This window comes from Plecotus auritus, assembly GCF_963455305.1.
Source record: "Plecotus auritus genome assembly, chromosome: 1".
NCBI classification, from domain to species: Eukaryota; Metazoa; Chordata; class Mammalia; order Chiroptera; family Vespertilionidae; genus Plecotus; species Plecotus auritus.
In genome coordinates this window covers 190,580,617-190,652,705 of record NC_137770.1, presented here as the reverse complement: position 1 = coordinate 190,652,705, position 72,089 = coordinate 190,580,617, and the positions used below count along the sequence as shown (strand labels likewise).

Genomic DNA, 72,089 nt, shown 5'->3' with positions numbered 1-72,089 from the left:
CCCCTGGTGGTCAGTGCACATCATAGCAACCAGTCGTTCCACCATCTGGCCAATTTGCATATTACCCTTTTATTATATAGGATACGTAGCACATGTATTGTCTGTTTCCTTGGCTTACACCTTGGTTGGTCAATTTCATAAATTAGGAATTTAAAAAAATGTTCTTTAGGAACTATATCTAATTCTCATAATTTCCCTTTTATTCACCAGCTTCTTAATGATTTTATTTTTTTAGTTGTAGGTCCCTGGAATTTGCTAAGTGAATACTATTAATCAAGTCTCCAAGTTCTCTGAGAACTGGTGATTAATATGAAATACATCATTTTGCTTTCCAGCCTTTTTATAATAACATTCAGTGTAATGCTTAGTTCATTCCCTATATTGCTTTCCTCAAAATGCCTTTCTATTTTAATTAGTTTACTTGACAAAACACTTGTGTGAATTTTCATTATTATCCCATCTGTGATGGCCAATTAAAAAAGGTAAATTTGCATCTTAGCCCTTAAAACTAATGTTAACAAATCTGGGCACAATAACAGATAAGAAAAGGGACTTTGAATTTAGTTGAGTTGCGGTACTATTTATAGGGATGTTCAAGTTGAACCTAAACATCGGTATTAATAAGGCTCAGTCTCTTTAAAGCTGTTAGAATTTTTGTGTCTCTTTGTAATTTAAAAACACATTGAAGGACAGGAAATCCTTGTTAACATTGGTGCACTGTGCTGTTAGAAGTTTATGTATCTGGTGGAAAGAGCTTTTTAGTGAAAAGCTTGATATTTGTAAAAGATGGAGGTCATCATTCATACATTCAACAAACATTTTTTAAGAACTATTGTTACTGGAAGGGGGCCTAGTGCAGAATGAATATGCCTCTGGCCGGCTGATCGTATGTGGGTTCTTGACTTCGTGCCGGAAAGAGTTCACAGTGTGAGTCCAGCTGATTTCGAGAGTATGTTTATTAAAGCTGGGGACAGTGAAACAAAGGGCTTAGAATAGAAGAAGCAACAGGAGAACCTAGGTGAGACTGCTTTGGTTCCCTAGAAATGTTATAGGAAAGAAATGAGCATTGGCGGGGCTGCTGTCAGCTCACTGGAAATTCAGAGAAACGGGGGCCTTGGAGACCAGTTCAGGGGTAAGCCTGGGGTGAGCTGCCATTGACCATTTTCCCCTGGCGCAAGTCTCGTGGGGACCCTTAGAGTTCAGAAGAAAGAAAATTCACTTGAAAAGGAGATGCTGGTTTGTCTTGAGGGGTTTTATCTGCTTTCTAAACGTGGGGAGGTTTCAGGGGAGATCTCAATAAAATATTCATCAGCTTTTCCAGGTGTGTCCTTTCAGGGTCAAGGTCTCCACTGATTGGCTGGCACCAGGGCAGGGGGTCATTAGACATTGCAGCTGATCCTGGTATCATCCACCTGGTTTTGCTGCTTTTCTGGGTCTGGAGCTGAAATACGACTGAGGTCTAGATGTTACCTTTAGGGATGAAAGGTCAGGGGATGGTCCAAATCTCATGACCAGCAGTATGCCAGTGGAAGAAAGGCTACTTTAGGGGCGAGGTCCAATACCAGTTTTGCCCATTGCTAGGCACCCAGGACTTTCCACCCTGGTGACCTGTACCTGGCTGAAAATTGCTGGACCAGTTATTCAGCTAGCTCTCTTAGTTTCTCTGTTCCACTTGCCTAGATTCTTCCTGCCTCACTATGATATGCTAACTAGTGATCTAGTAACTGATAATACAAGAAAGACTCTTGGCTATTATGGAGCTAATAGGTGGAGACAACAAAAGGAATGTACAAATGTAAGGTCACTCTGGTAGAAAGAAGTCCTATAAAAACACCAGGGAATGGTACAGAGAGTGATTGATGGAGTGCCAGAGAAAGCTTCTTGAGAAAATGGCATTAGAGCTGAAATAAAAAAATAAAGGAAACAAGGGTGCAAAAATCCGAAAAAGTAGTGATATGGCTGGATTAAGGGAGTGCATGGTGCACAATCAGGTTGGAGGAGTAAGCAAGGGCCAGGTCATGGGTGCTCTTGGGGGCTATAGTAAGGACTGTTTCTTATTCTAATTGTAATTGAAAGCTCCTGGGGAGTTTTAAGCAGAGGAGAGAGAGAATCTGATGAATTCTAAGAGGATTCTTTGAACACTCATTTTTCTGCATCACCAGGGGAAAACAGACAGTAGCATGGGCAAGAATGAGGATCACCATACTTCTTCACATACTTGAAAATGTGGAAATGCTAATTCAGCTGGGAGTTGTTGCTACTTTGGACCATATTGGCCTTATGCTAAACATATACATATAAACCCACAGGCATTATATAAATACTAGAGGCCCAGTGCACGAAATTCATGCACTCAGGGGGTCTCTCAGCCTGGCCTGCACCCTCTTGCAGTCCGGGAGCCCTCAGGGATGTCCGACTGATGGCTGGAGGAATGGGCCTAAGCCAGCAGTCAGACATCCTAAACGCTGCTGTGGAGGCTGGAGAGGATCCTGCCACCACTGCTACTCTCACCAGCCATGAGCCTGGCTTCTGGCTGAGCGGCACTCCCCCTGTGGAAGCACACTGACCACCAGGGGGCAGCTCCTGCATTGAGCGTCTACCCCCTGGTGGTCAGTGCGTGTCATAGAGACCAGCTGTTCCACTGTTCAGTTGATTTGCATATTAGCCTTTTATTATATAGGATATTAAAAAAAATTTTTTTTGGTTAATCCTCAACCAAGGATATTTTTCCCATTGATTTTTAGAGAGAGTAGAAGGGAGGGAGGAAGGGGCAGTGAGAGAGAGAGAGAGGGACAGAAAGAGAGAAAGAGAGAAAAAAACATTGATGTGAGAGAGACACATTGATTGGTTGCCTCCTGAACATGCGCTGACCAGGGCTGGGGATCAAACTTTCAACTGAGGTATGTGCCCTTGACTGGGAATTGAACCTGAGACCCTTCAGTGCTGGGCCGATGCTCTAACCATTGAACAACTCTGGCCAGGGCCCACACACATTTGTATTTGATGAATGTCTGGAACTCTTATTACTGTGATTCTTTTTGATGCCTTCACTCATTTTTCTGATTTTTTTGTCTGCCAGGCCCTTTTGAGGGTTCTTATTTCCCTGTGTCTCACATACACCAGAAAACATTTCCCTCAGAAGGATTTCTCTTTCTTTAAACCTGTCAGAAGTCTGTTGTGCAGATTAAATTCTCTAAACGAGAACAGGAAAAGGTGGAAATGAGAAACTGTAATGTATCAAGTCAAATAATAGCAAACCATGTTAAAGAAACACTAGAGCTTCAGAGTAAAAACAGGTTTTATTAAATTGGCAAAACAGATTTATTCAGGCACTGTTGCAACAGGAAAAAGAGACATCAGTGTAACACTGAGCTCAATTCTGAGTACGACAAGGAAAAGTTGGGATTTAGAGGCAAGGAGCAGGGTGGAGGGTCGGTATGGAAAATTACTAAGAGGAAATATCAGGCATAGAGAAGGTTCTGGTAAAATGACTTGGCAGGATTCTTGCTGAAGGCAGGCCAAGGTCATCAGATATCACCTGCAGATGGTGAGAAACGAGGAATTTGATCACATATCGAAGTGATCAGATATGGAGGGTCGGGGAGTCTCCCTAAACTGACAGGATTCTTGCTGAACTGGGCGGTGCAGGCCCAACAAGGAACACTGAAGCCTACTTGAAAAGAGGGCTTAGAGGCACTGGACTGCAGTCTGTTCAAATAGAGTCTTTGCCAACCAGGAAGAAACAATCACACATGTATTGCTCCCTTTTTACTGCTAACACAAAGAGGAAGGATTAATCTTGTGCAGATTTCAGGGTCCAGGAAAAATCACACTATGATTTTTACTCAGAGGCTATAGCATTAAGTAGACATTAAGGGCAATCCTACGGGAAAAAGGAAATGTTATAGGAAAGCCACATGCATTTTCTGAAGGATGCATGAAAAGGAGAAGCAGTAAGCCAGTTAAATCTTCCATACCTCAAGGACCTGGGAAGGAGTAGGTAAGTATTATCAGAACCACTAAGGGCTTCACTTTACTCTAGGAAAATGAATTGTGGTGCCTGCTGCACCCACAACCCTTGCACAACTCTACCCATGACCCTCACCGCCATACAGCATATATGAAAAAATGAGCCTAAACAGCCATATTTTATATTATGACCCTGCCCCTGTTGCTACAGGTATTGGATTAGGAGTACTTGCTCTAATGGCAGCCAAAGCATAGGTCTGTCCATAACTTATGACATGAACAGTTGAAATGATGACATGGACCATCAATTTCCAACTTTTTTCATCACATGGCACACATAAACTAATTACTAAAATGTTGCAGCATACTAATAAGTATATTTTTTGCTGATCTGACAAAAATAGGTATAATTTTGATTCATTCACATTGGATGGTTATTGTTATGTTGGCTGTTGTCATTTTTTTAAATTTGACAATCTAAGAGAAAAGAGGTCAGTGACCCTGACTAAATAGTCAGGTACTACAGGTTTTAAAAAATCTTGTGGCACACCTATTGTAAATCGCTGATCTGGGCCAATCATACACTTCGTACAATTTACATGAATTGACAAAAGAGAAAATCAGGCATAATGGGTTTGAAGGTGACGATGCCTAGAGAGAAGCCCTTGCGGTAGATTTAGAGCCATGTATGAGGGATTAGATTTAGTTCTCGGAAAGGGCAGGACAATCTAAGTTATCAATAGAAGCTGTCAGTTGAAGAAAAGTTCTAGAATACAGAAAGAGAAAAACTAGGTTAGTTGGTATAGTGGATTAGATTAAAGATTGCTACAAATTCTTTGACATTTTGTCTTATCCAAAGGTGATGCCTATATCTCCTCCCTTTTTATTTGCTGGGCTGTTTTTTTTTTTTTTTTTTTTTTTTTTTTTTTTTTATTGCTTGACCAATAAACTACAGAGTGGAAGTGACTTATGCCATTTTGGAAGCTCAAGAAATTGTTAATATTCAGTTACCATCTGTTCAAATACTTGCTCTAGGAATAAGCAACATGTTATGCCACCAGGAGGGCTCAAGGAGAGACCCACATGGAGAGGTAAGGCCCCAGACAAGTAGCCCAGGAGGAGCTCCCAGGCAGCAGCAGCACCCATTGGCCAGCCGTGAGTAAGCCCCCCTGGAGGAGGATCCTCCGGGTGCAGCAGAGATGCCACAACGACCCTCATGGAACAGGAGAGAGCCCCCCTGCCCAGCCCTGCGCAGACTTTAGGTTCAAAGGCAAAATAAATGACTGTTGTCAGTATTTTCATTTTTTATTATTTTAATTATGGTAAAATACACATCACATAAAATTAAGTTAACCATGTTTAAGTGTACAGCTTTGTCATTAAATATATTTACATCACCATTCATCACCAGAACTCTTTTCATATTGCAAAACTAAAACTCTATACATGTTAAACAATGACTCCCCATTTCTCCCCCCACCCCTGCCTGACCTCCCCAGCCCTGGCAACTGCCATTCTATTTATTTATTTATTTATTTATTTATTTATTTACTCACTCAATCCCTCCACCCTCCACCCTTCCCCTCTGACAGCTGTCAGTCTGGTCCCTATATCTATGCGTCTGTCTCTATTTTGCTTCTTAGTTCATTTTGTTCATTAGATTCCACATATGAGTGAAATCATATGGTGCTTATCTTTCTCTGACTGCTTTATTTCATTTAGCATAATGATTTCCAGACCCACCCATGCTGTCCCAAAAGGTAAGATTTCTTTTTCTTTCTTTCTCTTTCCCTTCCTTCCTTCCTTCCTTCCTTCCTTCCTTCCTTCCTTCCTTCCTTCCTTCCTTCCTTCCTCCCTCCCTCCCTCCCTCCCTCCCTCCCTCCCTCCCTCCCTACCTTTTTCTTCCTTCCTCCCTCCCTCCCTCCCTCCCTTCCTCCCTCCCTACCTTTTCCTTCCTTCCTTCCTTCCTTCCTTCCTTCCTTCCTTCCTTCCTTCCTTCCTTCCTTCCTTCCTCCCTCCCTTCCCTCCCTCCCTCCCCTCCTCTCACCTCCCTCCCTCCTCTTTCTTTTTTTTTCTTTTTTTAATAAATCTTTATTGTTCAGATTATTACAGGTGTTCCTCTTTTTTCCCCCCATAGCTCCCCTCCACCTGATTCCCCACCCCACCCCATGCCCTTACCCCCCACCACAGTCTTCATCCATAGGTATAAGATTTTTGTCCAATCTCTTCCCACACCCCTCACACCCCCTTCCCCCTGAGAATTGTCAGTCCACTCCCTTTCTATGTCCCTGATTCTATTATATTCACCAGTCCATTCTGTTCTTCAGATTTTTTATTCACTTGATTTTTAGATTCACTTGTTGGTAGGTATGTATTTGATGTCATTTTGTTGTTCATAATTTTTATCTTTACCTTTTTCTTCTTCTTCCTCTTCTTAAAGAATACCCTTCAGCATTTCATATAATCCTGGTTTGGTGGTGATGAACTCCTTTAGCTTTTTCTTGTCTGTGAAGCTCTTTATCTGACCTTCAACTCTGAATGATAGCTTTGCTGGGTAGAGTAATCTTGGTTGTAGGTTCTTGTTGTTTATCACTTTGAATATTTCTTGCCACTCCCTTCTGGCCTGCATAGTTTCTGCCGAGAAATCAGCTGACAGTCGTATGGGTGTTCCCTTGTAGGTAACTAACCGTTTTTCTCTTGCTGCTTTCAAGATTCTCTCTTTGTCTTTTGCCCTTGGCATTTTAATTATGATGTGTCTTGGTGTGGTCCTCTTTGGATTCCTCTTGTTTGGGGTTCTCTGGGCTTCCTGGACTTGTAAGTCTATTTCTTTCACCAGGTAGGGAAAGTTTTCAGTCATTATTTCTTCTAATAGGTTTTCAATATTTTGCTCTCTCTCTTCTTCTGGCACCCCTATAATTCGGATGTTGGTATGCTTAAAGTTGTCCCAGAGGCTCCTTACACTATCTTCATATTTTTGGATTCTTTTTTTTTTGTTTTTCTGGTTGGGTGTTTTTTGTTTCCTCATGTTTCAAATCTTTGTTTGATTCTTGGGGTCCTTTGATCTACTGTTGAATTTTTGTATATTCTTTATTTCAGACAGTGTATGCTTAATTTCTGACTGGTCCTTTTCCATTTTTTTTTTTTTGCATTCTTCTTAAGATCTTTAAAGGTCTCACTAAGTTCCTCAGCAGTTCTTAGAAGATTCTTGAGTAACCTTATAAATGTGGTTCTGAACTCTATGTCGTCCAGTAGTTTGCTTTCCTCCATTTCTTTCATTCGTGACATGTTTCTTTGTCTTCGCATTTTGCTGCTTCCTTGTGTTGATGGAGTGGCTTTGTGTGGTAGGTGACCTATAGGGGCCAGTAGCTCAGCCTCCCCAATCACCTGAGATGGACGCCTTTGGTACACCCCTTTGTGGGCTAAGTGCAAAGTCTTGGTGTAGTTAAGCCTTGATTGCTGTCAGTACACTGGGAGGAATTGACCTCCAGGCCAATTGGCTGTGAGGACCCGCTGTGTCTATAATGGAAGAACTGCTGTGCTGGAGACACGCTTATGGTGCAGGACTTGTTTCAGTGGGGCTTTGGTGCTCACTGAGTCTGCCTCTTGAATGTGTCACTTATGGATGTGAGGAGTTGTAATCTGGTGTCTCACACTGACCACTAGGTACACTGGCTTCTGGATCTCCAATGGGGTGCAGGTCAGCTACTGTCTGAGGCCACCCAGCAGGCGCTACAGCGAGAACGAGAACTACAGTTTTCTCCTCTTTGCTTGGGGTTTGGAGGTTTTGGAGCTGTCTGACCCGGGCTGCAAGTTTGCTAGGTTAAGCTGCGATAGGGCAGGCCATTCATATGCTAAAGCCACTGCTTAGAGCTTGGGTGGGTTTGTAGGTTGTGTGGGGCGGGGTCTCAGGGCGTCACTAGGCTAGGGCATGGCAAACAGCGATGGCTGCCAGTAAGCCAGCTCTGCGTCTCCGACCGAGTCCCCGTGTCCGGCGCCCCAGCACAATAAACAATTGTTCCTGCGCGCAGCCCTGCAAGCAAGCCACCCTCACTTTCCGACCCCACGGCCCACAGTCCAGCTTCTCCCCATAGGAGTTTGGGTCCCCCGCGTCTCCCCAGAAACTGGAGTTCAGAGTAATCGGGGGCTTGTCTCCCTTCGGGTTGAAAAAAGCAGCGCTTTCAGTCGCCAGTTGCCAGCCCGATTCGCGCGCCTCCGTACCTCAGCTTTTCAGCACTTGTGCACCTCTCAATGCTGTTTGCTCTTTCCTTCTAGTTGTAGAACTTCCACTCAGCCAGCTTTCCCGTGGTTCTGGGTGATAGACGTTTTGTCTTTTAGTTGTAGTTTTGAAATTGTTGTGCGAGGCAGCAGTTTAGGTGTTTATCTACGCTGCCATCTTGGATTCTCTTTCTTTCTTTCTTTCTTTCTTTCTTTCTTTCTTTCTTTCTTTCTTTCTTTCTCTCTCTCTCTCTCTCTCTCTCTCTCTCTCTCTCTCTCTCTCTCTCTCTCTCTCTCTCTCTCTCTCCTTCCTTCCTTCCTTCCTTCCTTCCTTCCTTCCTTCCTTCCTTCCTTCCTTCCTTCCTTCCTTCCTTCCTTTCTTTCTTTCTTTCTTTCTTTCTTTCTTTCTTTCTTTCTTTCTTTCTTTCTTTCTTTCTTTCTTTTCAGCCAAGTAGCATTCCATTGTGTAAATGTGTCACAGCTTTTTTATCCACTCATCTACTGATGGGCACTTGGGCTGCTTCCAAATCTTGGCTACTGTAAATAACATTGCTATGAACTGAGGGGTACATATATTCTTTCCAATTAGTGTTTTGGGTTTCTTTGGATGAATTCCCAGAAGAGGAATCACTGGGTCATGAGGCAGTTCCATTGTTAATTTTTTGAGGTAACTCCATACTGCTTTTCACAGTGGCTGCACCAGTCTGCATTCCCACCAACTGTGCACAAGGGTTGCTTTTTCTCTACATCCTCGCCAGCACTTGTTTGATAATTTATTGATGCTAGCCACTCTGACAAGTGTGAGGTGATATCTCATTGTGGCTTTAATTTGCATTTCTCTGATGATTAGTGATGCTGAGCATCTTTCCATATATCTATTGGCTACTGTATGTCACACCATCCTACTTTATGTTTCTATGAATTTGACTACTCTAGGTACCTCATATTAATGGAATAATATAGTATTTGTCTTTTTGTGACTAGCTTATTTTACTTAGCATTATGTCCTCAAAGTATATCCATATTATAGCATGTATCAGAATTTCCTTCTTACTTTTATGGCTGAATAAGATTTCTTTGTATGTATATATCATATTTTGTTTATTCATTTAGTGGTTGATGGACCCTTGGGTTGCTTCCACCTTTTGGTTATTGTGAATAATGCTGCTATAAATATCAATGTATAAATATCTGTTTTCAATTATTTTGGTTACTCAGAGGTGGAATTGCTCACTTCCCTTTCTTTCTGAAAAGTGGAAGTCAAACTAAGGGATTGCTTGCTTTTCTACTTGTTATGAGTGTACCAAGCTATACCATACTCCCAAACTATACTATATTATGAAAAGCAGGCAATCCCTTTAGCATAGGACACATAGCATATAAATAACTAAACATACAAATATAAAATTTCTAAATGAAAAATTGAAAATTAAAACTTGACAAATAATGTTAGTGGATAGTGGATATTATAGTCACTTGTTCCATAAATTAAATTTAACGTTCTTAGGTAACATGTATGGTTAAAATGAGACAATGTTTTCAAAGTAATTGAAAATTTAGTGAATTCCTACAAGTGCAGGTGTTTCAGAGCTTTATATTATAAATGCATATTCACAAATTAGTTTATTTTTAGATCATTGACCACTTAAACACTTTATTTTGTCTCTGACTTCTATGAGTTTTTTGATTCTTTTGATTGTCTTAAGATTCACAGGTTAGGATATATATTGATTTTAATGATTAGCGTTAAGCTTCTATTCTATCTAATCTCTCATCACTAATAAGATCAGCTACCTTCTATTTGTCTATAGCCTGACCTTGATAGACTCTGGGAAAGGGGAAATGAGGGTCATCGCAATAAGTACGAAGTAGATCTCAAGTCATAAGAGAGAAAATTGTCATAGCTATTCTCAATACTGGAACTGGATATGAGAACGATTATGAAGAGTGTTAATATGTGAAAAGGTTTAATGAGTGTGTATGTTACATGTGTTTCTGTGCATTACTTAGACTGTGGGAGCCCACAGTAACAGTTCTTAACCTTAGCTGCATAACATTAGCAGTGCTTGGGGATCTTTTAAAATTACCCCTCAGGTCTTACCCCATTGCATCAAGTCAGGATGGGATTCCATCAAATATATTTTTTTTAAGTTTCCAGATGAGTCTAATGAGCACCCAGTGTAGACAACAATTGTACAGGGGAATAAAACCTATTTTTGTACATTTTGTACATTCTGCACAAGGCCAACTACCCTATGAGCACTCATTAAACATTATGGAGGCCTCTATTGAACCAGGTCTTTTAGTAACAGATGAGGCCTCAATTAGATAGCCAGCCACTCTATTCTATAGTGCTTTCAGGTTTCAAGTTCACACAGATAAGATGAACAGTATCCATGACAACAGATGTGATTTATCCATTCCCTTGGTTTCTATTTCCTTTGGGACATTCTGTTTCCTAGCATGACATTTGGGGCAGCTCAGATGCTCTGTCAGCCATGTGGCAGAGCTAGTGATTTGAGCACTTCTTCATCTATACCTTTTTAAATATTATAATCCTAAGGCTATTCTTAATGCATAATATCGGTCTATGTACACATTAAAAAAATAGTACAATATTTGCATCATTATGATAAAATAATGATTGATTAATTTATTCTCTAAGCACTTACTAAATATTTGTTGCATAGTCAATACTTAAAGGCTCATGCTTGCCTTCAAGGTTCTTGTATTCTAAGTGATAATAATACCTATTTTAGTGCTGGCTGGTGTGTCTCAATTGGTTGGGTGTCGTCCCATGCACCAAAAGGTTGCTGGTTCAATTCCTGGTCTGAGTACATGAGAGGGTTGTGGTCTCAATCCCCAGTGGGAGGTGTGCAAGAGGCAGCAGATCGATATTTCACCGATACAATGATGTTTCTCTTTCTCCATCTCCCCTCCTCTCTCTCTAATAATCAAAGAAAATATACATTAAAAAATAATACCTATTTTATGCCATCAAATCTATTTTATTATTAATATCCTCAAGCTTGTATATGGTACTATATTAGTCAAGGTTTTCTAGCAAGACAGAACCAATAGAATGTGTACATATAAAGAAAGACGTTTATTGTAAGGAATTGGCTTACATGATTATATGGAGGCTGGCAAGTCCAAATCTGCAGTGTGGGCCAGCAGGCAGAGACCCAGGAGAGCTGATGTCCTAGTTCTAGTTCAAAGGCCAGTAGGCTGGAGACTCAGGAGAGCTATAAGTGCAGATGAAGTCCAAAGGCAAAGTGCAGAGGAATTCCCTCTTATTTGGGGAGGCAGGTCTTTTTGTCCTATTTGGGCCTTTAACTGATTGGATTTAAGTGTTAATCTCATGCAAAAAGGCCCTTCAAGTTGACACATAAAATTAACCATCACAGGTGCCTAGAGATGATGATGGCAATGATGACAGGTACACTAAATTGAGTGCTCACGATGTGCCAGACATGGTGCTACTCAGTTTACACTCTTTAATCCTCACATTGACCCTATGAGGGAACTACTGCTACTGTCTTCATTGTGTAGAGGAGGAAAATGAGGCTTATAAAAGCTAATAAATTAGTTGTCCAAGTCACACAGTTAGTAATGGCTGGTCCTGCAAATTAAACCCAGATCCTCCTGGCTCATAGCCCTTCCCGTTAACCACCACAAAGATTCATAAAAATTTTTTTGGGGGGGCAGTTATCTTTCTGCTAGTCTCTGAGTTATACTATTAAGGGGGAATGATGTTTTGTTTGTGCCTTACAAAGGAAACTTCTTTTGTTTTAGCATTTGCAATGTTTTATTTAATACTAATTTGAAATACTGTGGGCAATTTCATTCTAATGTGTTAAAGTCAGAGCAAACACCTATCTTTTTCCATTGGAAAATTTTCATTAAAATGAAGTGTGCCTCTGCTTCTTCCTGTTTGAAGTGGGGAGAAGGTGCTTCTCACTGAAGGTTCACAAAGTGTGTTGAGATCCTTCATAACAAAGACTCCAAAGAGAGGTGTTGCTCTGCTCATTTAAATAATCAAGTCAGTCAGCTTTAATCTCTCTGATCAATATAAAATGTTAATCTAGCTTCTTGTAATATTGTCAGGAGAGCTGTGCTGAAAATCAATTAGAATGGGAATGCTGATCTTACCCGTTGTAAGAACTGAGAAAATGAGTTGAGTCACACAAATCATTCTGCAATAGAGAACCTTCTTATCTTTCACATCCCTGGTTTGCTTAGTATTTATTTTGACTAATTAGTTAGTTAACTAGCAATCATTAATTAAAAACAACTTTTATTGGGCACTTCTAATGTGACAGGTGGATAACTATTTGTTTAGAACTTTATAAAGCAACTTCACATACATCTCGTTTATCCCTTTTCCGAGATGGAGAATGTTAACTCTTTCCCCATATGTAATTATTATTTTTGTCCATGTTTCAGCTCCCTTTCAAAAGTTACTTTTAATATAATTGTACTGATGAAGCTGAAGATCCAGGCTCTCTTCAGAGACAAGTTAATAACTGTTGAATTCCAAAATTTTAACTGAAATCTTCCTGCTTGGTCTTCCCATTTTAGTCAATGAGATTAATTTTTACTATCTGTAATTCTTTTGTTGAACAAAACAAGATTACATTGGTTCTTGTTATTTCCTTCAGAAATATTAATGATCAGATCAGAGTATCAGATTTTGGGAACATTCTTTATGAGAAAGTGTTATGTGATAAGAAGAAAAGTTTATTAAGTTTTTGTAAAATATATTTTTTATTGGTGATAGTATTACAGATAAACTAAAGGACTTATATACTTATATGCATAGCCCATGGGCATGGGCAATAGGGTAGAAAAGTTTATTAAGCTTTATCTTGGTATTTAAACCTAATGTTATACATGTGATGATTATATTATAAAGGCACATAAGAGTATTTGTGAAAAGAATGTAAACCTGACCAGCCAATGCTTGCCTAGCCCTATATATTGAAAAATAATGGTAGCTGAAAATGTCTATGATGTGTATGAGAGCACTTTTTTGAATTGGCCCTTTCTCTTCTCTTTAAAGTGAAATATTGTATTCACCATTTCCCACTAACCATATTAATGCTTCGCTTTGGAAAAGGTTGTCAATTAACTGCTGAATCATTTCCAATATACTAATTTAAACAGATTTGATTCTGTTTTGGAAATATTGTTCTGCTGGACAAATTATCCTCGCAAGTATTTGCATTCCAATTATATGCTACTACAGGCCTGGTGCACGAAATTCGTGCACGGTGTGTGTGTGTGTCCTTCAGCCCAGCCTGCACCCTCTCCAATCTGGGACCCCTTGATGTATGTCCAACTGCCCCTTTAGGCCTGATCCCGGGATCCGGCCTAAACAGGCAGTTGGACATCCCTCTAACAATCCAGGACTGCTGGCTCCCAAATGCTCCCCTGCCTGCCTGCCTGATTGCCCCTAATGGCTTCTGCCTGCCAGCCTGATCACTCCCTAACCACTCCCCTGCCAGCCTGATCGATGCCTAAATGCTCCTCTACTGGCCTGATTGCCCCTAACTGCCCTCCCCTGCCAACCTGGTCACCTCTAACTGCCCTCCCCTGCAGGCTTGCTTGCCCCCAACTGCCCTCCTCTGCCGGCCCGGTCGCCCCTAACTGCCCTCCCCTGCCGGCCTGGTTGCCCCTAACTGTCCTCCCCTGCAGGCTTGCTTGCCCCCAACTGCCCTCCTCTGCCGGCCCGGTCGCCCCTAACTGCCCTCCCCTGCAGGCTTGATCGCCCCCAATTGCCCTCCTTTTCAGGCTTGATTCCTCCCAACTGCCCTCCCCTGCTTTCCTGATCACCCACAACTGCCCTCCCCTGCCGGACATCTTGTGGTGGACATCTTGTGTCCACATGGGGGAGGCCATCTTTGACCACATGGGGGCGGCCATCTTTGACCACATGGAGGCGGCCATCTTGTGTGTTGGAGTGATGGTCAATTTGCATATTACTCTTTTATTAGATAGGATTCATTAGGACTCTTTGTAAGTGTGGTAATCTTTGGGTGCTAAACTATTATTAAAAGTAATTAAAATTCTTATTTTCCCCACTAAGAAGAAATCTCTAATTTTTCTGCTTAAATGTCTATACAAAATCATCATTCTGTCATTTCTCTGTATCTCTTTCTAGAGCAGTGATTCTCAACCTTTCTAATGCCGTGACCCTTTAATACAGTTCCTCATGTTGTGGTGACCCCCAACCATAAAATTATTTTCGTTACTACTTCATAATTATAATTTTGCTACTGTTAATAAATCCTAATGTAAATATCTGTGTTTTCCGGTGGTCTTAGGTTCTACAGCAGCGGTTCTCAACCTGTGGGTCGTGACCCACAGGTTGAGAACTGCTAGCAGGGTCTCCTAGACCATCGGAAAACAGATATTTACATTACGATTCATTAACAATAGCAAATTTACAGTTATGAAGTAGCAACGAAAATAATTTTATGGTTGTGGGTCACCACAACATGAGGAACTGTATTAAAGGGTCGCGGCATTAGAAAGGTTGAGAACCAATGTTTTAGAGTATATAATAGTTCTTCAATGTTAACATTCTATTCATTTAAATCAGAAACAGAGATAAGATCTAAAGCTTAAAGTCTTTTATGAACACAATTTGGGTAATAATTCCATATGGCTGGAATAGACACCCCATGGGTATGTAGAGAAATAAAATGTGGCTGAAAAGATTAGAGCCAGTTTGTAATATGGCTCATGTGTAAGCTTTGTAGGAAAAGTGCTGCTTTCAGCTATTGAATATCCCACACTTTGAAATTAGTCTGCATTAGGCACAGTATCTAGCACACAGTGGGTGCTTATGAAACATTGAAGTGAAAACAACTGGCAAGACACCAAAGTTTTAATAGAACATTATTAAGAATCATATCAAAATTAATGTCTTAGTCTTATTTTTAGTAGCAAAACTAGTTTTGGGAAGAAAATTTAAAGAGATATTAAAGAATGATTAACTGGATATCAATATAAGGAAGAACAAGGTTTTTGAAATAACATTTAGTGTAGTGCCTAGTGAACAGGGGATGGTTCAAGAGATATTGGATAAATGAAAGTGTACATTGTGTGTGTGTGTGTGTGCGCGCGTGTGCATGTGCATTCAAACTTTCATCATGCGGATAAATAAGTAAAAAAGAAAGTTTAATGTATTCAAATATATTTACGTAAAACTCAAAATTTAATTTGGAAAAACCTAATGGGAAGCCAGATTTAACAAAGCTTATTCTTTATTTTTATCCCCTCTGTTAAGCATTCTGACAGCTTCCTTGAAATCTCAAGTTCCCCAATGCAATACTATAATTATTTATGGAAGAAAAATCCAAAAGATGGTGTTGAAAAATAATTAGCATTTAACTGAATGTGAATACAAGCATGAAACAATGTCCCAGGGGCAGTAGATATGAAAAAGACTTAATGAAGAAGATAAACGTAACAATGATCAGAACAACAAAAAGATAACACATTTTAGACTTCAGGGTCTAGTCTTTGAAATTCCATTGAAAGTTTCCATGACAGAGTGGCTTGTGGGGTACCTGAACACATCTGCTTTATTTGTTTGGTTTTGGAAAATTTAAAAGTAATCTTGGTGCTATGTAAAACAATAACTTTAAACCTTACTGCTTGTTTTTCTACTCTTTCCTCCTTGTTTATATGATCTCACGCTGTGTTAATTCCCTTCTCTGTGGGTGTCTCAAGCCAGCCAACCCTAGAGGCTGAGTCTAAAGTTAAACCTCACGTAGGTAGAATTTTGTGGAATCGTTTGGAGTATGCTAGAGTTTGCTTTTGTCATAAAAATCAAAGGAAAAGAAGACAACATTTAAATTTTGCTAAGCTATTAATTCACTTTTAAAATCATACCATGCTGTGGGACAAAAATACTCAAATGCTCATCTCCCGCTTAGATCTTTTGTGAATACTTCAGTGCCACATTTTTTGTGCATAGCTATAGGACTTTTCTGTTAGGTGTTCTGCTAAAACTTTGCCCTCTTCTACAAACCAAACTTTGTACTCTCCCAATCAACTTAACACCATGGTTACAAATTTTGGAATAGTTTTTCCTTCTTTTTCTTTCTCTGTTCACAATCTGTTACCTTGTATTATTACTTTTCCTTTGAAATACTTCCAATTTAAAATTAAATATTTAAATACTTCCACTCTTATTCTGTAGTCTGAAATGTCTTCAGTAATTAATTGTTCATTAAAAAGATTTTTCAGGAAAATGAAGGTCATAATAGGATTGTTGTAAGTTTTAAATGAAATATGTATGCAAGAATATGTAGTATATACAAGATGCTTAGTAAGTGATCTTTACTAATATATTTTTCTATTCAAAACTTTTCACTGTCTTGTTGCCTCCAGGATAAAGTCTGGAAATTCAGACTGATATTCAAGATCACAAGAGTTTGATTCTAGCTACCTATATTAAATTATTTTTCACTAATCTCTAATTATTATTTAATTACACACATCTCTTTATGCCACAAACCGTTCATATTCATTCCAACATCTCTGCCAACATTTCTGCTCTTTGTTCCTAGGAAATCCTACTTCCTCTAACTAATCATGTGTTCAAGTTTCAAGTCCAGTCTTGCCACCTCTATGGAACTTCCTTTAACTGTTTTAAGTGGAGGAGATAGGGCAATGAACAAGGTCTCTGCTCTCATTGTCTCTGTTATCTGGATGCTTACAATAGAGTGGGGGAACAGATAATAACCAGATCAACAAAGAAATGGAATGATATATACATGCAATGAAATATTATTCGGCCTTAACAAGGTACAAGCAACATCATGCTAATTGAAATAAGTCAATCAAAAAAAGAAATAGTGCATGATTTCTTATTTATAAAGTCCTAGAGTAGGCAAATTCACAGAAACAGAAAGTAGAATGGTGATTTCCAGGGACCGGGAAAAGGGGAAAAAGGAAGTTGGTGTTCAGTGAGTATAGAATTTCAGTTTTGCAAGATCAAAATGTTCTAGAAATCTGTTGCACAACAATGTGCATGTAGTTAACAAACTGTACTGTACATTTTAAATGATTAAGGTGACAAATTTTATGTTTTGTGTTTCTTGCCATAGTAAAAAAAAATAATTGAGATAATCTCAGCCAATTAAAAGTGTTGTTAAGAAGATAAAACAGGATAACAGGATACTTACTGAGAGGCAATGCTATTTTAGAAAGCCTGTGTGAAGACTTTTGAGCTGAGACCTAAGTGATGACATAGATCAGTCATGAGAGTCAAAAGGAGTAGTGAGTGCAAAGGTCATGAGGTTGAAACAAATTTGCTCTATTCAGGAAAGACGAGCAAGGTAACATTCAGAGGGCACCCAGTGAATTTGTTGAGGAAGGCAGACACCAGATTTTGTAGGGACTGGTGGGCGATCAAAAGAGACTGCATTTTATTTAAATGTGACAGATATTTATTAGAAAATTTTAAGCAGTGGATTATATGGTCTGATTTACAGTTTTAAAAAGTCAGCTAGCTAAAATGAGGAAACAGATTCATAAAGATAAATACAGAAGCACTAGTTAGAATGCAATTACACTGGAATATAGATGATGGTGACTTGGGACCAGAACTCAGGAGTGAGGTTGTCAGAATTGGGATATGTTTAGAGGTAACAACAACTGGATTTATAGATGGATTAGATGTGGGGGATGTATAAAGAAAAATTAAGGATGACTTTTATGCTATTGGCCTGGACAATGGGGGAAATTGTAAGAGAAAAAGATTTGGGTTTGAGGGAGTAAGACATTAGGGTTCAGTTTTAGCTCGTTAAGATTTTTAAAAAATATATCTGTATTAAGATATAATTCACATACCATAAAATTCATACAACATTTAGAGTGTACAATTCAAGGATTTTTTTAGCATATTCACAGAGCCATGCAACCAACACCATAATCTAAGTTTAGAGTGTTTTTATCACTTCAAACAGAAACCTATACCTGTTCTCCTGCCTCTGGGCAACCACTAACCTATTTTCTGTCTCCATTTGTTTCTCCAACCTTGGCATTAAATACTAAGGGATGCTATAAAGTGTGGCCTTTTCTGGCTGAATTCTTTCATTTAATGTAATGTTTTCAAGGTTCATTTGTGTTGTAGCAGGTATCAATCAGTACCTCAATCCTTTTTTATTGCTGAATAATATTTCAGCATATAGATATACCACATTTTGCTTATCCATTCATCAATTTATGGAAATTTGTGTTAGTTTTATTTTTAGCTATTATAAATAATGCTGCTATAAATGTTCTTGTACAAGTTTTTGCTTTGGACATATGTTTTTATTCCCCCCCCCCCCCAGTATATAGCCAAAAGTGGACTTGTGGGATTAAATAGTATCTCTATTTTTAACATTTTGAGAAATCACCAAACTAGCTTCCAAAGTGGCTGCACCACTTAATAGTCCCACCAGTAATGGTAAGGGTCCTAATTCCTTCACATTTTCTTGCCAACACCTATAACTATCTGTATTTTCATTGTAGCCATTCTAGAGGGTGTGAAAGCAGTACCTCATGGTTTTGATTGGCATTTCCCTAATGACTAATGATGTTGAGCATTTTCCATGTGTTTATTGGTCATTTGTATATCTTCTTTGGAGAAATGTCTATTCAAATCCTTTGCCCATTTAAAATCTTTTCTATTTTTTTGTATTGCTGAGTTGTATGGCTTCTTTTATATATTCTAGGTACAAGCTCCTTGCCAGATATATAATTTGCAAATAATTTCTCTTATTCTTTGGGTGGTATGTTCACTTCTATGGTAGTATTGCTTTCAGCATAGTTTTAAATTTTGATGTATTCTAATTTATCTATTTTTTTCTTTTGTCATTTCTGCTTTTTAGTGGCATATTTAAGAAATGGCCATGTTAAATTTTAATTACTTACTAGATATCCAAATGAAGGTAGCAAGTAGGGAGTTGCATAAGAGGCTGAATTTCAGAGGAGAGATTAAATTGGATAGAAATTAAGGTGTCATCAATGTATAGATAGTATTTAAAACCTTGGGACTTGATGGGATCACTCAGAGAGAAAGACACAGTAGAAGTAGAAAAGTCCTGAAGGATAAAATTTATAATCATCACATACAGAACTGGGTTGAGTGTGTGCCCTAAATTACTGGGTAAACTACCAATTGAAAAAAACCCAAGCAGCTAAGTAAACACTAAGACTGCCCTGTTAGGTGTAGGCCAGGGAACTTCCTTGAAGAGCCAGTGAGATAGTTTCCAGGTTGTGGCCACTACAGTGAAATAGACTTTTTTTGAAATAAACTACAACAGGGTTTTATCCACATGTTGTTAACTTCCTAGAAGTTTCTAACACTGAGATTACTCTGCTACTCCAAACCCTGTATAAGATGTGCATACTGATCAAAGCGGCAAAGATAATTCAATCCAGCCTGTGTAAGTTAACAAATAATTTAGTAGAGAAAATCAGAAGCTCAGAGAATCCTTGACAGGCCTAAAGAAATAGGCACCAGGCTAAATTAGCAGGAACCATGTCCAGAACCAATCACACACTTGCTGGATAAGCCAACCATTGCTGCTGCCTCTGACCCAAGAAGCACACTGCAGAACATGCCTCCAGTGGGAACTGCCACCGTCATTTCTGCCACAAGCAAGACACGAGATGCCAGGAACTCAGCTTCTCTAAAATTGCTGGATGCCAGGTACTCAACTTCAAATCAGCTTTTACTGCTACCCCCTATAGCAAGCTACTCAGCTGACACTTGCACCAGGAAAATAAATGCCTAGCACGTTGCATGTTTTCTCTTTTATGAATTGAAACCTCACGTGGGTGCATCTGATTGGTGGGACCAAGGTTGTTTGCTTGCAGATCCTAGATGCCTAGCATGGTGGAAAATGAATGTTCAGAATTTTATGATGAGAAGGCAAAACTCACAGTGGAGAAACTCATGAAATATAGAGGATATTCAAAAGATAATGGGAGACCATGTACACTTACAGCACTTTGCTATTGTTCAGATACTAGAGGCCCGGTGCATGAAATTCGTGCACGGGGGTGTGTGTCCCTCAGCCCAGCCTGCATCCTCTCCAATCTGGGACCCCTCGAGGGATGTCCTACTGCCCCTTTAGGCCCAATGCAGGTAGGATCAGGCTTAAACAGGCAGTCGGACATCCCTCTCACAATCCAGGACTGCTGGCTCCCAACTGCTTGCCTGCCTGCCTTCCTGATTGCCCCTAAAGGCTTCTGCCTGCCAGCCTGATTGATGCCTAATTGCTCCCTTGACAGCCTGTTTGCCCCTAACTTCCCTCCCCTGCAGGCCTGGTCACCCCTAACTGCCCTCCCCTGCAGGCCTGGTCCCCCCAACTGCTCTCCCCTGCAGGCTTGGGTGCCCCCAACTGCCCTTCCTTGCAGGCCCGGTCACCCTCAACTTCCCTCCTCTGCCGGCCTGGTCACTTCTAACTGCCCTCCCCTGCAGGCTTAATTGCCCCCAACTGCCCTCCCCTGCTGGCCATCTTGTGGTGGCCATCTTGTGGTGACCATCTTGTGTCCACATGGGGGCAGCCATCTTGTGTGTTGGAGTGATGGTCAATTTGCATATTACTCTTTTATTAGATAGGATTAGATAGGATAGAGGCCTGGTGCATGGGTGGGGACCGTCTGGTTTGCCCTGAAGGGTGTCCCGGATCAGGGTGAGGGTTCCCTTGGGGCGTGGGGTGGCCTGGATGAGTGGCCTGTGGTGGTTTGCAGGCTGGCCACGCTCCCCAGCGACCCAAGTGGAGGCCCTAGTATCTGGGATTTATTTATCTTCTATAATTGAAACTTTGTAGCCTTAAGCGGAGGCCAAGGCAGGTGGAAAGCTTGGCTTCCTTCATTGCCAGGGAAACCCAAGCCTCCTGCTCTCTCCATGGCTGCAGCCATCTTGGTTGGGTTAATTTGCATACTCGCTCTTGATTGGCTGGTGGGTGTGGCTCGTGGGCATAGCGGAGGCATGGTCAATTTGCATATTACTCTTTTATTAGATAGGATCATCTAATTGATACATGTTAGTTAAAAGTCCTCAATTGTAAAGTAACAATTTCTCGTCCTATACAATAATAGAGGAATATGCAAATTGTCTGTTACTTTGTAACATCACAACTGATTGCAGGAGGCTGCTGCATGCATGGCAGGGCATTGCTCTGGAGACGGGGCAGAAGCAGGGAGGTGCCTGGAGGAGGCAGGACCATCCTGTGGCAGGGAGGGTTGGAGTGAGACCCTGTAGTGCCCCCTCACCAGTACTTTGCCACCCACCACTCCCACTCAGAGCGCCCCGCTGCCCACCTGCCAGGGGAAGGAGCACAGCACAGCAGGCGGGAGGCTTCCACACTCTCCTCTGGAGCCATGATGGGGCAGAGCCACTGAGTTGCTCTGGAGATGGGGTGGAAGCGGGGAGGCACCTGGGGAAGGCAGGACCAGCCTGAGGCTACTCAAGAGACTGAGGGTGGGGCTTGAAGCGGCCAGAGAAAGCCAGAGGGGTTGGATGCTGGGCCAGGCATGCTGGAACTCTGTGTGGAGAGGTTCGGGTGTCAATGCAGGGCAGAGCTACACGATTTCACACGCTGGGCTCCTAGTTTAAATATAACACATTGTGAACTATATTTGTGAATTCACAAGTTTACCAGCTATTTGCATTTCTTTTAGAACAGGCCTCAGAATTGGATAGGAAGTTGGTATGTATATGGAATGCTCTACTCATTTTAATATACATGACCAAGTCAGTGACCTTGCATTATGGAACATTAATAATGTCTCTTAATAGAGAAAGAAATTTAATGATAGTAGTCATTTAATGAGATCTACGTGCATTATTTTTGTCTGTGAGATATCTGACAAAGAAAAGTCACCATAAAGATACAATACTAACCATTAGTTTATTATAAATCCTTAAAATAGCAACTTAATGGAGATTGAATAAAACAATAATTTTGCTTTGCTTAGGCATTTATTTGTTTTGCTCATCTTTATTGAGATATAATTTACATAAAAGTAAATTATGTTTGATAGATTTTGACAAATATATTCACCCAAATAATCCCCAGCTGCAATCAAGGTATAGAACCATTTCCATAACCCCCCAAAGTTCCTTCATGCCCCTTTATATCACCCCCACCTCATCAGCCTTATGAATCCACTAATCTACTTTCTATCACTATAAATATTGATTATTTCAAATTACTGAGGCATCATTTACATACAAGATAAGGCATCCATTTTAAGTGTGCAGTTTGCTAAGTGATTGATTTTCAAAAAGTAAAATTACTCTCTAATGCTTTGCTCTTGAATTATCAGCTGTATTTATTCAACTTAAAAAAAACACCTACCAATCATTTGGTTATGTAGGAAAGCAGTAAGTAAGTTCTCTTTAATGTCATACACACAGATTCACACAGAATCATGTTCTGTACACAAGCTCCTGTGATACCACAATATTGTTGATTTGTAAACTATTCTTGAAAAATTGCTGATACAAAGGCCAGAGAAAGCAGATATAAAACCGAGCTACTGATTTAAAACCAAGCCTATTAGCTACTGCCACATACCCATGAATTATAAGGTCACTGAAATATATATATATATTTATAGTTTAAAATATTATATATGTCTCCTTTTTCCCTGATTGCCCCCCCTGCCACTCCCACCCCCTCCCCCAACACAAGCCCCACCGCCCCAGTGTCCCTGTTGATTGGTTATGCTAACATGCATGCATACAAGAAGTCCTTTGGTTGATCTCTTACCCTGCTTTCTCTCTGAGGTTGGATGGTCTGTTCTGTGTTTCTTTGTCTCTGGATCTATTCTTGTTCATCAAATTATGTTGATCATTATATCCCACAGATGAGTGAGATCACGTGATATTTATCTTTCTCCAACTGGCTTATTTTGCTTAGCATAATGCTCTCCAGTTCCATCCATGCTGTTGCAAATGGTAAAAGTTCCTTCTTTTTTATAGTAGCATAGCATTCCATTTTGTAGATGTACCACAGGTTTTTTAATCCACTCATCTACTGATGGGCACTTAGGCTGTTTCCAAATCTCAACTACTATAAATTGTGCTGCTATGAACATAGGAGTGCATATGTCATTTCTGATTGGTGTTTCTGTTTTTTTTTTGAGATATAGTCCCAGAAGTGGGATTACTAGGTCGAATGGGAGTTCCATTTTTAATTTTTTGAAGAATCTTCATACTGTTTTCCACAGTGGCTGCACCAGTCTGCATTCCCACCAGCAGTGCATGAGGGTTCCTTTTTCTCCACATCCTCTCCAGCACTTGTTCATTGATTTGTTGATGATAGCCATTCTGACAGGTGTGAGATGGTACCTCATTGTTGCTTTGATTTGCATCTCTTGGATGATTAGTGACTTTGAGCATGCTCGGCCTTCTGTTTGTCCTCTTTCAAAAAGTGTCTATTTAGGTCCTTTGCCCATTTATTGATTGGATTGTTTATCTTCCTTTTGTTAAGTTGTATGAGTTCCCTGTAAATTTTGGAGATTAAACCCTTATCAGAGATAGCATTGGCAAATATGTTCTCCCATGCAGTGGGCTTTCTTGCTGTTTTGTTGATGGTTTCTTTTGTTGGGTAGAAGATTTTTATTTTGATGTAGTCCCATTTGTTTATTTTCTCCTTAGTCTCTCTTGCCCTAGGAGCTGTGTTGGTCAAGATATTGCTATAACATATGTCCGATATTTTGCTGCCTATGGCTTCTTCTAAGATTCTTATGGTTTCCCATCTTACTTTTAAGTCCTTTATCCATTTTGAGTTTATTTTTGTGTATGGTATAAGTTAGTGATCTAGTTTCATTTTTTTGCATGTATCTGACCAATTTTCCCAGCACCATTTATTGAAGACTGTCTTGACTCCATTGTATGCTCTTGCCTCCTTTGTCAAGTATTAATTGAGCGTAACGGCTTGGGTTGATTTCTGGGTTCTCTGTTCTGTTCCATTGGTCTATATGTCTGTTCTTGTGCCAGTACCAGGCAGTTTTGAGAAGAGTGGCTTTGTAATATAGCTTGATATCTGGCATTGTGATCCCTCCGACTTTATTCTTCTTTCTCAGGATTGCTGTGGCTATTTGGGGTCTTTTTAAATTCCATATGAAGTTTTGGAGAGTTTGTTCTGAAATGTAGATATTAATGGTATTCCTAGCTAATCACTCCTATAAAATTATTTTTAGGAATGTAGAGTATAAATCTTAAGTAAACAAATCTACACTAATAAAAGAGAAACATGCAAATTGACCGTACCTCCGCTATGCCCATAAGCCACTCCCACCATCCAATCAGGAGCGAGTATGCAAATTAATCCAACCAAGATGGCTGTGGCCACGGAGAGAGCAGGAGGCTTGGGTTTCCCTGGCGATGGAGGAAGCCAAGCTTCCTGGCTGGCCCAGGCCTCCACTCAAGGCTACAAAGTTTCAATTATAGAAGATAAATAAATCCCAACAAAAATGGCTTCAGCCATGGAGCGAGCAGGAGGCTTGGCTTTCCCCGGTGATGGAGGAAGCCAAGCTTCCCATTCCTTGGCCTGCCCTGGCCTCTGCTCAAAGTTTTAATTATAGAAGAAAAATAAATCCCAGATACCAGGGCCTCCACATGGGTCACCGGGGGCATGGCCAGCCTGCAAACCACCACAGCTCCCTCACCCAGGCCACCCCATGCCCCAAGGGAACCCCTACCCTGATCTGGGACACTCTTCAGGGAAAACCAGACGGCTCCCACCCATGCACCAGGCCTCTATCCTATCTAATCCTAGCTAATAAAAGAGTAATATGCAAATTGACCTTCACTCCAACACACAAGATGGCTGCCCCCATGTGGACACAAGGTGGCCGCCACAAGATGGCCAGCAGGGGAGGGCAGTTGGGAGGGACCAGGTCTGCAAGGGAGGGCAGTTGTGGGTGATCAGGCCAGCAGTGGAGGGCAGTTGGGAGGGACCAGGCCTGCAAGGTAGGGCAGTTGGGGGCAATCAAGCCTGCAGGGGAGGGCAGTTAGGGGTGACCAGGCTGGCAGAGGAGGGAAGTTGGGGGCAACCGGGCCTGCAGGGGAGGGCAGTTAGGGGTGACCAGGCCTACAGGGGAGGGCAGTTAGGGGTGACCAGGCCTACAGGGGAGGGCAATCAGGCTGGCAGGGGAGCAGTTAGGCATCAATCAGGCTGGCATGGGAGTGATTAGGGGGTGATCAGGCTGGCAGGCAGAAGCCATTAGGGGCAATCAGGAAGGCAGGCAGGCAAGCAGTTGGGAGCCAGCAGTCTTGGATTGTGAGAGGGATGTCCTACTGCCCTTTTAGGCCAGATCCTACCAGCATCGGGCCTAAAGGGGCAGTAGAACATCCCTCTAGTGGTCCCAGATTGGAGAGGGTGCAGGCTGAGCTGAGGGACACCCCCCCCCTCCATGTATGAATTTCATGCACCAGGCCTCTAGTGATAAATAAATATACACAGTTAGTGACTTAGTTTGATGTGAGTGGGAGAGGTGGATAGAGTACATGCTATCCATGGAATTTCACTAATGATACAATTCTGAAAAAGCTTATTTGAAGCTATTATCATGTTTTATGAGTTATTGATTTCCAAATGTCTTCCCATTTTGGCAAAAGAATCAGGTCTTAGAGGACAACGGCAGCTAATCCTTTTTGTCAGGTAGGATGGGTAATGTTTTAAGCATAGTCCAGCTCTCTGAATGTGAAGTGACTAGAATGGTTTTCCATGATGTGGTATCCCAATCTACATGTAAGCTATAGTAATAAATGCTGGGAGCAAATTATTGTAGTTAGACATTTGGAGCTCTTGAGAAAATTTTCAGGAAGGGGCTCTCAAACTATTTAAAATTTGCAAAATAAACAAGAATAGCAATTGTACAATCAACCAATAGCCATTGAATGATCTATCAGTTCCTTTTAACAAACATGTGATACTCTGTATGAAGCACCACTTAAGGCTATGGTGATATGCGGATGAAGGGGGGCTTCTACTTTTGAGTTCCTACTTCAGACAGGCAGGAGAGAGAGGAATCATTAAGTAAATAACTGAAACACGGAATGTGAAGTTCAATGAGAGAAATGTATCTAGATTGTCATGGCAGCAGGGATAAAAAGAACACTGGATTTAGGCTGAGAGAATCAGAAAAAAGCTTTCCAAAGGTGATGATATTTTTGTTAAGTCAAGGAGGATCAGCAGAAATTAGCCAGAGAAAGTAGAGTCTATGTGGCTGTATTCCTAAGAAACCTCCCATTATTAAAAGTCACATTATAACTGCTGCAATGAAAGAATATAGGTAGAAATGATAGCTAGAGATCTTCAAGATTGTAATAGTAAGGTATTTATTCTTCTGTAGAAATTTTAATAACGACGATATCTCTATTGTTACAAGGGTATGTTTATAATATAAATAACAATCAAAATCAAAATTAAAATGGGCAACATCAAAACTAAACATTTTCGCAATTGCTCTTTGGTCCACACAGCCTGAGTTCCTTCTGTTGCTGAGTCATGACTTCACAATGATGCGTGCAGCATTTATAACAACTGCCAAAGGTTAAAAAAAAAGAGCCCAACAACAGAAGTCCAAAGAAAGATGCTGGCAGAGCATCTGGCCATGCACTCAAAGCAGGCATGTGTTTCCATGCTTTGCATGAGTCCCATACTGAGCTTTTAATTCCCCATAGAGATTGACTTATAATCAATAATAGTTTACAAAATGCAAAGTAGGTTTCATACTTGATTGCATTATCTCTGATTCCCATTATAAAAGCTTTTTCTGTTGGAGAAATGCCTGAAGTTTGGTGTGACTGGAGCATCAAATACATCTGGGGTAATTTATGAGAGTAAGGCTGGACAAATAGCCAGATCATGGCCTCTGTCTGCCATGTTAAGATTTTGGATTTTATTCTGAAAGCAATCAAGGGTGATTGGCTGATGAATTCCAGGGAGGGTTGAAAGATAGCATAAGATATGAATTTAGAAAAATACCCCTGGTGGCAGTGTGAAGTGTAGATTGGTGTGTCGGGAAGTGGTGACAGAGGCCATTAGGAGGCTATCAGGATAATGAGGGCCTAAAGTAAGGCAGAGGAAAGCAAAGGAGGGAATAATTTAGAGAGATAAGAACATTAAATGATTTTACTTAGTGACAAACTGGATGTAGGTATGTGTGTGTTCGTGTGTGGGGCAATGTGAATGTGTGTGGCAGTGTGTGTATCAATGTGTCTGATTTGGTACGGGGTGTCTACATTAACTCTTATCTTTCTGATTTAGAGCTACCAGGTGAGATACAAATGATAGGAGAAGAAGCAGGAACAGGATTCTTCCAGGGGAGTGGTGGAAGAGGATGGCTCTTTTACGATTTTAAGGTACATAAGGGATATCTAAGAGAAAAGACTCAATAGGTAGGCCTGAAAATCAGGGACTTAAAGGTACAGATACAGAATTTTAGAAAATAAAATTCAATTTAAAATTTAATCAAAATAAAACATACACGTAGTTAAAAGCATAAAATCGTCCATAATGGCTTACAAAAGACCATGATTACAATGTGGCAATTATCAACTTACTAGAGGCCCGGTGCACGAAATTTGTGCCTGGGGGGGGGGAGGTGTCCCTCAACCCAGCCTGCACCCTCTCCAATCTGAGACCCCTTAAACGGGCAGTCGGACATCCCTCTCACAATCCAGTACTGCTGGCTCCCAACTGCTCGCCTGCCTGCCTTCCTGATTGCCCCTAACTGCTTCTGCCTGCCAGCCTGATCACCCCTTAACCACTCCCCTGCCAGCCTGATTGATGCCTAACTGCTCCCTTGCCAGCCTGTTTTCCCCTAACTGCCCTCCCCTGCAGGCCTGGTCACCCCTAACTGCCCTCCCCTGCAGGCCTGGTCGCCCCCAACTTCCCTCCTCTGCTGGCTTGGTCACCCCTAACTGCCTTCCCCTGCTGGCCTGATTGCCCACAGCTGCCCTCCCTTGCAGGCCTGGTTCCTCCCAACTGTCCTCCCCTGATGGCCATCTTGTGGTGGCCATCTTGTGTCCACATGGGGGCAGGATCTTTGACCACATGGGGGCAGCCATCTTGTGTATTGGAGTGATGGTCAATCTGCATATTACTCTTTTATTAGATAGGACAGAGGCATGCTGCACAGGTGGGGGCCAGCTGGTTTGCCCTGAAGGGTATTCTGGATCAGGGTGGGGGTTCCCTTGGGGTGTGGGGTGGCCCGGGCGAGGGGCCTGTGGTGATTTGCAGGCCAGCTACGCCCCCCCAGTGACCCAGCGGAGGCCCTGGTATCTGGGGTTTATTTATCTTCTACAATTGAAACTTTGTAGCCTGGAGCGGAGCCAAGCCTTCTGCTTGCTCCGTGGCGGCAGCCATTTCTTTTGGGATTTATGTATCTTCTATAATTGAAACTTTGTAGCCTTAAGCGGAGGCCTGGGCCAGTCAGGGTGTGCAGAAAGCTTGGTTTCCTCCATCGCCGCGGGCAACCCTAGCCTCCTGCTCTTTCCAGCTTCATGGCTGCGGCCATTTCTGTTTGGGTTTATGTATCTTCTATCATTGAAACTTTGTAGCCTTGAGTGGAGGCCTAGGCTGGCAAGGGCAGGCGGAAAGCTTGGCTTCCTCCATTGCCAGGGAATCCCAAGCCTCCTCCTGCTCTCTGTGGCCGTAGCCATCTTGGTTGGGTTTATTTGCATATTTGCTCCTGATTGGCTGGTGGGTGTGGCTTGTGGGTGTAGCAGAGTGATGGTTAATTTGCATATTATTCTTTTATTAGATAGGATTGCCTGTCATGTCCAAATCTATCCCTCATTGTTTGCTTTACAAGTTGTCTCCAGCCTAGGGCAGGCTCTCACTCTCATGGTTATATTCTAGACCTTGTGATTAGAAATAACTGCAAATTCTTAATAATTTCAATTTCTTATACTTCAGCCTCTATTATGTACCTCCTCTCAGTTCACTGCTGCCATCCTTTGACCTCCCCTGAAACCGACAGTTCATTGATCCACTACCTTTAAACTGTCTCTCTTCCTGGGACACCTTCATTCCCTTCTTACCCAGTTTAATTCATGGGTAATCATAATAATCTCCCTTACATTTACTCTTGACTCCCTTGCCCCATCTCTTCCTTCATTGTACTGCTTCATGAAATTACAGTTGGGTCAAGTCCTTCTTTCTCTGAGCCTACAGCCATGCAGCTCAGCATTTCTGGAGAAAAACTTGCAACACTCTGACTGCTTCATAATTCAGCATGTAAACCTCAAGTGGGTCCTTACCGCTGCCAGGCAATTGCAGAGCTCATTCAGTCTCCCATACAACTACTTCACATTTTTCGTCCACCCTCAAGCCTGTAACCCCTTCTTCCCTGTTGTCACTCTCAACTTCCTCACCAAGACAATTGAAGGAATTAATAGAAAACTTCCATGAAATGGCCACCGCCATATCTGCCTTCTTGCCTATTAGCTTAGCCATGCTCTAGCTTAAGTCAGCCTATTCACTTGTGCACTTGATCCTTTTTCATCTTGCTATACAGACATTTATTTAGCAAATTCCATCTTCTACATAGTTTCTTTGCTTTCTACTAGAGCATTCCTATCTCCCAGAACATCTTTCATATAAAATAATATCTTCTCTTGGCCTCATTCTCTCAATAGTTAACCCTTTTTCTTTAATCCCCTTTACTGTAAAACTTCCGAGAAGAGTTGTCTACATTGGCTGTTTTCATTTTCTCTTCTCCATTTTTTTTCTTCAACTCCTTCAAATCAGGATGGTTCACCCAGCATTCCAAAGAATTGACTCTTGTCAAGGTAACCAATGATTTCCATATTACTAATTACTCAATCTGGTGGCCAACTCCCAGTCCTCATCTTGTTTTAGCTATCAGCACATTTGACAGGGTTAATTATACCATTTTCCTTGATTCAGTTTCTTCACTTTGTTTCCATTATATCACCATCTTTTGGTTTTTCTTGGACCTCACTGTTAACTCATTCTGTCTCCTACTCTTCTCTCTAAACTTGTCATGTTAGAGTGCTCTAGGATTGAGGACTTCTTATTCCTTGATGCACTTTTTTTTTCTATCTGTATTCACTAAATTCTGCCATCTAGTATAAAGCCCATGGTTTCTCCTGAATTCTAGATTCATGAATCCAACTTCCTACTAGACATCTCTACTTGGATATATATTGAATATGTAAATATCAGCATGTTTAAAGACTAAACTACTAATACTCTGTCCTCTACCTGTCCTTTCACATTTTGATTATTGGCAATTCTATCTTTAGGTTTAGCTGCTTAGGTCAAAATTTTTGAAATTATCTTTGACTTCATTTTGCCTCCAATAGCCCATATGCAATCTATTAAAAAACCTTTTGGCTCTGCTTTCAAATATATCCAGAATACAAAGTCCATATAATGGTCTCTGAGGCCCTATGGGCCTACACACTCTGGCCCTCTATTATACCTCTGACCTTATTCATACTGCTTTCTAATTCCACTCCACGCTGAAATCCATGAGGGAAGGCCCTGTGGGCCTTCCTGGTATCCTTCCAACATACCATGCATCTTTCCATATTAGGGGCTTTTTTTTTTCAACTCTTCTTCCTGATGTTCAGCTGGTTTCTTTAAGTTTTCGCTAAAACATCACTTTCTCAAGAAGACCTACATCAAGCAACATTCTGATCCTTATTCTCCCCATCTTCCTTAGCCCATATATACACCTCAGATATGAGAACTTTTCCTTTAAACAGTCTCCTGTTTTATAATTTCTATTTCTCAAATAAAAGATATGCAAAATATATTGAGGCAATATATTTATTCTAAAACAATTTGTACAGATGTATTTTGTACTTTTGTGAGGTCATTTAGCTGAAATGAGATACGTTGTATAGTTTACAATTCTGAAGAAGCTTTCTTGAAATGTAATAAAAAATATCAATGATGCAAGACTTGGGAACTATGATAGAGAAAGTTTAAGAATAGAAATGACTAAGTAATATTTCATTGTATACAAGTACCACATCTTCATCCTTCTTCATCGAAGGACACTTCGGTTGTTTCCATGTCTTGGCCACTGTGAATAATGCTGTAATGAACATGGGTGTGCATTTATCTTTGCAAATAAATGTTTTCAATATTTTTTGGTAGATACCCAGAAGAGAAGTTGCTGGATCATATGGTAACTCTATTCTTAATTTTTTGAGGCCATTTGTGACAACATGGGTGGACCTTGGTAATATCATGTTAAGTGAAATAAGTCAGACAGAAAAAGTTAAGAACCTTATGATTTCATTCATATGTGGTATATAAAACTGAGAGCAACAAATGAACAAACAAGAAAAACATACAAAAATTCATAGTCACAAACAACAGTCTGGTGGTTACCAGAGGGAAGGGGTTGGGGATAGAGAGTAAAAGGGGTCAAATATATGGTGATGGAAGATGATTTGACTTTGTATGGTGGTTACACAATGCAATATACAGATCATGTATCATAGGAATGTACACTTGAAACCTATATAATTTTTTTGGGGGGTGCCACATTACTTTATTTGAAGGAATAGTACAAATGAAAGACATAAGTGGATGTTTTGGTACAAGTTATAGAAAAGGTAACTCCAACATGCACTTACTGCTTTGTGACTAAGAAGTCACCCCCGTGGCTCTGGGAAGCCAGCCTAAGGCTTAGCTGTTATCACTGTCTACCAGGGTGTGCTTGTCAAAGAGATACTCTGCCATGCCAGTTTCAGGGCCCCCAACCTGTGCAAGTTGGTTATGTGGTCACCCAGTTCTTCAATGGATTTCACCTGCTCATTCAGGTAATGATTCTCAATGAAGTCACACAAATGAGGATAATTTTTGCCAGTGGCCAGTTTGTGCAAGTCCAATAGTGATTGATTTACACCTTTTTTTCCAAGTGTAATGCATTCTCCATTGCATTCATCCCCTTCTCCCAGTCATTATAGTCTGGTTTCTTGATATCCTGAAGGAAGATTCCATCACCTCGTTGGTTCTGCAGCTTCATCAGTTTCTCAGCATGCTCTCTCTCTTCACAAGACTGGTGAAAAAAATATTTGGCAAAGTTCTTCAAAGCCACATCATCACTGTCAAAATAGTAAGGTAGTAAGACATGTACAGGTAGACATAGGAAGCATAGAGCGCCAGGTTGATCTGTGGGTTGATGGCAGTCTCCGAGTCCTGGTGGTAGTTCTGGTTAACCTTCGAGGTGGACCCTGTTGTTGTTACGGTGGGCAGCTAAGCAGAGGCAGCTGTGCAGCATTGGAGTGGTGGCAGGGCCTTGGGACTGTCTGAGGGCGCTGGGCAGTTGGCTGAGATGGATTCCATCCAAGCACTGTTGAAGCAGGAAACAGGGTGACTCTCCACAAAGACTGTCAAAACCTATATAATCTTATTCACCAATGCCACCTCAAAAATTTTTATAAAAAAAGAATGAAGAACGCCACCCCCCAAAAAACAACAACACACAGAATAGAGATGACTATTGTTCCAATAATAACAATGGCTGTCATTTACAGGAAACTTTCAGTATTTCAGCTAATATTTACTGAGTAAATGTCAGGCATTGTTCTAAATGCTTTGCACACTATATATGTGATTTAAGCCTCCCAGAAATCCTGTGAATAGGTTCTAATAGGTCTCCCCCTAGTGGCTTTGTGGAGAAGAGCATGAAAGGGGGAGGTGTGCAAGCGTGGAAGCAAGAACATATAGGCGTGGCCATTGTTCTCCGTGCTCCTAATTTTTTCATCCTACTCCAAGCTTTCACTTGAGAATCTGAAGAAATTATAGATCAAGAGAGAAGGGAATGGAGCTAAAGGAAGTGTTCAGGGCCAGGAGAAATGGGAAACATTGAGGCAGAAACCATAGAAAAATTCAGAGAGTATTCCAGGGGGTTACGTTTAATGGCTGCTGCCATCTTTTGTCTCTAATAACTGTAAATGTTCACCATATGTAAAGTTTTGTAAATGGAAATTTATCCCCAAATTTTGGAAACAGGGAGAAGGCCCAGCATCCTGAAGCAGAACAAGAACTAGAATGTGCAAAAAACTACCCATAGACACACCAATGAACCAGGGATAAGGGAAAAATGAAAAGGGTTAGCAAACGAGGGTCTTGTGATGAGCAAAATTTTGCCATTCACACGGGCGTTTTCTGTTCAACCTGCTAAACCTTGCTACTGTCAGATATTGAGCAAACGTGAGAAGACTGGGAGATAGCAGCTCGTTTCATGCTCATTCATGATTCTCCTTCAACATGGCAAAGATAAAGGAAGAAAATCAATGTTCTCATCCTTGACTCCCCTCTAACAAGCTTCCCCATGTTAAATTTAGATGCAAAGAGCCCAGGTCCTTTTTGTGACAAGGAAAGGATCTGATTGCAGCTTTTGATATCCAAAGTTGTGAAAGGGGTATGTTAATACATATTTCATCTTGACACTCTTCCACCCTGTGGCTGCACTTCCTGGGATGATCAATCTAACTGACTCTGTAATTGGAAAGGCAGCACAAGTCTGAGAACAATGCCGCTTCACAGACTTTTGTTTATGAAGTGTTTTGTCATAATTTAAAATACCTTCTGTTTTCCCATAAACCCATGAGGTAGGTTATTATCACTGCCATTCTAAAGATGAGAATGTGGAGCTTGCATAACTCTACAAGGTTATAAGAGAAGTTATTGGCTTAGGATGAGAACTCAACATTTCTTGTTTCACCAGATTATTACCCTTTGAGTCACATAACTATAGTGACAAATGGAATGACCAGAGATAATGTGTTAAGAAGTGGGGCAGGCATAGAAGTCCATTGATGCACAAAGCTGGAAGATAAAAGGGGCCATTATTCATGCAACAAATGCAGTCCGTGCCATGCTTTTAAGCTACTCAGGACAAGTACCCCTTGTAAAATAAAACTATGTATTTTCGTTATTTTATTGCTGTTGTTATTTGTGCTGTCTCTATTACTTGAATACTGTTCTGACTTTTAGGTTTGTCAAGTGGCTCCACTGTGGCTCCTATCACTGGTAGAAACCACTAAAGTAGAATTTGATATTCTCATGATATGTCATGTTTCCATGTTTCACGTTCAGATGGCCAATGGTGGGTGGATAATTAACCAGGTAAAATAAGATTTTTTTGTTAATCCTCACCCGAGGATATATTTTTTTTCTTCATTAATTTTTGGAGAGAGTGGAAGGAGGGGAAGAGACAGAGAGAAACATCAGTGTGAGAAAGACACACCTATTGGTTGCCTCCTGCACCTGCCCAATCAGGTCCATGGGCTGGCGCGCTATCCACTGTGCAAAACCAGCTAGGGCTACAGCAGACTTTTTAAAAAATATATATTTTTATTGACTTCAGAGAGGAAGGGAGAGAGAGATAGAAATATCAATGATGAGAGAGAATCATTGATTGGCTGCCTCCCACACCTCCCCTACTGGGGATTGTGCCCACAACCCAGGCATGTGCCCTTGACCGGAATCGAACTTGGGACCCTTCAGTCCACAGGCAAACGTTTTAATCACTAAGCCAAACCAGCTAGGGCTGCAGCAGAATTTTTAACAACTCATTCTGCCTTTCTTTTCAGAATCTTAGCAGATTTATTGCTCTATGGAGAGAGAAGGACATCGAGGGTGAGAACAAAAGAGACCAATCCTTTTTACTTAATTTCCTGAAGAGGTGATTAAAAAAGGAAGGCTTTACATATTAGGTGTGTGAATCATAGAGGAAGCCTGAGGTGGGGTTGAAGGGAAGCTCAGGCTTTCTTTTCTTTTCTTTTTAAAAAAATTATCTTTGTTGTTGAAAGTATTAAAGATGTCCCCCATTTTCCCTTCAGCCATTGACCTGCTAAGCTCAGGCTTTCTGACCCAGAGGAAGTAATTATTTTTCTCAGATCCAATACTGAAGATTTAAAAGGAAAGACCGCATTGTCCCATTGCAATTGCTGCCCCATCCAGGAGTCATAGGAGTGAACAGAGGCATGTGGAGTGGTGATAGCTCTACACAAAACAGACTGAGGAATGGGCCTCAGCACTGACAGCAACACAGCTTGTGGATAGACGCAGGCATGACTAACCTGTAAGAGAGTAACAGCTCTTTTAATAACATGTGTAGGAGAATAGGGAAATATTTCTCACATTTGAATGTCAAGAGTAAGAACAGTTATTAGTAGGAGAAAGGGTGAATGCACAGTAAATGTGGAAAAAGTCTTGGGAATCCCATGTTTAATCAAGATGGTGCAATGGAAAGTTGTCCAGCCTATCCTACTCCCCTTGGGGAGAAAATCACCTAAAAAACAATTCAAGTAAAGTAGTTCACTATTGCTGAATTTTTCCTGCATGTTAGAACAGTTAGTAACTAAATATTTGGGGGGAGGGAGAGAAAATATGGTACCTTGTACCCCCCCACATACCTGTGCTTACAATATTGCAATTATCTATGTTTTCATATATATCCACCCATAGATGTAGGCTCTACGGGGGCAGGGATATTGTCTGCTTGTTTAGGGTGGTATGTCCAGTGCCTGGCACATTTTGTTTGGCATTTAACACATTAGATGGTTGTTGGTTGTCCAAAGGAATGAATGGTGGATCAAGGAGAAGAGTGTTAATAGATAGGAGAAAAAGTTAAATTTTGTTTTCCAAGTCTAATCCATTGGTACTCTTTTAAGAGACATGCAGTATATAATTAAAACCCAAACTGTCTAGGTTCCAAATCCAGTTCTACCATCTCCAAGCTGTGTCATTACAGGGTGGTCCTTAATCTTGTCTATGAACTATTGTCCCCACTTTCATCAATGGATATATCAGGGATATAAATTTTGCTGCATGTATGGAGCACCCAAATAGAGTAGTTCAAATAAGATAAGGGTTTATCTCTTACTATCTATTATATAAAAAGCCTATGGTCATCATGCCATCACGCCGTAATGACTGATCAGCAGGAGGCTGCGTGCGTGGGGTGTGCGGGGCTGCGTGCGCTGCCAGGCGGGCGCGGGTGTGCGGGGACTTGACTTTGGAGGACTTGACCAGAGGTGTGGGTGGGTTTCTGGGTCCCACCTCCCGTGGTGGTGGGGGCGGTGTCCCCGGGACTCTTTCTGGGTCCCGGGTCTCTCGCTATTTCGCGTGCTGGGCCCTTAGTTTAATATAAAGAAGTCAGTTGGACTTGTATGGCAGGTCTATTATACAATCATGACCCAGACTCTTTCCACCCTTTATTTTAGCCCAGTGGTCAGCAAACTGAGGCTCATGAGCCACATGCGGCTCGCGAGCTGCGGTTTGCCGCTCTGTTCACTGAGTTTGCCAACCACTGTTTTAGCCAAACTTGGACTGTGACTTTTAGAATGGTCACTTGGTGGCTGCTGGATCTCCAGCTCTTGCATCTGCTTCCCAGGCAGAAAAAAAGAAGATGAGCAGCCTGGCCAACATGGATCAGTGGTTGAGCATTGACCTATGAACCAGGAGGTCTTGGTTCAATTCCTGGTCAGGGCATATGCCCAGGTTTTGGGCTTAATCCCCAGTGTCAGGCCTGCTGGAGGCAGCTGTTCAATGATTCTCTCTCATCATTGATGTTTTTATCTCTCTCTCTCTCTCTCCCTCTCCCTTCCTCTCTGAAATCAATAAAACTATATTTTAAAAAAAGGAGATGAGCAAAAGCAACTATGTGACAGTGATTTGTCTCCCTTTAAAGAGATTTCTCAGAAGTCTCAATCAAAAACTTCCATTTATATCTCATTGGCCAGACTGTATCACAAGAATCCTTCATCTGAATAGGAGTCTGGAAAATGCTTATGTGTATTGCTATTCCCAAAATAGAAAGGATTATGTTGGTAAGGAAAAAGTGGGGATTGGCTATTGGATACAACTAACAGTGTTGGAGCAGGTAAAGACACACCTAGTGGGCATTCAGATAATGTTGCTGTACTCACATTTAAATTAGGCTTGTGATTGTAATTGAAAATGTATATAAATATATAAAAATATATGTAGACTTGAACATTGGAATTTCAAGACATAGCTTTTACGTGGCTTCCCAGCTGATGGGTAATGATTAATGATGACATAGAATTTGTTGTGAACCTGAATCCTTATATAAATTCACTCCTTTAACCCTTAACCACAACTCTGGAAAGTAGTTTGGCTATTATTTTTAGAGGAAACTGAGGACTACCTGGTAAGAAGAATGCTCCACAACCACCAAATGGCAGAGCTAGGTAAAAACTTAAACCCAATCTGCTTCCAGAGTATGTGCTCTTGATCTCCAATGCAAGTGAGAGAATATCTCCTAGTAAAAGTGAATCAAAAATAAAAAATGAATTCCTTTGTTCCCTGGATGGAATAAGTTAACTCTGAAATCTTAAAGATTTACTTGAAGTTGTTTCGTCTCTGTGATATCCTGTTCAAAATAAGGAGAATAAATAGCAGATGGCAATATCTGTTAGAATATAAACCCAATAAGGGAAAAGACTGCCATTTTCTTGGCTGCAGCAAGAGCCTAATTTAGTGTCGCCAATATTATGAAAGTACTTGGCAAATCCTATTTGTAGTGAAGCGCACACTTTGACTTTCCCAGCTATCCCAGCCTTACCATATAAATATGTTGCAATTTAAGAGCTTCTTTTAGAGATAGAACTACCATTCTTATCTTCTGTCAAAATGAAAAGATGCTGTTTTATAAAAACATTTAAAGCTGAACTATTATCAACCAAACAGCTTGCCAGAAAAGGCACATATAATGAGATTGCATTCATAGATGTATTTATGCACATATGTATATATTTTACATGTACATATTATAAACACTCATGCTTATAAAAATAGCCTAATTATTTTTAGAGCATCTGTTGGGAGAATAGGACGTTACCCAGCCATCCTTCAAGGAAGACACAGATGGTAGGTAGTGACTGATTATGAGGAAGTGCATGCTATCTACACAAGGTCAGGCAAACAAAGCTTTGAGCCTTTTCAGTATTAGGATGAAGGCAATTGAAATGCAAATATGAGAGGATAGAAGGAGGTAAGCAATTACTGCTAGACTCACCAGTGACCAAATAATTATCAGCATTATCCCTGCCTGCAGAGGTGGGAGAAGGGGGTAGAATTTATCTCATTTTTCATTTTCTCTTGACAACCTCCAATGGATTAGCGGCGAGGTGGGTGGCACCTGTAGTAGCTTTTGATTGGCTGCTTTTACATCCTCTGAAAGGAGGAGAAGAGAAATCAGCAGGTGAGTTCCCAAGAACAGTTTCATAAGCTGGAGACTGAATATTTCTGCTATAATTAACCCCATGGACTGCTGTTTTTCTTTTTCTCCTCCTTAGTATTTTGCTAGTTAATGCCCAATATGTTCACCATTCACTCTGCCCTCAGAGAAGCCCTTTTGCCAGGGTTGGTGGCTACAGTGTTCAGCCATACACACTCAGCAACCAGTAAGTATTCTTTGACTAGTTGTTGCACCTTTTCCTGTGAGCTAGTGGTTGTTGGTGGTTGTTCTTTTCTTCCCGATTGGACATCTACTGTCATAAAAGTGGCTCTGAGGAGCAAATGAAGGCTGCCAAGTCTACTCGAACCCTCTCTGGTGCTCCTTGGCTAGTTCATATACTGTGATTGTTTTACAGTTATTCAGGGGACTGTTTGTTGCTTTGGGGTAGAGGAATCCCATAATGAAACAAACCTCCACAAAGATATCACCTCTTGTATTAATATTGTTGTTATTGTTGAAATTATTGGAGCAACAATCTTGGTAGACAAAACCATGGAAGTCTAGGAAAACAACTGCCTTTTGATTTCAGTAGAGAAGAGAAGCCTTTCAATCTTGTCATTATTTTGTAGTTTTTGAAAATGTTTGTAATTTTCATGAAAATGTATATTCCTCTAAGGCTAGCAGAGATGACTGAGTAACAAGAGGACAGTGCTACCTACTTATTTCTCCCTTTCAATAGAAGTGTTATTTGGTATATTTTGTTAAAACTTTGTAAGAGATATACATTGACGTTTGGAATATAATATCTACTGTTAAACACTTTACTAGTAATACATTGGGCAGAAGGAATAAGGAGGTCAGAAACTCCGAGTTGTGAAATGGCCAGCATCTGTGTGAACATGGTGTGTCAGAGTGGTCTGGAGTGTCTGGTGTGTTGACCTGATGTGTCCTTGTGGAATGTAACCTAGACTGTGTGCAGATGTGACAAGGATGCTAGTGATGGTGAAGTGGTAAGGGATAAGGCTGGAAAGGTAGGCTGAGACCCTAGACCTCAGGGTCCATGCTCCTCCTCTTCTTCTGCCATCACGGGTACTGTGGGGCATAAGTTTGAGAAGCAGCAGGCCCATGGAGAAAGCATTGGACTTTTTAATTTTTGAAGCTTTCTGAGCTAGTTTACATAAAATGGTATAATAATACGCACCTCTCAGGACTAATAAGAAAATAAATTTAAGGAAAACATGAAAAGTGCCTGGCAACCTACTTGATACATAGTTGACCTAGGTACTTTCTTTCCCTCATACAGTGCTATTTACAGGAATCCTCCATGAATTGTTTTTGTAACTGAATGAACTCTCTAATTGAATCTTTTTGTTTGTTTGTTTTATAAATATTAGTTATGGCTTGAATTATTCATAAATTACAGTAATCTTCTAAATTTCTTTATTTTAGGACTATGAGTAGAAAATCTGAAAATTAGAAGATTTGGATCTTTAGGTTGATTTGTATCTATCATTCTGATGCAAACTGGAATTAAAGTCATGCAAAGGTTTAGCAAAATTCTTCCTTTTAGCCTTTTTTGTAAGAAGTAGAAATAGCATACTTCCAACCTAGCTCCTGTGGGGATCTTTGAAGGATAAATTGAATAATGTATGCAAAAATGATTTGAAGAGCTCTATAGAAGAGTAATAATAACCCTAACTCACAAAATCCTTAATCAGGTAATTGTAGATTATTTTCATTCTTAAAACCTTGACACATTTCAGTAATCTCATTAGGATAAATATCTGTGGATGAAAAATGCAAGTGTCTTTGACTATTTCCTTAAAGATGTTAAATCCTCAATTCCACACTTAGTTTAAAGATTATTCTTTTCATTTGTTAGAGTGTGGTAGAACTAGAACAATGCTTTTTGTATTTATTTTATTAAATCCCAGAACTCTTTGTGTGTCGTTAAGATTCATTGGTCAATTCTCATAGCAGTACATCTTTTTGTTGTTGTTGTTAATCCTCACTCAAGTATATTTTCCCATTGATATTTAGTGTGAGAGACACATGGATTGGTTGCCTCCAGCACATGACCCAACCTGGGTGGTATGGAGCCTGCAACCTGGGTGGGATGGAGCCCTTGACTGGAATCGAACCCGGGACCCTTCAAGTCTGCAAGCCTGCTCTCTATCCACTGAGCCAGACTGGGTAGGGCACAGTACATCTTCTACCAGCTATTTTCAAAATAGTCCTAACTTCTTAGAGAATTATGTTGTTTATCATCATATATCTGGTCTAATTTCTGGTTTGTAATCTTTCCTGAATAATCAATAACAGTTACAATGATGGAGCTTTCCACATGACATGGGTTGGTGAGTTTCTGATGTTTTCTTTCTGGTGATTTTAGCCCTTTGTCCTTGATTGCTGCCACAAATTAATCTATTAGTCTCATGAAACTGCTTGTGTTACTGTAAATTAGGCCCTGCTATGCATGTTAGGATGTAAAGTGTAATTATGTCAGTGATCAGTTTATAGAGGTTGTAACCTCCCAGGTTTGCACTTGATAGCACTATAATAGCTCATATGAACAATTTCTTTTGCTGTCTTATGTAATTTGCAGAATATTTTAGTGGTGATGTTTAAATGCTGCCAAAGACATGATGTCATTATTACGTGGTAACAATACCTTTTAAAATGTGCTTGAACCTTTATAATCCAGTAATATAGTATCATGGTTTATGTATTGCTTTAATTTCATTGCTTTAACTGAGAGGTTTTAATATGATATCCACAGGAAAACAAAATGTTTTTCAACTAAATGATAGCAACATTAGTATCAACATTCATTATTGGTTTTGTAAAAGGAGTTTAGTGACAAACTGTAGGCGTCCAATTTAGCATTATTTGTTGTGACATAAAAGAGAAACTATGAGAAAAAAACCCTCAATAGTTTATATGCACTATACTTGTTTTACTATTTGCCCCTAAGATCTCTTATAATTTCTTTTGTGGTAGCTGTAAAATGTTAGAGTAAAACAGGAACAAAATGAGATATTTACCTAAGGCAATACACTATTTTAGAATGAACTTTAATGACAAAATAAGAAAAATCTCCTTGTTACGCTGATGACTAAATGGTAATTATAAATCATTATTGATCATTGTTCAATGTTCATTAAATCATAGCTTTAACCTACATTTTTCTACTTGTTCTCAATAGAAAGAAATTGGCAGGTTAATGGATTTTATTCTGTCTCCAAATAATCATGGTAGAATTTCCTAAAAGTGAAAAAATTTTAAAAGAAAGTTGATTGCTAAGATAAATGTTCAACAACATTGAATACTTATTTCCTGGTCCTTGACAAAGAATGAATGAACAAATATTTACTGAGTTTCCTCTATGGGGCCAACCCTGTTCCAGACATGGAGGATGCAGTAGTAAAGCAAACAAAGTTGCTGCTTTTATGAGCTTATGTTTTACAGCCTACAATAGTCTACCATCCAACATTTTTCAAAATCCTAGTTGACAGAAGAATTCTTTGAACTATGTTGATGATCTGCTGTTTTCTTGATGAGGAAAATAAGATATTTTTTGGGGGCAGACCAGCAGCTTGACTCTGTACCTAGTTAGTCAGTATCCCTAATGTACTTTCTTGTTAGTCTATAATCAAGTCACTGCCCCTTCTTTAATTATCTGGTCTTGCAAGACCTGTTTACCTAAATACTCCCATTTTACAGAGGCCATAAACCATGAACAATACACAACTTCTGGAGGGGGTTATTAGTGCTGGCGCCAGGCCAGGCCTTTAAGTGTGGTCTGACGGGCCCATCCCAACACATAGGGCTTTTTGCAAAGCCCACGAAAGGTCTGGAAGTCTGATCCTTATTTGGGGGACAAAGAAACCAAAGGGTATAAAGAGAAAGCTTCCTCCATATTGGTTTACTCAGGATTTGGAGAACTGACCCCCTGAGTCACTGTACTAGTACATGTGAAACATCTGGAAATAAATGGGTTTTCCCTATATCTCCGGTACTCCTGTGTATTTTTTTGGTCGCCTGGTAAATTCTGTAACATTCTCAAGGGAAAACTGACCACTGGTTGATTTCAGATTCTTGTACATTGTGTGACATGAAAGTGGCACTCAGAATTAGATCACAAGGCATGAGGTCATATGGGGGAGACTACATAGATCCTCATGGTCATCAAAACTCTGGATAGCCTAGGTCAGTGGTTCTCAAATTTTAGAATGCCTGGGGAATTTATCAAATACAGATTCCTAACCCCACTTTGAGAAATTCAGATTCTTTAGACTTAGAGAGGTACTCAGTAATTGCATTTTAAACAAGCAATAAGTGGTTCTAATAGTGTTGGTAACTCACCCATATTTTGAGAAGCACTTGTTTTTCTTTATTTTATTTTATTATTTTTTAAAATCTTTGTTGAAAGTATTACATATGTCCCTTTCCCCCCTTTTGCCCCCTTCAGCACGCCCTCTCCTTCTCCCCAGGCCTCACCACCCTATTGTCTGTGTCCTTGGGTTATGCATATATGCATATAAGGTCTTTAGCTGATTACACCCCTCCCCCCACCTTTCCTCCGAAATTCCCCACTCTTTCATGAGAAGCACTTGTTTTTAGATTTTATATATTTGACATTTACTAACATTACAAACTTAATTTAATTATTACTAATTATCACAAAAATGACAAATGTATAGACAACCTTAGCCGTTCGTTGGTATAGATGAGCTCTATGACCTCTGAGAGAAGTTAATTAAATTAATTAATCTTTCTGGCATAATAAATTTCTAAAGTCACAGAGGTAGGAGAAGTGAGCCAGATGGGCTGCATAGACTCAGGAAGCAAGTTACAGAGGCAAAAGAAGGGCCCTTGGAGCTCAGGAGAAAGACAGCAAAGGTATGAACCTGAGGGAAAAAGGGGGAGGAAAGGGGGAGTGTGCTCCAGAGAGAGCATGTAGAGAAGTTCATTTTAGCACGAGATGTAGGAAATGTTTACTTTCCCTGGGAAACTAGAATATTTTCTTTCAGTGGATAATGTCCAATGTGTAACTGACCATGCTTTCTTTTCATTTTGGCATTCAGGCAGCTTTGCATCAATCTGATAACTGAACAACCATCATAAATTTGATCATCATAGATATCCTGATTCTTCCACACCGCACAGCCCTCATGACACCACAGTCTGTAACTGCCTCTTCCAACTTATATTTCTCTGTTGTTCTGATGATAAATTTTTATTTATATTTAACAATTGCACTTCTATAAACAGCCCCAAGTACTCTGTGGAATGAAATATGTTCTAAGCAAAATACTTCATAATTTAGGTTTTTATAAATACAGACAATTATTTCTTCCAATTTAGTCTAAGTATCACTATGCTAAAAAGGAAAGCTAGTTTTCTCACTTTGTAGTAATCATAGTGTTGAAATCTATATTCACTTAGGAAATACTGAGAATGTGGTTAATCAATATTGGCATTTGTAATAACCATCACTCCTGGGAATACTTGAGTATGCAGATGTGATATGAAAGAGGCAGTGAACTGAAGCGGAGAGTCCTGGACCAAGAATCAGAGCCTGCGATGTAATCCCAGCTCTACTTATAATCACCTCTATGGCTCTAAAAGAATGCAACCTCTTTGAACTTCTGTTTTTTTCCTCCTTGAAATCACATGATTTGGAGTAAATAATCTCTAGGGATTTTTTAGGTTTATTTGCAGATTACTATAATTTTTTAAGCTTTATATGATATTTACTCTTTTTACATATGGTTTTAGAAAACAGATAAATGTATATATCTAAGTAAGATATTTTTATTTAACTGAAAAACATATCACTAATAATTGATCTTGACTTTAAGAATTGGACCAGACTTAATTCAACACCTCCAACCCATATCTTTTTCATAGGGGCTATGCAACAGAGGATCTGGGTATGTATATATACTTGATGAAGAAAATTAAATTATATTTAGACAAGTGTAAAGTTTTCATCTTCAAATTTGTCTCAATACCTTTCCCCCCGTTTCTTCCATATCCCTTCCAGCCTCCTGCTCATTCACTTGATTCTTCAGGAAAGACCTGAGATAGATATTACAAATTATTGTAGCGGTGACCTTCTAATGCTAATTTCTCAGAAACTAAAATCAGGCTGGAGAATGTTTATTTCTCCCAGAATTGCTAATTTAAAAGACTAGGTTTATAATAACAGTTTTTTGATGACTTAAAATATATTTCCAGCATGCAGTGATGGCCTTGAAGAGACCACAATACCTTAAAATATTATGAAAATCAAGGCCTCTGGATAGAGTTTGCTGAATATGCAATGCAATCTTGCTGCCTAGAGAGGTAGAAACAAAAAATTTTCATTACTTACAATGGCTGAAGCATCCTTTTGTTTGCTTCTTCTATGACGAACCTTCGGAGAGTGGAAGTGGTCAGAATGTGCACACAAGCAGCATACTCTTTAGAAATCTGGTTAGTGCAAAGATATCTAGTTAAGAGCACACAACCTATGAGTTTTCTTTTCTCTACACCTTTTACACCCAGCCCTCAATCTCCCTCCCATCTGACAACTGTCAAAATGTTTTCTGTATCTATGAGTCTGTTTCTATTCTGCTTGTCCATTTATTTTGTTTTTTAGACTTCATATATGAGTGAAATCACATGGCCTTTGTTGTTGCTTGACTTATTTCTCTCAGCACAATATTCTCTAGTTCCATTCATGTTGCAGATGGCAAGATTTTCTTTTTATGGCTGACTCATAGCCCATTGTTTGCATGTACCACTTCTTTATTCATTCAGGTATCGATGAGCAGTTAGGTTGCTATCATATCTTGGCTATCCTATAAAATAAAGGGCTAATATGCTAACTAGACCGGATGGTGGACTGACCTTCCGAAAAGACCTTCCGGATGACCTTCCAGAAGGAACAGTGGGGGGGGGGGGAGGGGCTCCAGGGCCACGAGGCAACTGGAGCTTCGAGGGCCTATTCTTGCATGAATTTCGTACATTGGGGCTCTAGTTGTAAATAATACTGCAGTGAAAATATAGATGCATATGTCTTTTTGATTTAGTGTTTTGGGTTTCTTCAAATAAATACTCAAAGGTGGAATTGCTGGGCCCTTCATTTTTTTAATTTTTCTTTTTTTTAATTTTTAAAAAATTTAATAAATCTTTATTGTTCAGATTATTAAAATTGTTCCTCTTCCCCCCCACCCCGATAGCTCCCCTCTACCTGGTTCCCATCCACCCTCTGCCCTTACCTCGCCCCCACTGTTCTCATCCATAGGTGTACGATTTTTGTCCAGTCTCTTCCCGCACCCCCCACACTCCTTTCCCCCCAAGAATTGTCAGTCCACTCCCTTTCTATGCCCCTGATTCTATTATATTCACCAGTTTATTCTGTTCATCAGATTTTTTTATTCACTTGATTTTTAGATTCACTTGTTGATAGATATGTATTTGTTGTTCATAATTTTTATCTTTACCTTTTTCTTTTTCCTCTTCTTAAAGAATACCTTTCAGCATTTCATATAAAACTGGTTTGGTGTTGATGAACTCCTTTAGTTTTTTCATATCTGTGAAGCTCTTTATCTGCCCTTCAATTCTGAATGATAGCTTTGCTGGGTAGAGTAATCTTGGTTGTAGGTTCTTGCTATTCATCACTTTGAATATTTCTTGCCACTCCCATCTGGCCTGCATAGTTTCTGTTGAGAAATCAGCTGACAATCATATGGGTGCTCCCTTGTAAGTAATTAACTGTTTTTCTCTTGCTGCTTTTAATATTCTCTCTTTGTCTTTTGCTCTTGGCATTTTAATTATGATGTGTCTTGGTGTGGTCCTCTTTGGATTCCTTTTGTTTGGGGTTCTGTGTGCTTCCTGGACTTGTAAGTCTATTTCTTTCACCAGGTGGGGGAAGTTTTCAGTCATTATTTCTTCAAATAGGTTTTCAGTATCTTGCTCTCTTTCTTCTTCTGGCACCCCCATAATTCAGATGTTGGTATGCTTGAGGTTGTCCCAGAGGCTCCTTACACTATCTTTAAATTTTTGGATTCTTTTTTTCTTTTCCAGTTGAGTGTTTTTTGCTTCTTTGTATTTCAACTCTTTGACTTGATTCTTGCGGTCCTCTAGTCTGCTGTTAGGTCTCTGTATAATATTTTTTATTTCAGTCAGTGTATGTTTAATTTCTAGTTAGTCCCTTTTCATATCCTCGAGGGTCTCACTAAATTTATCAGCCTTTTCTAGGAAATTCTTGAAAAACCTTATAACCATGGTTTTGAATTCTATATCCAGTCATTTGCTTTCCTCCATTTCTTTCATTTGTGATCTGTCTCTTTGTCTCCACATTTTGGCTGCTTTCCTGAGTTGACAGAGTGGTTTTGTGTGCTAGGTGTCCTATAGGGCCCAGTGGCTCAGCCTCCCCAGTTACCTGAGGTGGACACTCTTGGTGCACCCCTTTGTGGACTGTGTGCACAGTCTTGTTGTAGTTAAGCCTTGATTGTTGTTGGTGTCACTGGGAGGAATTGACCTCCAGGCCAATTGGCTGTGAGGATCAGCTGTGTCTATGCTGGGAGAACTTCTGTGCTGGAGACACCCTTATGAGACAAGACTTGCAAAATTGCAAAAGCCTCTGTGCTCAGCTTGGATGGGGTAGAGTCTCAGGGCAGAGCAGACAGCCTTGGCTTCCCATCAGCCCTGCCCTATGAGGACCCTGGGTTCAGTGTCCCTCAGTAATCGCTGCAAGCACCTCTGAGAGAAAGCCGCCCTCGAGTTTCACCTGCTGCCAGACAGTCCAGTTTCTCCCTGAATGAGTCTGGGTTCTCAGAGTCTCCCCCAGAACTGGAGTTCAGTGCAGTCGGGAGCTTCCGTCTCCCTCCCGCTTGAGAAAGCCAGCCACACACTCAGCCGCCAGTCCTCTCCGCTCGCACGCATCAATGTACCTCAGCCTCCTGCAGCTCCTCTGAGTCTCAGTGTGCTTTTTTCTTTCCTTCTAGTTGTAGAATTTCCACTCAGCCAGCTCTCCTGTGGTTCTGGATGGTGTCCGTTTTGTCTTTTAGTTGTAGTTTTGAAATTGTTGTGTGAGGCAGCAGTTTAGGTGTTTATCTATGCCGCCACCTTGGTTTCTTCTGGGCCCTTCTTTTTTTAAAAAAATATATTTTTATTGATTTCAGAGAGGAAAGGAGAGACAGAGAAAGAGATAGAAACATCAATGATGAGAATCATCGATTGGCTGGCTCCTGCAGGCCCCCCACTGGGGATTGAGCCCACAACCTGGGCATGTGCCCTTGGCTGGAATTGAACCCTAGACCCTTCAGTCCACAGGCTGATGCTCTATCCACTGAGCCAAACTGGCTAGGGTGCTGGGCCCTTCTTGACTCTTGCTATAGCCTTTGTTTTAAAGTCTATTTCGTCTGATATAAGTATTGCTACCAGAGTTTTTTTGTTGTTATTATTTCCATTTTCATGAAATATATTTTTCTATACATTTACTTTCAGTCCGTGTGTGTCTTTTGATCTGAAGTGAGTCTCTTGTAGACAACACACTGTATATAAGGTCTTGTTTTGTTTTCCATTTAGCCACTATATGCCTTTTGATTGGAGCATTTAATCTATTTGCATTCAAGTAATTATTGATAGATATGTATGTGTTTTTATTTTATTATTCATATTTTTTATTTCTTTTTATTTTTCTTAAAAGAAGATTTTTTAACATTTTTTGCAATACTGGTTTGGTGGTGATGAACTCTTTTAGCTCTTTCTTTTCTGGGAAGCACTTTATCTGTCTGTCTATTCTAAATGAGAGCTTTGCTGGATAGAGTAATCTTGGTTGTAGGTCCTTGCTTTTCTTTTTTTAAAATATATTTTATTGATTTTTTACAGAGAGGAAGGGAGAAGGATAGAGAGTCAGAAACATTGATGGGAGAGAAACATCGATCAGCTGCCTCCTGCACACCTCTCACTGGGGATGTGCCCGCAACCAAGGTACAAGCCCTTGACCGGAATCGAACCCGGGACCCTTCAGTCCGCAGGCCGACGCTCTATCCACTGAGCCAAACCGGTCACGGCAGGTGCTTGCTTTTCATCATTTTGAATATTTCTTGCCAATCCCTTCTGACCTGCAGAGTTTCTGTTGAGAAATCAGCTGACAGTCTATGGGATCTCCTTCATAGGTGACTGCTTTTATCTTACTGCTTTTAAGATTCTCTCTTTGTCTTTAATCTTTGGCATTTCAATTATGGTGTGTCTTGGTGTGGGCCTGTTTGGGTGAATCTTGTTTGGGATTCTTTGTGCTTCTTGGACTTGTCTATTTCCTTCACTAAGTTAGGGAAGTTTTCTGTCATTACTTTTTCAAATAGGTTTTCAATCCCTTGCTCTCTCTCCTGATGATGTGAATGTTGGTATGCTAGAAGTTGTCCTTAAAGGCTCCTTAAACTATCCTCATTTTTGGGGGGTTTTTCTTTTTCTTTCTTTCTTTTTTTAAAATATATTTTTATTGATTTCAGAGAGGAAGGGAGAGAGGGAGAGAGAGAAACATCAATGATGGGAGAGAATCATGGGTCAGCTGCCTCATGCATGCTCCCTACTGGGGATTGAACCTGCAACCTGGGCATGTGCCCTTGGCCAGAATTGAACCTGGTACCCTTCAATCCACAGGCTGACGCTCTATCCACTGAGCCAAACTGGCTAGGGCTGATTTTTCTTTTTCTTTTCACTGTTCTTTCTTATCTTCCAAATCGCTGATTTGATCCTCTGCTTCATCTACTCTAGTATTGATTCCTTGTAATGCATTACTGTTACTGTATTTTTCATTTTTGACTGGTTCTTTTTTTGTTTTCTATCTCCATTTTTATGTTTTCTATCTTTTTGTTGAAGTTCTCAATAAGGTCATCGACTCCTCCCCTAAATTCTTTGAGCATTCTTACAGCCACTGTTCTGAACTCTGCATCTGGTAGACTGCTTGCCTTCATTAGTTCTTTTTCTGGAGTTTTGTTTTGTTCTTGCCTTTGGGGCATATTTCTTTGTCTCCAGATTTTGGCAGCCTCCTTGTGTTTGTTTCCATGTATTAGATGGAGCTGCTACATCTTCTGGTCTTGGTAGAATGGTCTTATGTAGTGGGTGTCCTGTAGGGCCCAGTGGCACAGCCTCTTTGGTCACTCAAGCTGGGTGCTCCAGGTGCAACCCTCTTGTGGGCTGCATGCAGTGCACCCTCCTGCTGTAGTTAAGCCTTGATTGCTGTTGGCACATCAGTGGAAGGGACTGATCCCAGGCCAATTGGCTATGAGAACCAGCTGCAACTATAGCAGAGGACCTGCTATGCAGTGGCCAACTCCACGAAGCAGGCCTCCTTTCAGTGGGCTCTGGTACCTGTTGCGTCCACCCCTTGAGTGTGTTGCTCATGGAGGTGGTTGGGCTAGGAAATGATGGTACATAGTAAAGGCAATAAATCTTTTAAATTATTGTTATGTTTTCTCTTTTTACTGCTCGGCGAGCTTCTCAAGAAGAAGTGGGTGATTTGCAGGGAAACTCTTAGGGATTCCTGTGTTTCAGTGGTCATGTATCTGCACGCATTTATCTGCATGTATCATTGATTGGCCGCCTCCCGCACACCCCCCACTGGGGGTCGAGCCCACAACCCGGACATGTGCCCCTGACCAGAATCAAATGTGGGATCCTTCAGTGCGCAGGCCAACGCTCTATCCACTGAGCCAAACCAGCCAGGGCTGGAATACTTTTAACACATAATGGCATAATATGATAAAATTTTTTAGAATCATTAATTTAGGTAGGAAACCAGTAATTACAAGTTGTCTTTTTCAGAGGTGAAATTAGTCTACTTGTTGAAATTGTCAAATTGTAAAACCAGATTACATCACTAGATGGCATGAGTTGCAAGTTGAAAGGAAACTGTGTTACCAGATATAAAGTATAATGTGCTGATACCTACCTGTATCCTAGTTTATTTTTGAATATAGAAATATTAATATTGGAAACTCCCAATAGGGAGAATATGAATTTTGTTTGGGTCTTTACTTCTGAAATACATTTAACAAAAACAGAAAACAAGCATTAAGTTCTTAGTTTCAGAAAAAATTAAAGAAAAATAGTTTTAAAAAAGTGTAATAGTTTGTATTAATTTAAGTCACTGGATATTGAGCTAAAAAAATTAGAGGATATTAAGGGGTAAGTAGAATTAGCCCCAGGGAACACTGAAAAGTGGTGGCTTAATTAATTAATTTCTCTCTTTGGTATCCTGTATGGATGGTTTTCTACTTTCCCCATTCTATTTTGGAAAGTCCCTTCTCCCAGCTGCTGCTTTTCCTGCTGTCCCCAGCTGCTCCATGCTCACCACTGTGGGCACACAGCACAGTGATTTTACTTGTACATTCATCAAAACATTCCTATTCTATGTCTCATCCCCTTGGAGTCAGAAGTTTCTACATACTGGCTAGTCAAGAAACAAAGTCATGCCAATCTGTGGGTGGGGATTAAGGTTTAATGGGGGAACTAGCTCAGCTCAGTTTCAGTCTCTTCTCTTAGACAACATTGTCATAGAGGTCCTACTGAGCTAGGAAACAGAAGGCATATGCAATGAGTAAGTGAAGAGAACATCAACTAGTGGTAGGGAAGCACCCTGGGACTACCCACAGCAGGATACCACCTTTACCATGGAGTAAGGGCCTCCCACAGGGAATGGTGGACATAAAAAGAAGAATATAGTCAGTCATTAAACACTTGAAGCTCCAAAAACAAACAAACAAGCAAACAAGAAGAAAAAAAATTCCCTGAAGCTCCAGGCTGCTGGTGGTGAGGGGTGTGTGTGTGTGTGTGTGTGTGTGTGTGTGTGTGTGTGTGTTGTTAAAAGAAAAACAAAAATTCATTCAAATTGAGCAGCATTCGATTTAGCTGAGAGAAAGAAGCTCTGAAGAGCTATACAGAATGGAAGACTTTATAGGCAGAAGGGAGCAGAACAAGGAAGTCATACTAGGTAAAAACATGGGTTGGTTACTGCAAGGTTACTTTTCTTTAGAAAATGAAGGGCTTTATTAGGCAGATAACTTACTAGTGATGATCAGGTGATTCTTGACTGATTGGTTTAGGATTCTATTTCTGAGAGAACTAAAACTATAAGTCTCAGTTTGGTGATGTGTAGCTTAGTATAAGGAACTCCATTTTGGGCCTGTTGTCTTTTTTTTTTTTTTTTTTTTACAATTTCTTTTCATCAGACTCTCAGCCTAAAAGACTTGATAAAAATGTAAGGCATTAGCTTTATTCCCAACTCTTGCTCTGAAGTGCTTGCAGTTTTTGCTGAATCTCTGTATGGTAGTCAAAGGCCATGACTTAGTTTTACATTCTTTAAGTTGATAATTTTCTTCTATCCTTTTCTGACATTCTAGATCTAGGGAGATCATTGCTTGGTGGTTAGCAGCTGCAAACACGCATTTGAAGGCTTTGAGAAAATGCTTATAATAATCATAGTCTGTGCACCAGGGAGATGACTATGGTTATTATAAGCAGGATCATTCCCAATGTCTAGAGTGCACTATGGAACCTTGGTCCCCAAGACCCAAACCAATCAGAATTAAAGATGTCAGAGAAAGACCCCAGTAAAGGAGTCACTTTTCAAAGCCAACTGGCTTGTTCAGTGATATGTAGCTGAGTGTTAACTTTCCCAGAAGTGTTAACCCAAGTGTAGTAGGTGGTGTTGTCCACAGAACAGACACCTCCTTGCTCAGCTAAAACACAATCAAGGGCTATCCTATTATCAAGAACAACTTCTGCCGGAGTCCAGGGATTTTTGTTGGGAAGCTACTGCTTTAGCAACAGATTCTGCAGTATTTCCAAGAGTTAAAATGAGGTTCCTGATCATAGTCTCATTGCACTTACTCCAAGTCAGAGGAGTAGGGATATGCCAAAGGAAGTGAATTTTGAATCATGAATGCCTCCTGGTAATTTCCTTTTGAGTCTGTGGCTCGGGACTGGAAAGGTGACAGCCATGGAAGCCAGTAAAATGTAAGGGTCTGCAGACTGTGCAGGTGGTTTTATTCTGGTTCCCCTGCCTTGTGTAGAGAGTCTTGACACAAGCCTGGTTTGGGGTTGTTAATCAGAGACAGGGACATGGACGCCTGGGTTAGGGAGCCTGACATGATAGAGAGGGGAATGAATTTGTTTAAGAGAAACAGGCGTTGGAAATTAGGGAGAAGTTTGTGATGGGCAGAACTACAGGATCACTAGCATCATGGCAAAGTCATTTGGAAGTTGGATTAGCCTTCCTTGCAATAGCCTAACATATGAGAACAGTGGCATTATTTTTCCAGCTAGAGCAAGACAAAAGGTGAACAAAAGAATCATAAAGACTTTTACGGTGTCAGAATTAGGAAAAGAATGGTCAGGGAGGGAAAGAGAAGTGAAAAGAAATGTTCTTGGTCTGATGCCTTAGGAGGAAGTTGTCTATCTCAGGTTGGCTACTTCTTTTCCTAGTCATTTTTTAAAAAAATATTTTTTTATTGATTTCAGAGAGGAAGGGAGAGGGAGAGAGAGATAGAAGCATCAATGATGAGAGAGAATCATTGATCAGTTGCCTCCTGCACACCCCCCACTGGGGATCCAGCCTGCAACCGAGGCATGTGCCCTTGACTGGAATAGAACCCAGGGCCCTTCAGTCCACAGGCTGATGCTCTATCCACTGAGCCAAACCAGGTAGGGCCCTAGTCATTTTGATTTTGAGATTCCAGTGTTTACACAAGACCAGATGTCAGGTGGAGCCTGTTTAGTTGTGAAATATGTACCCAAGTTTTGACACCTTGTAATTTATAGTGGTTTCAGTTGTCAACAGTACTCAGTAGGGTCCTTTGCATGAATCTCTCTTTTGCAAAAGCATCAGAATAAAACAACTGTGTGCTTGACTCTTATTATTTCTAAGTAGCTTTAATTATGTATAATGATTAGAGTTCTTAACCTTTAAAATCCTTTATTCCTAGTGAAAACTAAGAAGTAAGTAATTGTGAACTGTTAAACTAGCATTCTGTGGATTGGCAAATTTATGAATACATTCAATAATTTCTAGAAGTATATTCTTCATAGTAAGTGAATTAAATAGATGTAAGATAAAAGTTTACCTATGGACTTTTCAACAATAATTGTGATTTATGGTATGTCGAATTAAAAATAGTTTCCAAAATAGTTTTGGTAACTTGAAACCTTAAACCTATACCTAGATATGTAAAATGATGGATATTCATTGAATATCTAGATCAAGCATGTCAAACTCATGGCCTGTGGGCCGCATGTGGCCCACAATGAATATTTTTGCGGCCCAGCCAATATAACAGTATGTAAGAAACATTTTAATAAAAATTTCGTAACTTAATTTTTACAATATCCTGTTATACATAATTATTAATAATGAACTATAACGTTCGCTAATGACTGATTGCTATAATCATGTTGCATTCATTTCCCTTACATGCCTTATGTGCAGGCGCACCATTTCTCTCCACTAATACTAGCAGCAAATATTTTAGCAGCTGATTGCCACGTCATTAGTCTTGGACTGACTTGTTTGGTGTGTGCAACAGGAAATATTACGCTTTTGGAGAACAAGAATAGATTTATTTGCATTACGCTTATTAATTTGTGCAGTTATTCAGTGTCTGGTAAGTTAATGTTCAAGAAAAATTATTAGTTTTTATTAAAATGTTATGTTATTTTATGTTAACAATTACTCATTTATTTCAGCCCTTTGTATTCAGTATGTCTCTATCAAAATAAACATATGCTTCTATGAAAATTGAAGCTTTTGTTTTCCTGTATCCCACATAAACTTAAACCTTGTTTATTTGGCCCGTGTTAAGCTTTGAGTTTGACATGCTTGACCTAGATCATTTCCACATAAGACAAAACACTGAAACATTAATTATTAAACAAAATTTTATCTACTTTTGTCTTATTATTACAAAGGAACTAAAGATATTTGTGACTATCAATAAACATGTCTTGTGCCACATTGATTGGAACATGTAAACATTTGCATTTAAAGTAATTGTTGATAGATATGTACTTATTGCCATTTTATTCATATTTTAATATTTTTTTCCTTCTTCCTCTTGAAGACTCTTTAACATTTATTATAATACTGGTTTGATGGTGATAGACTCCCTTAGCTTTTTTTTTTTTTTTTTGTCTGGGAAGCTATTTATCTGTCCTTTGATTATAAATGATAGTTTTTCTGGGTAGAATAATCTTGGTTGTAGGTTCTTGCTTTTCATCACTTTGAGTATTTCTTGCTAATCTCTCTGGCCTGCAAAGTTTCTGTTGAGAAATCAACTAATAGTCTATGGGAGCTCCCTTATAGATAACCAACTGCTTTTCTCTTACCGCTTTTAAGATTCTCTCTTTGTCTTTAATCTTTGGCATTTTAATTATGGTGTGTCTTGGATGGGCCTGTTTGAGTTCATCTTGTTTGGGGCTCTCTGTGCTTCCTAGATTTGTATATCTGTTTTCTTCACTAAGTTAGGGAAGTTTTTTGTCATTATTTTTTCAAATAGGTTTTCAATTTCTTGTTCTCTCTCTTCTCTTGCCAGTATCCCCAATATGCAAATATTAATACACTTAAAGTTATCCCAAAGGCTCCTATATTATGCTTATTTTTTGTATTCTTTTCTTTTTTTTGCTATTCTTTGTTGTTGTTCTTTTTCTTCTTTTTTGCTATTCTGATTAGATATTTTCTGCTTTGTTATCTTCCCAATCTCTGATTTAATCCTCTGCTTCATCTACTCCACTGTTGACTTCCTATAATGTATTCTTGATTTCAATTAGTGTATGCTTGATTGCTTTTTTTGTGTTTTCTAGTTCCATTTTTATGTTCCCTATCTCTTTGTTTAAATTCTCATTAAGTTCATTGAGCATATTTATAACCAGTTTTGAACTCTGCATCTAGTAAATTTCTTATCTCCATTTTGTTAAGTTATTTTTCTGGAGTTTTGTTCTAGTCTTTCATTTGGGGCACATTTCTTTTTCTCCTTATTTTGACTGCCTTTCTGTCTTTATTTTGTATTAGATAGAACTGCTACATCTCCTGGGCTTAGTAGAGTGGTCTTACATGGTAGGTGTCTTGTACAGTTCATTGGCACAACCTTCCCATTCACCTGAGATGGGCATTCCAAGGCTTAAAACAAAGAGTTCCTATAAGGCCGGGAATATTATCTTCCAATTTGGCCAACTTCTGACCATAGAGTTACTTAAAAAAATTCTTTTGAATACCGTGTCAGGTTTTAGCTGGGACAAACAGTAAATACTTCTGGCAGTATTACACAACCCTAGGGACACAAGAGGCATCCCAAAGGGGGTGCAAAAGATACTACCCTCCCAACCCCAGAGTCACTCCCAACAATAGCCTAAAGAAACACAATTCCCCTGAGAGCTGGCAATAGTTGGTAGGACCTTAGTTGCAAATGGGGTGCAACTCACATTTCTGTCCAGCCATATTTTTGCAGTCCCCAACCTGATGGTTGCCAAGCCAAATTCTCAGGAAACTAAATGCTACAAACAAGAAGAAAGTAGTTGTCCCATGGAAGAGAAAGGATAGACAAGCAACAGGTACCCAAACACAAATTCATGAGTCTAGTTCAAAGAACTAATTCTTACAAGTGATTTTTGCCCGCCACACTGAATTTGGAAAGAAAGGGACAATGTGAAATTTCACTTTCTCTGCCAACCACCACACATGAAGACCTGGGAGAGCTAACTTTGTAAGAGTCCTCACCGTGTTCCCAGGATTCTGTCTGCAGGCTCTAGAGTGAGTGGGTCTCATCCTAATCCCAGAAACTGTAGGGGAGAAAAAATAATTTTCCCTCTGCCCTTGATGGTTAGTGCATGGCTGAGACCCCTTTTTCTCTAGGATGCCTCATAAATGGATGAGGTTATTGAGGTTAAAAATTCTCCACATTGGTTACTGTAATTCAAGATTATCTTTGGTAAGGTTAACTTTCCAAAGGTAAGACTGATTATTCAGCTGGAAAACAAAATTTTTTTTCACCTGAGGCCTCACACTAGAACCCATCCTGCGTAAGTCAGCCTTGTCTGACCTAGGATTTAGTCCGGTTTCTAAGTAGGACCCACTTTGATCCTGGACCTGGGCTGGTGTTTTAGTCGGACCCAGTGTGACCTTGCCCAGTTTCTGGGCCCCATCTGAAAACAAAATGCTCAGAGTTTTAAAGCAGCTCCTAACACAAAAGCTGTGGAGTTAGGTCCCAAGAGAGACATGCCCATCAGCCCTGGAGACGGTAAGAACGCAGCGAGCTCAAGGAACCTGGCAGGTACCTGCTCCTGGTTGTCATTGCTCCTGGAGGCCATGGCTTCTCTCTTCTGACCGAAGAACTGTTTTAAAATAAAATGAGGCATATTTAAAATTTTGAAGCATTTATATGTCAAGCTTGCTCAGGTGTCAGAGCTGTAAATTGAGCCCCCTGATAGGCTAGTTCTTTTCCCCCCTTTCATGAAAATAGTTCTGGCACTTTTGCACCAAGGAAAAGAACAGCGTGTGTCTGGAGCAGTGAGTAGCTTGCACTGTACATCTCCCAAGTTCAATTTGGAAGTTTCTGCATACAAATATTCTGCATACAATAGACAGTTCTGCTCTACTGGGTCTTAAGCAAAAATAATTAAACACCAAGTGGATTTTCTTGTTTCTTTTTCTTTGGCCCAGACTGTTATTCTGTGAGGAAAGATTTACCCAAAGAATCTGGTAGCGAAGGTCTAGAAAAGCTTCACTTCCCCAGTCAGCTCATCAGTTTACTGCGGAGAATTTTATAAATAATTAGAATATTGGTCACCCTCTGATTTAGACCCTCAGATTCTCCTGGTACTTAGCACCAGATGGCTAAACATTTGGGTAAACTAGCCTACTGTTGGCATTTTATTTTTTATTTTAAACATTCTCCAGGCAAATTTATGAAAGCCCACTGCCCCAGCTACCAAATGTACACAAATCACCCTCAGTTAAACCATACTCCTTAAATTCAGACACATAATGTACTTTTCTAATCTCCTTTTCAGATAATGCCACTCCATTCTCCTGTGAGTAACTCTGCATGCGGTTTTCTTCCTTACTTTTCAGTAAGTCATTCATTTCTGTTTACTTCTTTAATTCTGCTGGCACACAGGCTCTCCTCTGCTTACTCTTTGCCACTGTGCTGGGTCAGAAATCATTTCTGTGCATGGGTCAAGTGCTCTGGGCATACAGATTTACAGGTACTTCCCAAACTAGCTAGCCATAGACCCCCATGCCTGTATGTTGGCTTCCGGCTCTTCATTGTATGTTTTCATTAACTAGCTTAAGTGTCAGTTCTTCTATGATGTGAAGCCATGCCTGACTTCTCCAGGTAAATTTAGCACTTCTTTCTCTTGGTTCCTATAGTCCTCTGCACATATGTTCAATACTTGAGAGCAATTACTGTTGTGCTGGACTTGCTTATTTCTATATATGTCTCCCCCAAATCCTGAAGCTCTTTGATAGTTGGGACTTTGTCTTAATATCTAAGTATCTCTAATAATCATAATCAGCATTGAATAAATGTGGATTACTAAATAAATGATTACATGTGTGTAGGACTATCCCCTTGGCATGGAAATGAAACAGCCAGGAGCCATTGGTGAAATATAGTCTCATGGTCTCACCTAATATGGGAGGCTTGGAAATATAGTCCAACTGCAGTTGCATGACTGGTGAAGAGCTGGCTTGTCTGCCATAGGAACTGTGTTATCATGAAGAAACATCTTTGGAAATGTTAGATCCTTCTTTTAAATAAAAATTGTATCATTATGTAGTAAATCTGATCATTCTTTTTGCCTTAACATCTATTTTTTGTCTGATATTAATATAGCTACACCAGATTTTCTTTGAGAGATTTTTATCTGGAACATTTTTTTTTGTTATTAAAAATTTTATATATTTATGTTAATCATTTAGATGTTTCTTGTGAAGAGCATATAGCTGAAAACTTCTTGTAAATACAACATGATAATCTTTATTGGTAAATTTAAACATTTAAATTTGAATTGTATACTTAATGTAATTTATGATATATTTGGATTTAATTCCTCCATCTTATTTTATAGTTTTTTTATTTGCTTTTTTATATGGTCCTTTTCTCTTTTGCTACCATCCTTTACATATATATCAGGAATTTAAAAAATTGAACTTCCCCTTTAACTAGAGTATGTGCATCATCACTTTTCTAGCTAATGACAAATATTTTTGTAAAATGGCTTTACCAATTCATATTCCCATTAGTAGACGTATGAGAATTTTCTTTCCTTTTCATTCTCACCTACACTTGCTATTTGGCTTCTGTTATGTTTGGCAATCTGGGAGATGTGCAATGGTATTTCAATCTGTTTTAATTTGTATTTAGCTGATTACTAGCGAGGTTGATCATCTTTTTATGTATTTAGTGGCCACTAAGATCCTTCTTTTCTAAAGATTTTTTTTCTTATATTTAGGCCTTTTTTCTATTAGGAGGTTCATTTCTTTCACATAAATGAGTCATAGTTTTTAAAAAAATCTTCTCTATGTTAGTCCTTTGCAATTATATTTGTTGCAAATGTCTTTTTCCACTTTGTTGCTCATTTCCTTCTCCTTCTAAGATGCCTTTGGATGAAGAATTTTTAATATCAATTTATCATTTTTTTCTTTCTAGGTAGTAATTTTTGTATTTTAAAATATCTTTCCCTCCCTTGAAATCAGGGTCATAGAACACGCTATCAGGATTGATGGAAGCCTCACAGGGTAGCGGTGGGTCATCAGCTGTCTGGGTACTTGTACGAAGTGTATGGAGGCGGAGGGTTATGGAAGTGGAAAGTCCTGCCTTCTCCATCATCAGAAAGGTGCAGCGGCTGCTTCTGGGCCACAATCAAAGCCGGGGATCCTCTGGTCAAGGTTAAAGTGGTGCAGGTTGCTCCAATCAGGGACTCAATGTGCTCCCGGTGGACCCTGAAAAGCAGCAGGGACAGGATGAGAAAGAGGAGATACAGCTAACAAAGAGACTCATCCCTCTGGCCAAGGCGTCGAACAGGCCATTCCCATCTGGGTCCAGGCACAAGAACTTGCAGCACTCCGGGGGCTCCTCGCCGTACTGCTGGCAGCCCTGGGGCCGTTCGGAGAGGGCGGCCTCGCACACCTCCGCTCCCCTTCATGGCAGGTGCAGCTCGGGCACGGGTCCTCTCCTTTGAGGTGAAGTAAAACCCTCCACCCACCACGTTGTCCTGGATGGCAGCACACGTTTGACTTTTACACAGAAACGAAGACTCCTCGTAGCGTTCTGCGCGCACGGCAGCCTTGCAGGCCCCGGTTGCGGAGGGCGGGGAAGTGGAAGCACTGGAGCTGGGCGCAGGGCTGGTCGTTCCTTTCAGACGCGGCCGAGGCACAGGTGGGGTCCGGGGCAGGAACGCCTCTGAGGACCCTGCGAAGGCTACCTCCCAGTGGCCTTCTAAGCAGCTGTTCCTGCCCGTGACCACAGACCAGGAGCGAACCCACAAGGTGTGCTGGTCCCGCCAAGCGAAACTCGGCTGTGGCCGGTCCCACTCTTGGGCCAGGACGCAGCGCAGCTCCTGGTCCGTGGGGAGGGTGGCGAGGGGGCCGCGGACGCGCTGGCAGGTCTGTGCAGCGGCCCAGGAATGCTCCCCACGCGGGGAGCCCCCGCAGCAGCCTTCACAGTGGTGCTGCCCGGCCCGACACTTCCCTAGGAACATGAAGGAGGCCGCGCCCACTCACTGCGTGGAAATGCGTGGGGTCGCCACCGCGGGCCGCCCCGGCCTGGGATCCACAGCTTCCTCCCCAGGGTAAGGTCGCAAATGCCAGTCCCTTCTGGTGCGCACGAACAGGAAGGCACGCTATCTGCCTTGGCACCGTTTATCCTCCATTCATTGCCCCAGGCCCTGTGCGTGACCCGTGGGGAGCTGCGGGGGGCCTGGGGAGGGGGGGCAGGCCTAAAGAGGTGGCGGCGGAGGGCTCCGGTGGGCCGGACTGCACAGGCCTCGGGTTCTGACGCACTCTGGACCGCAGCCTGGGGTTCTGACTTCAGCTCCGTGCTAGATGGTGGCCCTGTTTCTTAGCCCTAGTGGGTGTGTCTCAATGGATAGAGCCTCGGCCTGTGGACCAAAGGATCTTGGGTTTGATTCAGGTCCAGGTCACGTACCTTGATTGCAGGCTCCTGGTCAGGGCACGTGGAGGAGGCCACCAATCCATGTGAGAGAAACATAGATATTTCTATCTTTCACTCTAAAAATCAATGGAAACTGGTGAGGATTAAAAAATAAATAAAAATAAAAATTCTTGCAGGCCCAGGCCCAGTGGCTCAGAGTGTCGTCCTGATATGCCAGGGTTTCAGGTTTGATCCCCAGTCAGGGCACGAACAAAAATCAGGTGATGAATGCCAACAAATCAGTGTTTCTCTTTCTAAAAATCAATAACTAAAAAAAAAAAAAAAAAAAATCAAAAAACAATTCTTGTGGCAAAGCAGCACACAGGTTGAAAACTACTGCCCTAGATCATTTATTTATAACCAGAGGCTCAGTGCACGAATTTGTGTACCAGTGGAGTCCCTGAGCCTGGCCTGTGGGATCCGGTCCCCCTAGGGGTTTCGGATTGCAAGAGGGCACAGGCCAGGCCAAGGGACCCTGCGGGTGCATGGACCCGCCAGTCTTGCTCAGTCCTGATTGCTGGACCCTAGCAGCAAGCTAACCTACCAGTTGGAGTGTCTGCCCCCTGGTGATCAGTGCATGTCACAGCGAGCATATGGGCTGCCTTAGTGTATCATTACCATATTACACTTCGATTGATTGAATGGCTGACTACAGGACTGGACACTTAACATATTAGGCTTTTTTATATAAGATTTGTAATAAACCTCTCTCCCCTTCCCCCAGTTTGTAATAACCCTTCTGTCATATATCACATTTCCCTCAATTTGTGATAATTTCTCCCCCAATGTGTAGTAACATCTCTGTCATGTATCACACATTTATATGTGTGTGTGTTAATTTCTGGACACACTTTTCTGTTCTCTTGGTCTGTTTGTCTATCTCCTCGGCATTACTAAACAATCATGTTTACTCTAGTTTGTAATAATTGGTACTATCTTGTGGCAGATATCTTTCTAATCCATCCAATGTAGCCTTCAGATGTAACATTCTAGGTTCTAGGGGTCAGCACATGCCCTCGAGGTGGTTGTCATTAGAGTACCAATTTATCACACTGCATTCCTAATGCTTCATTTTGTGGCATCTGAGGATTTCCTTTATTTCTTGGATGCTTAGATATGCATTTAAAAGAATCTTTATTATAAATCATCTCCCATGGGTGTTTTTTCTGGATTTTTTTAGAATATTCTATTCTCCATATCGCCAGGGGACAAAACCTACTCCATTTGGCACAGAGAAACTATCTGCTTTCAAGAAAATGTCTAGATTTTAAGGGAAAATATTACTCTAAATTTTTTGAGAGTATGAACATGGGGAGGAGGGTAGGAAAGAGGAGTTTAGTTTTAGGAGTTATCCCCATCATCACACAGTCACTTATTCTCAGATCTTGACAGGTTCTGCCAATATTGCAGAACCTATTAAAATATAAATATTGCATCTAGAATGAAATATTTTCATAGAGATGGTTAGCGGTCTACCATGACTTTTTTTTTTCTGTAACAAATACTCAGTAAATTTATCATGGTTGATTGATGATAGTATCTCAAAAGACAACTTTTCAAAAACAAACATTTATATTATCCTTACTATGTGCCAGATATCATTTTAGATGGTTTATAAGTATTAGCTCATGTAATACTCATACAACTTGATGAAGTAGGTAGTGTTATAACAGATGGATTAACCAAACTTGGAATAATTAATTAGGTTGCCTAATGTCAACAGCTGGTAAGTGGTGGAGGAGGGATTTGAATCCAGACAGCCTGTCTCCAGAGTCAGTACTTTTAACCACAATACTATGCATAATTTAGTTTCTCGGGAGTTTATTGTCTCTGATAGGTAGTTAAGTCTTAGTGATAGAACATGATCATAAACTCAGAGGAGGGAAATAAGAAATTATATAAAGTTATCTCACTACCTATATTTGGCATAATTCACAATAACTTGGCAGTGAAATGTCAAATGTAAGCACGATTTAGAAATGGACTATAGCATGCTCTCATATTTTATTCATTCAACACTTTGGAGTGTCAGTTATGTGGCAAGTATTTTGCTTCACACTGAGGTTAAAAATATAAATAAGACATGCCCTCCTCCAATTCTCACTTATAGTGTCTAGCAGAAAGTTCACCAGAATGGCAGAAGTGGTTTCATTGAACAGAGGTATTTCTTGGTTGTACAGTTGGGGGTGGGAAGTGTAAGAGGAAAAGGTAAATATATATAAAAACAAGCAAGCTGGAAGAGGAATTGTTTTGACTGTTTGCTGACTTATTCCTATTGTACCTATACTAGTGACCTCTTTCTGTGTTTCTGGGACAGTACCCAAGGATTTCTTTCTTCTCTGCTTTGGACACTGCAAATAAGATGTTGATGTGATGTATAGTTTTGAGCATGTTTGTTTTCGGGAAACTAGTGAAGAAGGAAAAAGAAGATGACATGTCGCAGAGTTCACTAATTGTCTGTTTTCTTGGAGTGTGAAACAGGGAAAGCAAAATAGCAGTGTTGTCAAGTAAAAAGGCAAAAGCTCATCTGCAGGGTGAACATGGCCACCATGACTTCTCATTCCAGTTATATAATCAAATTGTATAGGACTTTGAACAATTTGTGCTTGAGCATTTTTTTCCACTATCAAATGCTCCAAATTGGAAAATAAAAGCAGAACCAAAGTATCAAAAATCAAGGCTGATAATAAAATATAGGTGCTCTGAGTTTTTAGGTTATTGTTTGCTTGCAAGTTTTGTATTTTTGTGAACACTTTCAAGTCATGTAAACACTTTCAGAAAAATCTGTACAATATGCTCTTCATATAACACTGACTCTACTAGTCCACAATCAGTAATATAGTGTCTTGGGTTCCCCTTCCAGTAGCAGGGATAGCTTCATACCACACTTTCCATTTTATCTGGCTCCTTCTCTTTCTGTGACAGATACCATGTAAGAGACTATTAAGTGGCATTCTGGAAAGATAAAACATTCATGTAAATTGATTGAATCAGAATAACCTAATTACTTTATTGATTTTCATACTAAGAAAATGTGTTTGTCATTGCATTTGTCATATGACATTAGAAACCACATAGAAAAACAATTTTAGAAAAATGGAGAAAGGAATTGGGCCAAAACTTGCAAAGAAATACGTATTGAAATAATTCTTAAGGGGATATTAGTAACAAGATTTGTAGGCTAGATGAAACAAATAGAAAGCAGTAGCATCTTAACAACGAGGAAAGCAAATGGAAGTCAGGCACATAGCATATAAAAGCACTTCAAAGGTCTGGGAAGCCATCCCACTTGGAGCTTTGTGCATTATCCTTCACCTCATATGACAGGAATGGTAACGAAGCATCAATAAAGACAGCCCTGAGGGTAAAAGATCTTTAGGTCATAGCTCCTTGCAGAGACTAAAAAAAATGGTGTCGTTGCTCATTCTTGAGAAGGAAATGAAAGGTGAACATGACTAATGCAGATAAAGTTTGGAGTATAGAAAAGGTTTATGTAAGGAAACTCTTCAAGGATATAACAGTTCAAAAGCTAGAGGGTCTGAAATAGAACAAAGAAGGGACTGAGGTTTAAAGATTGTTATTAAAGAGTGCAGTTCAGATGTGGCAAATAATGGCCATTGGTGGCCCTGGAATTTTTCATTTAGGAAGAAGGAATTTGTTAGGTACTTAAGGTAAAATTATAGAGCAAAACAGTGAGTGTTGCAAGTATGACCTGGATGTTCTCTTTGGGAGAACTTTTATTTTCTATCTTGGAGTATATCTTATAGGTAGTTTGCTCAGAGGTTAAATATCATGTTTCTTGGACAGTTGCTAGTATGTGATATGCTGCATTTACTTTGTTGCTGCCAGTCAACCAATTTTTGTACATATGAAATTATATTTTGAAGTTTTTATTTACAAGCACATTTATATGTTGACATTAAAACCTGTCAGTGGAGAAAGCTATGTTTACTAACTACATAATGAATACAAAGACATTCATAGGGGCTACTCAGGCAGATTTGGGAGGAGAGCAGAGGTCAATTCAGTCCAATTCAGTACTTTCTTCGTTAAATGAAAGTAAACTGCATGCACTTGAAACTTGTATTTTCCTGAGCTATATCAGCCTAAAGTTAAAAATGTGTTTATATTAATTACAGTAAATTATGTTTTTTTCTGGATTTTATACTACCTATTATTTCATTATTTCCATTACTCCTCGTATCTCTTCTATACAATTTCTAAGCATCTTCAGGGATGTCTCCTGTGATTTAATACATAGGTGTTTTTAACTATTGCTAGTTATGTAAAGGCATTCTGCTGGATGCTTCTGGTGTCCATAGCTTCCTACTAGGCACAGCCACCGAGCACCATCATCCCAATGCCAATGCTGCCCTTGGGTGTCCTGTGCTCTGTGAGACCTTCAGTGATATGTAGGGCCCTCAGCCACACTCAACTTCCCCCTGCAGATGTGGGAGGCCATCTCTTCCTCATGTTAGTTTTTTTTTTTTTTTTTTTGTCATGTGGATATTAAACCTGTGCTGCTTTGTCTAGGTGCCTTAGAAGTTTTAGTGAAAAGAATATATATATGTAAATTCTAACCTAACCAGGACTGAGTCAATAGGTCAGGGCAGATGACTTATTATAAATACTTTGTTTTTTCTTTGTTGGTGACTAAGGTTTTGTTATTGAGCCAAGTCATTTATATTCTTTGGGCATATTCATTCCCAAGGGGCTTGCTTCTCAGTCCTGAGTGCAAATGGATTTCTTTGTTTCTCTCCTCCACCCATTTCTCCAAGTCTGCCAGAAATGAGCCACTCAGGTAAAAGCTGGGAGATCAGATTGAATGAGGATTCTTAGAACAAAGCAAAACAGAAACAAAATCAATAAAGGGAGGGGAGGAAAAGTAGAAGAGGAGAAATAGGCAAAAAAATATTAAAAGCAAAGAGTAGGTCAGTCTCCCATTCTATTTCCCTCCTTGCTCCATACTTGGAAATTCAACGTAAGCAGCGACTGCCTTACAGGCATTCAGCTTGATTCTCTAGTGATTTCTGAGAGAATGCCGGAAGTGCACCCCTTCGGTTGCTAAAGAGAAAGACATTCTCTTTATATCTCTTTCTGATTCTCATTAACTCCTGCCTTATGCTATAATATTTTTGTTGGTGGCTGGCTGCATCTTTATAATATAGTTTTCCATGGCAGACAATCTTTTCCTTCGTGCCACTTAATGGTCTTTTATGTGGTATTTGTCACAGAAAGAAAGGGAGCCAGATGAAATGGAGCAAAAATTGCTGTGTCAGCCCAGTTTAGAATATCTTTTTCACAGATGTTTCAGTGACATCAGGAAAGCTTGTGAGTCATCCAAAGCTGGCAGGGCCTCACTGTGGTTCCTTTGGCCTCTGGAAGGTAGAGCTGCAGAAGCTCAGAGGAAAGGTGAGACAAGCCCCCGATGCTGGGATAGCAGGCCATTTCTAAGGCTAGGATAGCTTTCTCTTCTCAAACAGTAGAAGCATGTCATGTTTATTTGCTGATGACCTTAGCTGCAGAGTCAACATTGACTGCAAGCAGCAAAATTAAGAAGGCTATGGCAAGTTTCTATGGCATCATTACAACCTGCTGGATAATTTAAGGTAGTTCATTTTTTAAATTGAGAGAATTCACAAGCAGTTTTAAAAATAGTACAGAGTTATCTCTTGTACACCTTTCCCAATGGTAACAGCTATGGTGGACAATCAGGATATTGATTGACACAGATACAATTCAAGAATCTTATTCAGATTCCCTAGTTTTACTTGCACATGTGTGTATTGTATGTACATGTGGTTTTGGATATATTAAGTCCTATAGTTTTATCATCTTGTAGGTTTATGTGCCCACCGCCACAGTTAAGGTACTGAACAGTTTCAACACAAGGATCCGTTATGTTGCCACTTTACAGCCACACCTACCTCCCTCCTGCCCCCATATCATCCTTAAACAATCACTAATCTGTTCCTCATTTCTATATTTTGCCATTTCAATAATGTTATATAAATGGAATCATACACTAGTTAAATTTTTAAAAACACAAACTTTATTTTTAGAGCAGTTTTAGCTTCACAGCAAATGGAGCAGAAAGTACAGGGAGTTCCCATATACTCCCTGTCCCAACACATAGCCTTCTCCATTACCAACATCCTCCATCAGAGTGGCACATCTACACTAATAAAAGAGAAAGATGCAAATTGACTGTACCTTCACGATGCCCACCAGCCAATCAGGAGTGAGTATTCAAATCAACCCAACAAAGATGGTGGGTTAATTTGTATACACAGGTGCTGAGTGGCTGGGGGTGGGGCGGGACACAGGCATTCTGCACTGCCCCAGCAGCCCTGGGCCTCTGGGAAGCATGGGAAGGTGGAAAGGCAGCTCTGGACCAGAGTGAAGGTGGTGCTGGCAGCCAGGGGAAGGAAGGCCCATTCTTGCATGAATCTTCGTGCATTGGGCCTCTAATATAGTATAAGTGATGAACCTACATTGACACAGCATTTCACCTAAAGTTTATAGGTAAGTTCACAGTTTATATTTTTATATACAGTTCACGTTTGGTGTTATATATTCTGTAAGTTTGGACAAATGTATAATGACATATACCTGTCATTATAGTACCACACAAAATAGTTTCACTATCCTAACAATTCTCTTACTCTGCCTATTTATCCCTCCTCCCCTCTAACTCCTATAACCATTGATTTATTTACTGTCTCCACAGTTATGCCTTTTACAGAATGTTATATAGTTGGGATCATATATATCATAGTTGTATTTTGGAATTGGCTTTTTTAATACAGTATCATTTTCTAGAAATTCATTCAGGTTGTTGCATTTTCTTATGCAATATTTTTTTTTATTGCTGGTAGTATCTCATGAGATGGATGTACCACAATTTGTTTAATCATTCACCCTTTGAAGGACATCTGGACTGATGCCAGTGTTTGGCTATTTTGAATAAATAAATCTGCTAGGTACATCCATGCACAGCTTTTTGTGTGAATATAAATTTTCACTTCCTTGGGATAAAGGCCCAGGAGCATAGTTGTTGGGCTGTATTGTGGTGAGTGTTTAGTTTTATAAGAAACTGCCAAATTGTTTTCCAGAAGGGCAGAATTATTTCACTATCCTACCTGCTACGTACCAGTGGTTCAGTTTCGGAACATAGCCTTGCCAGCCTTTGGTGTTGTCACTTTTTACTTTAGCCATTCTGATAGGTGTGTAGTGAAATGACATTGCAGTTTTAATTTTCATTTCCCTAATGGCTAAAGATGTTGAACATCTTTTCATGTGCTTATTTGCCATCTGCATATTCTTTCCACGTGAATTTTCACAGAGTAAAATTTTAAATTTTGATGAGGTCCGATTTATTAGTTTTCTTTTTATGGATTGTGCTTTTGCTACCAATTCTAAGAACTCCATCTACTTCTAGATTCCAAAGAATTTCTCTTGTGCATGTCTTTTTCAAAAAAGTTTTATAGTTTCAGGTTTTATATTTAAGTCTATGATCTATTTTTAAAAAAATATGTTTTAATTGTTTTTTAGAGAGAGAGGAAGGGAGAGGGCTAGAGAAATAGAAACATCAATGATGAGAGAGAATCACTGATTGGCTGCCTTCTGCATGCCCCTTTCTGGGGATCCTGGGCATGTGCCCTAGATCAGGAATCTAACCACGATCTCTTGGTTCCTGGGTTGACACTCAACCACTGAACCACACCAGCCTGGCTCTGTGATCTATTTTTTTTTTTAAACAAAGGAAGGGGTTCACTTTGTTTTTTAAAAGCCTCAGAAGTTATCCTATATAACAAGAGAGAACTATGCTAATTATCCATTATGCCATAACATCATGACCAATCTACAAGTGGTGGAGAGCTATAGGAGGGTGGGGCAGTGAGCTATGAGCAGTGGAGTGCTACCAGTGGTGGTAGGCACGTGGCCAGCTGAGGCAAGTGGAAGTAAGCTACTCATGCACGGATTCGTGCACAGGGCTACTAGTTTTCGTATAAAGGGGAATGGCTGAACAGGTAGGAAACAGATTCCCCATTGTGAATTCTCCTGATGGCTTCTGCAAGGGTCAAGGAGATGTTTATCACCTGTATTTTGGAGCAATGCTTCATCTTATCCTCCTGAGGTATGGTATTGGTGACCACTACTGCTTCAAAGGATGCATTGTTAATGCAAGAAATGGCCAGGCTAGAAAAGATTCCATGAGTCAAGATAGCATAAACTCTGGTGGCTCCAGATGAAAGAAGTTTGTCAGCTGTGTGGCAGATTGTGCCACAAGTGTCAACCATGTCATCACTAGAGTGGTCACCTGATCTTTCACATCTCCTACCAGCACCAATGGGTCCACTTCATTGGCCTTCTTCCATTCTTTGTGAATCAAGGCAAAATCAACATTCAACAGGTCTGCAATATAAGTAACTCTCTTAGCTCCCCCAGCATCAGGTGAAACAATAGTGCAGTTCCTCCACTCAAATATATTCTCCCTTATCCACTTCAGGACAGCTGGTTCTGTATACAAATTGTCCATAGGAATATCAAAAAGCCCTGAATTTGAGAAGCATGAAGGCCCATGGTAATAATATGATCTGAACCTGCTATTTGTAACAAGCTTGGCTGAGATTGGAACCCAGATCTTACCCTTCTTATCCTGCCAGGCATAAGGGAAGCATGGTTTGACTGCAATAACTCAGCTAGCTGAAGCAATCTTACAGGCATTAATCATGATCCAAAGCTCCATTAGATGGTCATTAAATTCACCACAGCCACTCTGAACGATCTAGACATCCTCTCCATGGACACTTATGCTAATTTCAACACAGGTCTCCTGGTTGCTGAATTTCTTAATCACCACCTTGCCTACCTCCAGGCCCAGCCAGTCAGCAATTTCCTTGGACAAGGCCTGGTGGGAGCTGCTCCTGAAGATTTTGATAATCGGCATCTTGGCCAACTACCCTGGGCACTCTTTGCTCAGCAATCACTGCTGCTGCCAGACTGGAACCAAAGTCAGCCCAGAGACTCAGTCCAAAAGCTTTGCATTGCTACTCCACCATCTCCTCTATGATCTATTTTGAGTTAAGTTTTATATGAGGTGTAAGATTTAAATTATAGTTGATTTTTTTTTTGGGGGGGGGGGGCTATGGATGTTTAATTGTTGCATTATCGTTTGTTGGAAAGGCTGTTCTTTCTTCATTGAATTGTTGCCATGACCTTTGCGGCAGGGTTCAGAATCTGAAGATGGGGCCGACGCACAAATGAAAATGCTATACAAGAAATATGAATTTAGAAGGCATTGGAGGCCAGGGGGAGCCTCTTTCTTGAAGAGACACACCGACTTCTGGCCTGGTCTGCTATTTATTTATTTGAATACCTTTAGCAATGCATAGAGGCATATCAAAGGTAAAGTTTGGTAAACAGTAAAAGGATCATCAGGTTAGGGAATTGCTTTGAGCCACCACTATCTCCACAGACAAGGTGTTTAGCATCAGCCCTGCTAATGCCCAAGGTCCATGGGCCTTCCACGTTCCTTGGTGCATTCTCGTGACAGTATCGGCAAGTGGTGGCTTCCCTCATCTCCCCCCTTTTTGTTTTCTTAATAAATCTTGAAAAGTGTATGCCATCTGTAGAGCTTGAGTCCTTTTAAGACTCTTCATTCTGCATCTGCAGACTAGAAATAAACATATAAGAACAAGAATGAGACGGACATGAGACAGACAGTAGTGGTAATGCTAAGAGTCAAATGTAGGAAGATCCAATGAAAAGTATTGAGTTCTTTCATGTCCTTTTTAAATTGCTGCCAGGCATCTAAGGAACTAGTTTGTAGTAGCCTCCTTTCTGGGCCATCAGTTCTTTATGGGTCCCTTTCTCAAATACTGTCCCCTATGACATGACAGCAACGATATTTGAGTTCTGGATGGTGGACAAACGGTGGGCAATGACAATGCAGGTCCTACCTTCTCTGGCTTTGTCCTGGGAAACCTGCACTGTCACACAGCTGATGACTGCTAGCATGGCAAGGAAAACATTCTCAGGTGTTCTTGGGGTTCTTGTTTCCTCACAAACTTGCTCAGCTTTCTGGACTGTCTTCTTCACCATTCCCCAGGTTATCTCCCAACTGTTTCTCATCTGTCTCATTCTCCTCCCATTCCTCATCTTCAGCATGTTGCTTGGGGCTACTTCTATCTATGGCTAGAGTAGTCAATTGTCTGCAGCCACAGGTACAGGGTGAGGCTCCAGGTGCAAGGTCCTCATTAGTCTGGTCAGTTCCTCTCTCAAATCCATGTTGAATTTTAATGTTCCTTGCAGGAATCCACACTGGCTTGGAGGAGTTTTCTGGAAATACACAAGCATATTCTCATCCAAAGGTTAACAAAGGGTCAGTACCCTTCCATAAACCAGACTCAGGTTCTTTCCATCTAACCAAACCATTTTTCTTTGGTTTATTCTGCACCAGTGTAATTCCATAGGTGTCTTGCCATCAGCATTACAAGTGAAAAAATTTAAAGTAATTAAGGCTTGGTGTAGTCTACCTATAGGAGATTCCTCCAGCATCACTATTCCCCTTTTTTGTTTTTCAAGTTGGGATTTTAGCTGCTGATGTTGGCGTTCTATTATTGCCCGTCCTTGGGAATTGTATGGTATTCCGGTAATGTGCCTGTTGTAATAAAGTATGCATTTCCTTTTGTTAAAGGACCAGGCAGGGTGGTATGAGCCCTGATATGAGTAACATAAAAGAGATATTATCTTTGCTGTACAATTTGCTGTACCTGTTTAAATAGTATAAATAGACTTTGGTCACTGTGCTATTTTAATTGAGCAGTCTTAATTCTGTTTACCAGTCCAGCAAGATAGGCAGAATCAGAAATAACATTGAGAGGCTCTTGGAAATCCTGCAGTGCAGCCTTGATAGCTTCTAATTCAATTCTTTTCATAGAAGTGTGACTGGTCTGGATGACTCAGTCTGAATTCATTGCATATAAACAACTTTACCATTAGAGGAACCATCAGTAAAAATAGTTAATGCTCCAGGAATAGGTTCCTGTCTAGTATTTTTTGGTATAATAATAGGGGTATAATATAAAAACTGTAGTAATTTGGTTATTAGGTGACAACTAAGTTCCCCTGAATATTCACTTATTTCAACTTGCCAATTTAAATCAGTCTGAAATAAGGTTTATTTTCTAACTTCATTTGTCCTTGGGTGTGGACAGTAAATGACACTAATTGGATTTCTGCTATCAGTCTTTTTGAGTATATTGACATAAGCTTTGTTTAGGGAGGCAAAATGCAAATTATTTACTTTTAAGTGTCCTTGGTTTAGGGAAGATAGGATATACCAGATGGCCCCGAACCGCTTGGCATATATATTTTTTAGATGGTTGCAAACTGCTGTTGCATCCTGTATTTGCCATTTTACTGCTTGAGTGAAGCAAGCCACGAAATTAGAAAATGATTCTG

At 40.3% G+C, this 72,089-nt stretch overlaps 3 pseudogenes across 3 annotated transcripts; all 3 read right to left on the bottom strand.

Moving 5' to 3' along the window:
• Positions 1 to 31,886: 31,886 nt before the first annotated feature.
• On the bottom strand, positions 31,887 to 57,547 carry LOC308241869 (ferritin heavy chain-like; annotated as a pseudogene). Its single transcript has 3 exons — positions 57,455 to 57,547; positions 56,740 to 56,796; positions 31,887 to 32,456 (listed from the first exon to the last, which is right to left on the bottom strand). The product of its transcript is annotated as a ferritin heavy chain-like (transcript).
• A 1,552-nt stretch (positions 57,548 to 59,099) lies between these two features.
• Positions 59,100 to 67,838, bottom strand: LOC308241867 (integral membrane protein DGCR2/IDD-like; annotated as a pseudogene). Its single transcript has 2 exons — positions 67,774 to 67,838; positions 59,100 to 60,507 (listed from the first exon to the last, which is right to left on the bottom strand). The product of its transcript is annotated as an integral membrane protein DGCR2/IDD-like (transcript).
• A 782-nt stretch (positions 67,839 to 68,620) lies between these two features.
• On the bottom strand, positions 68,621 to 69,573 carry LOC308241865 (ribose-phosphate pyrophosphokinase 1-like; annotated as a pseudogene). Its single transcript has one exon. The product of its transcript is annotated as a ribose-phosphate pyrophosphokinase 1-like (transcript).
• Between the last annotated feature and the right edge of the window lie 2,516 nt (positions 69,574 to 72,089).